We start from the raw sequence: 72,089 nt of genomic DNA on the forward strand, positions 1-72,089 counted from the left end.
ACAATTTGTGGTTTTAAGTTCTAGATGAAGCATTCATTCAATTATGTTGCAAAAAGACAATATTCAATTTACCAAAAAGAGTAAAGTTCCTAATGCATTCTAAAATTCTAGCCGACGGTAACCATGTACCTTAGCTTCATTCACTTGTTTATTCTTATCATTGCCATCCAAGCTCGGATGCACCTTCATTGGGTACTTCTTGAGGAGCAACCAATCTAGAAGGGTTTGCCACTCAATCAACCAAAAATTTATTAAACACACAAAATTAAAAACATAAATAAATAACATTAACTGAAAATATAAATTTGTTCATGGGGGACAAAACACCCCAATAGTACAACACCATGGTCAAAATACAAAATCCGAAGATACAAATAGAATTAACATAAAAACTGAAAAAATACAAAAACTTAACCCACTAAGGGCTCAGGACTCCTCCTCGCTACCGGCCTCAGAACCGGTAGCCTCATCATCATCATCAGCATCATCAGCATCAGCGCCCACCCCCTCACCATAGACTGGCCTGTCCACAGGCCAATTAGCGTTAAGCATAAACTGCTCACGCGCCAACAATGCTCGAGCACCGGAGGGGTCATTACCTTGCAGTTCCAACCTCTGCATACTGTTGTGCATATCAATCATAGCTCTCTGGGATGCCGCCATCCACTCAAAACTGTAGTCACACACCGCTCGTAGGTAGGGATCAAGCCCGGGAATAGAAGCACTAGGACCATCAGAAGCCCGAGTACTTCCTGAGGCTGCACTGCCACCGGTAGTCTTTGGTCTACAATACTTAGCCACATACCGATCATCGATAGGTGCCGGGATCCTAACCTGCCCACGAGACGGAGGTCTCACCCTTGCCTGAATGCATAAGCTCATGATCAAACACGGGAAAGCCAGGGGACAATTAACACGAGCCCCCGACTTAAGCCCGCTCTCGACCACGGTCTTCAGCTCATTGGCGATTATCCTCGCCACATCTATCTCGACATTTGTGAGGATGGAATGGACCAAATGTGCCACTGGGATCGGCACAGTGGAGGTGTGTGATTTAGGCTGGATGTTGGTCAAAACCAAGAGCAGTATCAGCTGAGCCATGGGAGTCATGTCCTCCCGGTGATACCTCACTGGAACCCCAGATGGGTTCGGCTCAACCGATTTCCCAGGTAAAAGCAGGTCGGCGGTAATGGCAGGGACATCTCGGTGAAGCCTTAGGTCGGTGTGGTATTGGTCTCTCTGGTCAGCTCCCAGCTGGAGCGGTTCCCCAAGGATTCGGTTGATAGCATCCCGGTCAAATGGAATTGGACGCCCGACAACTCTAGAAACCCAAGTAAAGGGCTCGTCGTCGTCGGGCAGTGCGTTAGCATAAAACTCCCGCACTGTCGCAATGTCGTAATGCTCTAAGGGACTTATCAACCTATCCCACTTCTTTGCGTCTATCAACCCGGCGAAAGTTCTGTAAGTGCCCTGTGGGTTGATCAGAAATCGCTTCTCTGGAAGTATTTTTCGCTTCTCCAGAGTGATGTACCGTGCAACCTGTTTTGGACCGACAAACTTGTCGGTATCGAATTGAATAGGCACGGTCCGGGAAGTAGTTGCTCCCTTTCTTTTCTTACCAGCTCCAGACCTTGACTCCATCTGCAAAATATACAAAGAAACAACACACACCAAACAACAGATTAGCCAACAAAGCATAATTTAAAATACTGCCTTGCTCGCTGCTGCTTCGCCTAGCGAAGTGGCAGCGAACGCTCGCCCCAGGTTCGCCTAGCGAGTGCTAGCGAACCTTACGGGTTTTGGGGTTTTCTGCATTTTCAAAGTTTTTTCCCCCAATACCCATACTCTAATGGTTCCCACATCAGAACCTAATGATTTCTCATGAAAATTAATCGTTCTATGCTATTGGGGATTGCCTAATTGCATGCAAAACCTAAAGTAACACTAAATCCCCAATTTGAAAACCTAAATCTCCAAAAATTGCAAACTCCAAAATACCACATGCAACCTCAATGTTCCCATACCACACTCATCCTATTTGCCATTCACATTTGGAAATTAAGAGTTCAAACAAAAAGAAAAATGTAGTAGGGCAAACCTTAGGTACACGGATTCGAAAATGTGAAGTGAGAAGAGTTCGCAATCGACCGAAACGAGCAAGTGTTGGTGATAAAGATGCAAATGAGAGAGTTTGAGAAGCCTAGCACAAATTCCTCAGCAGAGCCGTTCAGAAATTTTTTTGAAGGTTTGGGGCAAAATGGCCCTGCTGAGATTTAAATAGTAAACAGTACTGCAACGCTCGCTGCTGCCTCGCCTAGCGAGCAGCTAGCGAGCATGCTCGCTACTGCCTCGCCTAGCGAGCTGCAAGCGAGCATGACAGCAAGTGCATTGGCAAATGCAGCACTTGCAAGTCATCCAGCATGGGTTTAGCACAGTGTACTCAATACAACATAAAACATAAAACAGTAAATACTTACAATGTTGGGGTGCCTCCCAACTAGCGCTTGTTTAACGTCGGCTAAGCTCGACGGTGCGATGCTCACAGAGGAGCATCGAGCGGCTGAGCACAACTCTCGCGATCCACATGACCGCCGAGATACACTTTCAATCGTTGGCCATTCACGGTCCAACTATCTTTCTTGTCCATGTCTTCAATGACAATGGCCCCGTACTCTTTTACTTCTTTCACCCGAAATGGCCCGGACCATTTTGATTTCAACTTCCCGGGAAACAACTTCAACCGGGAGTTGAACAATAGGACCAATTGTCCGGGCACAAGTTCTTTGTTACGGATCTTCTTGTCGTGATACTTCTTTGCTTTTTCCTTGTACAACCAACTTGAGTGGTATGCGGCATTGCGCATCTCCTCCAACTCAAGTAGTTGTACTTTCCTTTTGTTACCGGCCAACTCATGTTCAAAATTTAAAAACTTTAGGGCCCACAAGGCCTTGTGTTCCAATTCAACCGGCAAATGGCAAGTTTTACCAAATACCAATTGAAAGGGAGTTAGGCCAATTGGAGCTTTAAAGGCCGTACGGTAGGCCCATAATGCTTCGTCCAATTTTTGGGACCACTCTTTTTTAGAATTAGACACGGTTTTTTCTAGGATTCTCTTAATCTCTCGATTAGAGACCTCCGCTTGCCCGTTAGCCTGAGGGTGGTACGGAGTTGTCACCCTATGCGATACACCATAATGTTTTAGAATTGTTTCCAAAGGTGCATTGCAAAAGTGTGACCCTCCGTCACTTATCAACACTCGGGGGGTTCCAAAACGGGAAAATATGTTTTTCTTTAAAAATTTTATCACCGTTTTGGCATCCGCCCGAGGTGAGGCAATCGCCTCAACCCACTTAGAGACATAATCAACAGCAACAAGCATGTACTCATTCCCATAAGAGGGTGGGAGAGGTCCTACGAAATCTATGCCCCAACAATCAAACACTTCCACTTCTTGGATATTTTGGAGAGGCATCTCATCTCTCTTACCTATCCCACCGCTTCTTTGGCAGCTGTCACAACTTTGCGCATGGATATGTGCGTCTTTGAAAATAGTTGGCCAATAAAATCCCGATTGAAGAATTTTAGTGGCCGTTCTAACCCCATTATAATGTCCGCCATAAGGCGAGTTGTGACAATGCCAAAGGATGCTCTGGGCTTCATCACCAGTTACGCATCTCCTTAACAGGTTATCGCTACCCAACTTAAACAAGTATGGGTCATCCCAAACATAATACTTCGCATCCGAAAGGAACTTCCTCTTTTGGTTCGAAGTTAGGTCGGCAGGCACAAAACCACTAGCCTTGTGGTTTGCAAAGTCTGCAAACCACGGCCTAACTTGAACCTTAAACAGTTTTTCATCAGGAAATTCTTCCCGGATTTCCTTTTCAGATGCGGTAACCTTGACATTCACTAAGCGGGATAAATGATCCGCTACCAAGTTTTCTGACCCCTTCTTGTCTTTGATTTCGACATCGAATTCTTGTAACAAGAGGATCCAACGGATGAGCCTTTGCTTCGAATCCGGCTTGGTTAGCAGATACTTAATCGCCGCGTGGTCGGTATACACAACGACTTTAGACCCTATAAGATAAGACCTAAACTTTTCTAGCGCATACACTATTGCGAGTAGTTCTTTTTCCGTTGTGGCATAATTTATTTGAGCCTCGTTAAGAACCTTACTCGCATAATGTATCGCATGAAAAGTTTTGTCTTTTCTTTGGCCAAGTACCGCTCCAACAGCATAGTCACTCGCGTCACACATTAGTTCAAAATTTTCATTCCAATCGGGAGCGACTATTATTGGAGCGGTAACCAATTTTTCTTTTAAAACCTCAAAAGCTTGCAAACAATCTTCGGTGAAGAGAAATACCTGGTCTTTGGCGAGCAAATTGCTCAAAGGTTTAGCCACCTTTGAGAAGTCCTTGATGAAGCGCCGGTAGAACCCCGCGTGCCCCAAAAAGCTACGGATGCCCTTCACATTCACCGGAGGGGGTAATTTTTCAATTACTTCAACCTTAGCTCTATCCACTTCAAGCCCTCTTTTAGAGACTTTGTGGCCTAGCACGATCCTCTCGGTCACCATGAAGTGACACTTTTCCCAATTTAGCACCAAATTGGTCTTCACACACCTTTCCAACACCGTCTTCAAATTTGCCAAGCATAGACTAAACGTCCCACCAAATACCGAGAAGTCATCCATGAAGACTTCCATTGTTTTCTCTATCAGATCGGCAAAAATGGCTTGGACACATCGTTGGAAGGTCGCCGGTGCATTGCACAGCCCAAAGGGCATTTTTCTGTATGCGAACACTCCAAACGGACACGTGAAAGCCATCTTCTCATGATCAACCGGGTCAACCGCAATTTGGTTGTACCCGGAGTAGCCGTCCAAAAAACAATAGTATTGTTGGCCCGATAGTCTTTCAAGCATTTGATCCATAAATGGGAGTGGGAAATGGTCCTTACGAGTCGCGGTATTCAACCGTCTATAATCTATACACATTCTCCACCCCGTAGCAACTTTAGTCGGGATCAATTCGTCTTTGTCATTTCGGATTACGGTCATTCCACCCTTCTTCGGAACCACGTGCACAGGACTAACCCACGGACTATCCGAGATTGGGTAAATCATTCCCGCATCCAATAGCTTCACCACTTCCTTTCTTACAACCTCCTTCATCGTAGGATTTAAGCGGCGTTGTGGTTGAGCCACCGGCTTAAAATCTTCCTCCATCAAAATCTTGTGCATACAATAGGATGGACTAATTCCTTTTAGATCGGAAAGAGTCCAACCCATAGCTTCTTGATTGGTTTTTAGCACAATGATTAGACGGGCTTCTTCTTCTTTTGTCAAGAGGTTGCTTATGATGACCGGCTTTGCCTCGGTCTCATCTAGAAACACATATTTCAAAGTCGAAGGTAACTCTTTTAATTCAATTGGCGCTTTCTCGTCAATGACCTCCTTCTTCAAGTTTTCTTCCTCTACTTCCCACGGTTGTAGGTCTTCCAAACTATCAAGTTCCTTTAAGCATTCCTCAAGAGCTAGCTCCTCTTCAACAGTGAAAACCTCCAATGAGTCGTCAAGAGCTAACTCCATAGGAGATATCTCATGAATATGCTTTGAAACCTCTATAATAGCGTCTTCGATCACATCGATGCGAAAGCTATCATTTCTATCTTTGGAATGCTTCATCGCCTCGAATAGATCAAATGTGACTTCCTCATTTTGAACCCGCACCTTCATTAAACCGTCATCAACATCTATCATCATTCTTGCGGTCTTCATGAATGGTCGGCCCAATATGAGCGGAGCATCATCATCTTCCTCCATATCAATTACAATAAAATCCACCGGGAAAAAGAATTTGTCGACCTTCACCAAAACATCTTGGGCTACGCCATGAGGATGGGTCGTCGACTTATCCGCCAATTGCAACGTCATTCGGATGGACTTAATCTCGATGTTGCCAAGCCTCTTGATAATTGACAAAGGTATAAGATTAATGCTCGACCCCAAGTCAATAAGTCCCTTCCCGACATAAACGTCACCAATTTTAACCGGCAATGTAACTCTTCCCGGATCAACCTCTTTCTTAGGAAGCGTCCTTTGAATAATGGCACTATAGCTCGCATCAAGGACGATGGTCTCCGGTTCCGTATACCTTCGCTTTTTGGTTAGTATGTCCTTCATGAATTTGGCATACTTTGGCATTTGTTCCAAGGCTTCAGCAAACGGAATGTTAATTTGCAACTGTTTAAAAATATCCATGAACCGGGCGTAATGCCGTTCATTCTCCCTTTTGGAAGGAGCATGAGGATAAGGAAGATTTTGGACCGGAGTAGCGCTCACTACCTCCTTTCCCTTTGCAATTCTAGCACTTTTCCATCTAGGCTTCTTCACTACCTCCCTTATTACCTCATCACTTTTATTTTCCTCAATCTCCACACCTTTTTCTTTTTCAACTTCACCATTATTTTTATTCTTTTCAACTACTTCCTCATCACTCCACACTCCTATTTCACCATCAACATTTTCCTCCACTATTTCCTCCTCAATTTCTTTCTCTTTCTCTCTTTGTTCACTCTCAACTCTTTTTTCATTCTCACTACCCAACTCCCTCCCACTTCTCGTCATAATCGCCTTACAATGCTCCTTAGGATTTGTTTGCGTATTAGCCGAAAAAGAAGGACCGGTTTGTTGTTCAGCGAGTTGCTTGGCAAGTTGCCCAACCTGAGTCTCGAGATTTTTTATGGCCGCGTCATTACTCTTTTGATTGGCCATTGACATTTGCATGAACTGCGTCAATGTCTCTTCCAATTTAGAATTGACGACCGGCGGTTGTTGAGATTGATACGGATTTTGGAGAGGGTTTTGACGGCTAGAAGAACCACCTCCATAACCTTGGTTATGATAATAGTTGCTTCTAGGTTGGAACCCTTGGTTCCCTTGGAATTGTTGTTGTTGTTGAGGGTGCGGTTGATAAGGTTGTTGTTGTCTCGGTTGATAGTCCCGTTGATTGGCCATGTAGTTTACTTCGTCAAAACCGGGAGGTGGACAAAATCCGGTGTCATGTTCACCTTTACAAAGTTCACAACAAGCTATTTGTTTAGCTTTTGACGGTTCTCTTAACTCTTTGATTTGTTGCGTTAAGAGTTCCACTTGTTGTGAGATGAGCTTGTTTTGGGCAAGGATGGCATCATTCGTCCCTAACTCAAGCACTCCCGCCTTCTTCAAAGAATTTCCACGACTTTGACTCTGAAGATCATTTAGAGCCATTCGATTGATAATGTTGGTGACTTCTTCGGCACTTTTTGACATCAACGAGCCACCCGAGGTGGCATCCAACAACGTTTTGCAGTTTGGTTGAAGTCCATTTCTGAAGATATGGATTTGAGTTAATTCATCAAATCCATGCCCTTTACATTTCCTAAGCATGGACTTGAATCTCTCCCACGCTTCATTCAAAGATTCACTGGTTCCTTGAGAAAACACCGAGATGGCCGTCTTTGATTCCATGAATCGGTTATGGGAGAAAAATCTTTCAATGAATTTCTCTTCTAACACGTTCCAGTCTGTCATTACGGCAGGTGTTTGATCGAGATACCAATCCTTTGCTTTACCGAGCAAAGCGTGGGGAAATACTCGTCTGAACAACGGAAGCTCCTGAGCCTGATCCACTCCGGCAGCCAATGCTATCTCATAAAATTTTGTGAGAAAAGCAAATGGGTCTTCATGGTCCATTCCGGTGAATGGACTCCCATATAATAAATTCAGAGTTCCCGTTTTCATCTCAGCTTGCCTTCTTGTGTGGTTGGCAAACTGAGCGGTGTTCCTTGGACTATTGATACATGGAGTAGAGATAGGTGGTGGTGGTTGTGGCTCCATGTTTGGTATGAATGGGTGTGGATTTGTGGTTGAAGAACTTTCTCCTTGCTCTTGGCGTTGTCTAGCCTGTTGCCTCCTACGTCTCGTTTTGCTATTGAGCCTCCTTGCGGTTCTCTCGATCTCAGGATCAAAAAGAAGTTCGTCCACAGGGATTTGCCCTCGCATAAAACGTAAGCTGCACACTAAACCAAACAAATTACAAGCACAAGTCAAAAATTCACAAGCTAAAACTTAAACAACCATTGCGATGCTCGCAATATCAATTTACAATCCCCGGCAACGGCGCCATTTTGTTGAAAGGTATATTTCGTGTCGGGTTTTTGTTATCGTATCCACAGGGATTGTAAGATATCACCGCCGTTCGATGGTTGTATTAATCTTAGCTCAATGTAACAATAGGGTTTTGGTTTTAATCAAGTTATCTTGCATAAAAAGTAATAAATTGCGGTAAAAGTTATGGTTTGATTAAATGAGAAATATTGTCAAAGTTAGGTTTCAATGATCACTTTGCATGTATTTGCTCGGTCAACAATCTTATAAACTCCTTTAGATGATAAATCATTTCACAAAGTCCTCTCAATATGTTTCTCTCGAACACATATTGTGAGTTTTGCCATTTTGATCCATTGTTTCTCTCGAACACAATCTATCAAAATGACAACTTTTTAGTTCAACCTTATGGTGAACAAAATCATTCGTTACTATCTCTAGCTAACAAACAAGTTTGGATGAAAACCTAGGTCAAGAGTCGGTAAACATCTCTCGATCATAAACCAACACAAAGAGTTTTAAATAGAAACAAAGTTTTCATCATATATTTACCGTTAAAGAGTTTACATATGAGGATCCTTACATTTACACACAAAGCTAGTAATCACCTACATCTAACCTTGACAAATGGATGACTTAGCTACTCATTTTCATGGTAGCTTGGTCGGCAAGTAAGGAAAGAAGGTTGATCAACATCCAAGTCGGATAATCGAAGTTGGATGGGAATCCACCTTCTTTTTGTAGAAGATGGTTCTAAGATGAAGAGAAAATGAAAACTAGGGCATAAAGATCCCAAGAACAATGCTGCAAAAATATCTAGAAGAAAGTACAAAAGTGGAAAAAATTGGTAAAAATGAGGTATGGTGCTCAAAAGTGGCACCTGCTACTTATAGACCACTGCTGGGCTGTCATGTTCGCTAGGCGAGCAGAATGGCTCGCCTAGCGAGGGTCTAAAATGGGCACAAAAGGCCCCTGCGCCCAGAGAAAACAGGGCCTGCTGAACTGTCATGTTCGCCTAGCGAACATACCTTCGCCTAGCGAAGGACACGCTTCAACCTTCGCCCCAGCGAGGTTGAGAGGTTTTGCTACTGGAATGCTCGCTGGGGACTCGCTAGAGCTTCGCCTAGCGAGTGAGTGCTGGCTGCGTTTTTCACCAAAACAGAATGAACTCGCTACCACCTTCGCCTTCAGCTCGCCTAGCGAATTAATTTGACAATTTACTGGAGCTGTTCGCCTGGAACTCGCCTAGCGAACCAATGCTTCGCCACAGCCTCGCCTAGCGAGCAGGCTGATGAAATGCTTGTATTCTTTGGTTCCTTTGCCAATTTTCTTGTGTCTTCATTTTCAATTAGTTCATGTCTTTCCTGCACAATAACACACAAATCAAAGGCACCAAGCTTGTTTATTAGTGTAATGCATTCCATGTAAAACAAATGCGGTTTTGACAGTTTTAGCAAGGAAAAAGAGTGAAAGATGCCCACATATGATAGCTCTAATAAGCACTTTTGGGCATCTAACATTGTCGCACCCGAGGTTTTAAGTCGGATAACGAGAAATCGAATGGACTAAACAAAATAATTGCCTTTCTAAGAAAGAAGGAAAAAAATAGAAGAGTCGCCACCGAATTTTATTGGAGTTCCTCTTTAGGAGAAGAGAGGGAAAATAGTCGATAAAACCCTCAAAGAGAAAAAAGAAAAGTGATAAGGGAATCGGTCTTGCAGCTGAGATTGGGTTCAGAAGCCGATTACGCAAGGGGAAGGTATTAGCACCCCTCACGTCCATGGTACTCCAGGGGAATCATTTAAGTTGTCTGCGTGCATAGGTACTTATCTATGTTTATTGCTTTATTTTTAAAAAAAGAGTGAAAGAAAGGGATTTTGAGTTTTTTTATTATTATTGTGATCACCAAGGATTGTGTCCCTTGTGCCTATGTATCATTCATTGGGTGATGAAGAATCAGAGTTCCGTAGTTCAGAGTAGAAAATGTTTAAGGGTTGGTTGAGTTTACCTTTGAGAAAATATTTTTTTCGATGTGATGCCCCAAGGCATAAAAATGTGTTTGACGGGTTGAGTTGTTTTTACCTTGAAAAAGGGTTTATGAAAAGAGAGTTTGTGATAAGATTGCACTAAAGTCTATGGGAGAAGGTGAATATTCTAGACAAACAAGTCAAACATCTTGTGTCCAAAATAATCAAAACAAGGGTCTGAAAGCTTCACCCTTACTAATTCCCCACCACTTAAGGCTTGTGGCGCACAATACTAATCTTATTTTTATTATTTTTTGAGTTTGATTATGAAAATACCACTTGATGTTGGATCAAGGATTTATTGATTTAATTATGAAAATGGTGACGTACAACGAATATACAAAGTAATCAAGTAAGAAAATAAAGGGTCTCATTGTAAGGTGGCCCAAGAGAAATCCTTGTGTGCACAAAAGTTACCTAAGCTAACAAGGATAATGGTCTTACAGTAATGTTTCCATAACAAAATACATTGAAAGAAATATAAATGTAACACATAAATTTGTGAGGAGGAAGCTTGAACATAAAAATATGTCAAAATATGCTTCATACAACTCCTTACGTGTTTTCTCTTCTCCAGTGTCCTTTTTTCAGGTCCAAAACCAGGATATTCGAGAAAATCGGTTTTCCTTCATTTCAATACGAATATGGGCATCCAAACTAGATATAGGCGTCTAGATATTGTTAAACATGTTTGGAAGCGTATGGATGGTGATAAACGCATTTGACTATAAAGGAAAAAGACGATTTATCCTTTGACTTTTTCATATGAGATTTATCCCTTTATGTTAGCTTTCATTTCCATCCAGCCGCATGTAATTCAAATTACGGTGCTTTAGTTATGGTCAAAATAATGCACGTAAATCATGATGTAAAATATGCTGAAAATATCACTGACTTCCTACCACCTACAAAATAGGTTAAACCTTTCCAAAACGACACATTATAAAAAAATGATTAACTCATTAAAAACCTATAAAAATGATTAACTCTCTCTCCCCCTCTCTCTCACTCTCACTCTCAGTATGGGCTTCCTAGTTTTTCTCAAGGTTCTCCAACCTTTCATTGGACAAGACAAGTAAGTCTGATCCATCTCATTCTTCTCGTTGATCTTAGTAAGCTTGGATGTTAGATCTGCCTCCCCTTTCTCATAATGGTCGCTAACCTTAAACATTGCATTTCCTAGAACATCACATTTCATTAAACAAGTACCCATCAATTGGATCATCTTTTAAAGATCCATCTTTTTCATGTTGTTCACATTGCGGGGTGCATTCAAATGGTGGTAAAGGAAGGTCAGTCTATCAAAGTTCTTTTCCCATAAATTAAATTCAAAAGAGTCTCCTCACGAAGAATCGTTACCTCAACCACCTTGAGAATGTATTTTATAGGTAGAAATAGTGTTGGATACTACTCGTGAGAGGATAAAATGGCCTTACTGAAAGGATAAAAAAAACAATAATATAAGGATAAAGTGTCTCATGTTGGAGAATTTCCAAAATATATAATTGAAAAAAAGGCTTAAATAGTCTCTTCCTCTCTATAAGTTGGCGTGTTTTTGTTTTAAGTCCCTAAATCATTTTTTTAAAATATTCCTTGGGCGTTAAAATTATTTTGGTTTTAGTCCCTACAGTGAAAATCCGTAAGAAAAATCGAAGAAAAGCTGCAGATTTTCATGCGGATTTTGTTTTCAAGGACTAAAATAAAAATTATTTAACATTCATGAATTATTTACAATAAAAAATGGTTTAGAGACTAAAAACAAAAAGATGTCAATTTAGAGGGATGAAGAGACTATTTAAACTTTGAAAACTTTATATTTTATAAGTGAAAATTATGTCAATGTAAAAATGTACATTGAAGAAGAAAATGACCTAGTGATTGAATTAGATGGTGTTACCATAAGTTCATGGTGAATAGGTGCCTCAGCCACCAGACGAGCACAATGTCTTATGAAATTCCTGAATGTTAATATATAGTTGTTCACAAAAAAAGCCATGTTGAAACCATTTGAAACATTGTTGCTCCTCGTCAATTGATACAAGTATGTTTAAATTATTAAATTTTTATTTTATTTTCTATTACGTACACTTGTTTCAATAAAAAATTAAATTAATCAATTTTCAAATAATTTGTTAAAAAATTATAATAACTAATTTAATTCCCATAAAAATAAAACTAGTCTTTTAATAAAAATGTTAAATCACTCAAATAAAAATTTAACTTATTATATTTTGTATTTATTTTTATTTTTTCGTATCAATATTTTTTATCTATCAATATTTAAAAAAATATATTTTTTAATATAATTCTTAATTATAAATGAGGATATATGTTCCAAAATTCTATCTTTAAATATTAGATCAAATATCAATGTTATAAAAATTTATCAAACAATTCGTTCAAATTTAACTGGTGATTTTTAAATAGATAAACAAATGCCTCAAATTATTTCTAAAATATTATTTTGAATTATAATTACAGATATATATCACAAAATTAAATAATAAATTTTTAACAATCATTTATAATTTATTACATAAAAATGTTCAATAATATATTGTTAAATTGTAAATAATTGAAATTGATGAGTTAATTCAATTGAATTAAATCAATTATAATTGTTGCAAATGAATGATATAATAAAAAACAACAACACTTGAAATATTTAAATACCCAAATCATTGTTCAGCGAGCCGATATTGTACTCTCTTTTTTTAAACTACAAATTCAAAATAAAATAGAATTTTATCTGAGATTTTAATATTGAATGGTTGGTTACATAGTGTTAGGGTAGAAGCTTGATAGTAGTAGATGGTTCGCTTTTCATTTCTCAAAAGGACTATGTAGAGAAAGTGTTGAAAATATTTGATACGGATTATAAGAAAAAGTTGTAAGAACTCCTATTGATCAACACTTCAAGCTCTCACACCATCACTCACCCAAAAAATTTGAGGAATAAGCTTACATGGAGAAAGTACTTACTCAAATGTTGTTGGCAATCACATGTACATGATGATATGCATTAGGCCTGATTATTTTCATTCCATTCTTTCAAAAAATAATAATAATAATAATAATAATAATAATCTAAATTATCTTCTAAAAGATGCCTGAATTTCTTCCAATGTTCTGTCCTTAGTCTCAGGAACCCAAAGCAGTGCAAATGCAAGGTTGAAGGCAGCAAAAAATGCATAAATAGTGAATGCTCCTGCATTGCTCCAATTTAGAAGCAACTTTGCAGTCATAGTGACAAGAGAAGCAGTAAACCAATTTAGAAATGTTGCTGCACTTCCAGCAAGCCCCTTAATATTTAGTGGAAGTATCTGAAAACCACAACATTAATTAATTAACTACCACATGCACCAATATCTATAGATTTAACTACATTTTTCTTTATTTCAATTTTTTGTATAATGTATGTATTGCAATTATTTGATGTATACCTCAGACATTATAAGCCAAGGAACTGGTCCAACACCAAGAGAATAACCAATTACCAAAACCTAAAGAAAAATAGTTAGGTTTAAAAAATATAATAATAAACTGTTACACAAAAGAAACATGTGGCAAATAAAATCAAGAAGTTTCATACCACAAGCCCCACAAGAGAGAGAATCCCCATCATTCTATGAAGGCCAGACTCATTTTCTACAACTCCCTGAGTTCAATCAAATAACTTTATTTATTTAGTATAAAAGCTAAATTTCAAGAGATGTGATTGATTACAAACCTGTAGATAAAATGCTGTAGCGACGAGTAGCAGGCTGACTGTCATCACAGAGCAAGATATCTACAAGAGATTAATAGAAATCTTAAATGATTATATAAGTTTTTTTTTTTTATAAAAACAGGTCTTAGATGGAAATTCAAGAGAAAAAAAAATAGCAAATCAGATATATAAACAATTAAAAATCCAAGAGAGGGGAAAGATTTCTTAGAATTTGTCAATAATAGAGAAAATTCAATGTGAAGAGAGAGTGGAAGAGAGAATTGTAATTAGGAAAAGAATAATTGAGGATGGGAAACTGCATTAACAATGATAACAATATCTTTAAAGTATTTAAACTGTAACCGGTTACACAAAACCCCTTATCAATTCCAGCGGTTAAAATACTAAAAAATTACTAATAGTGGTAACCGGTTACTGCAAATGCATAATCGGTTTTGCCCTCGACAAATTTTTTTTTTCCAGCTTAGTTGACTTTTCTTCATATATGTAACCCATTACAACTCCTTGGTAATCGATTACAACACTTAAATAATAGTTTTTTCACTTAACACATCACCTTAATTCAAGTGCTCCATGTCTTCCATGCCCATGTTCATCTTCAACCTCTTGAACACTTCAATTGTGACTCCATTGGTCAACAAATCAGTCACTTGGTCTTCACTTCTACAATATTCCGATCTCAACCTCCCTTCATTAACAAGTTCCCTAAAGTAGTGAAACATTATCTGAATGTGCTTGCTCCTTCCATGTACAATTGAGTTTTTATCAAGATTTATCGTAGGAAAATTATCAACAAAGAGAATTACAACGTCACCCTCATCGCTGCCTAGCTCCTTCAATAGATTCATTAGCCGCACGGCTTGACACGCGCACAATGAAGCGACAATGTACTTGGCCTCACAAGAGGAAAGTGCTATTACTGGTTCCTTCTTCGAACACCATGAGATTGGTGTTCCGCGGAATATAAAGATGTATTCAACTATATACTTTCGATCATCTTTATCTCCATACCAATTGGAATCGGTAAACCCGAGTAAATTGCATTTATGCCCGTGTCCGTTGCGGAAAAGAGAATTCCACAACTAATCGATCATTTGACGTATCTTAGGATATTCCTGACTGCTGCCAAGTGAGACACCTTCGGTCTCTGTATGAATCTACTCACAATACTAACACTAAATTCCAAGCCCGGTCGACTATTGCACAAGTAACGCAAGGATTCAATCAACCTCCTATACTGAGTTGAATTCACCTCTCGCTCATCCTCTCTTTACAAAAATCCCTTTACAATTAATCATGACTTATGCTTGATTATTTCACCCTTGGGATTTGCCTTCACTTTGTACACCAATCTTACACCAATTGGCTTATTTCCTTCCGATAGATCAACCAACTCCCATGTATTATTTTTCTCAATCGATTATAACTCCTCCTTCATCGCACAAATACATTTTGGATCACTTAAAGCCTCTTCCGTTTTAACGGGTTCAGATTAGGCCATAAATGTAAAATGGAAGAAATCATCATTAACTTCATTGTCTCGTAACAACTCACAATCTTGAAGTCTTTGAGGAAGAACCCTTTGCCTTGTTGATCTTCTCACATTCTCTTCAATTCAGGCTTCGACGATGGGCATTTTTGCACTCCCAATTTTGCAGATACTGAATTTTCAATGGTGTAATCGGTTACAACTTTCTGGTATCCGGTTATAGGCAGTTGCAGTTGTTTTATCTCGTAAAAAACAACGTCTCAGTTGATCACAACCCTTATGTTTGCTGCATCATACAATTTGTAACCACCGGTGAAATGATACCTTACAAGTATTATTAACTCTCGCTTATCATCCAACTTCTTTTTAAGTTGTCCCGGAACATGTCGATACGCTACGGAACTGAAAAATCTCAAGTGATTTAGATTTAGTTTAAATCCCGACCATGCTTCCTCCGGTGTCACATTCTCAGGCTTCTTTTTTGGACACATATTCATTGAATAGGCAGCTATGGATACAACTTCTCCCTATAAATGTTTCACCAAGTTCTTCCCCTTCAACATGCTTCTCACCATGTTCATGATCGACCGATTATTTATTTCTTCAACATTATTTTATTATGGTGTATAAGGTGGTACAACCTCATGTACTATCCCTTCTTGATCAAAAAATTTCCAAAGCCATTTGAGACGTATTCGTCTCCACCATTCATTTTGAACACTTTGAGCTTGTGACCACTTTGCCTCTCAACCATGGATTTAAACTTTTTAAAGACTTCAAATACCTCATCATTTCTCTTTATTAGGCGTAGCTTTCTACTATGATCATCTATAAATGTGATAAAAATATCTATAGCCACCAATCGAGTCGACTTGCTTCGGTCCACACACATCCGAGTAAACCACCTCAAGAGGTGATTCTTGGTTCTATAACCTGCATCCTTGCTGAATTTACCCTTATGTTTCTTCACTTGCACATATTCTTCATAAATTTCAGCCTAAATCTCTAAAGTTATTTTGCAAGGCATTAAGATCTCTAAAGTTGAGATGCCTAAATCTATAGTGCCGTATCCAGTCTTCTCGACTTTCCTCTATATCAAGAAACATATGCTCCACAACCTTCAACTCAAACTTAAAAGTTATATTCGCACCCATAAGAGCTTTTAGGACCAAAACCATGTTTGCATCCATAACACGTAACACCTTTCTCTCCATGTGAATCTTGTAACCCTTCTCAAGCAATTGACCAATATTTAGAAGGTTACACTTGATTATTAGAATGTATAATAGATTTTATCATGGAATATCTACAATCCCATATCATGATCAAAACATCACCGATCCCATATGCCGCTAAAGTGGTGTCATCCGCAAACATCACTTTTTTCTTCATGACACAATTGATTTTAAAAAGTCAATCCTTCCTCCCTGTCATATGAGTAGAACATCCAAAGTCCAAATACCATTGGTCGATTCTTTGAATTACTTCTCTCATAGTAACCACTACATTTTCTGCTGCCTGTAGTCGGTTACAACTTTTATGCAACCGATTACATCATGCTTTTGTAGCATTTCTAAAATTGTTATTGCTGCTATCTTGCGGCCTGCTGCTACTGCATTCCCCTTAATGATCATGACCAAGAGTGTGTTCTCCTTATCAAACTCCTGTATTTCAACATTATCTTTATTCACTTGAGGTTCCTTCTTGTTCACATTACACTATCTTGCAAAATGACCGAACCTTTGACAAATAAAGAACTGAATCTTGCTCTTGCCATTCCTTTTCTTATCACCTCTAAACTTGTCTTGACCGTCATTTTTGTTGTGGCTTCTCTCACCCTTTTGAAAATTCAAATTCTTGGAATTTTGGGACTCTCTTCCACCAAAATATTAAAATTCCCTTTACTCTCATGGACCATTTTCCTTTCGACTTCTTCTCTTTCTCATTGAAACGAGCTTGCAAAGATATCTTTGCGTTTTCCTTGACATAATTCATCTCTTCCATTCTTTGCTCATGAGCCTCAAAAGATCTTTTCAACTCCTATTTGCTCATCGTTGCAAGATCATTTGATTCCTCAATCGCTACGACCAAGTTGTCAAATATTGGTGTTAAAGAATGCAATATTTTCTCGATAACATACTGCTCCGTGATCATTTCTCCACATGCTTTTACTTGATTGACCAATAGAGTAATTCTTGTTGTGAAGTTGTTAATCGTCTCATTTTCCTCCATTTGAATCAATTCAAGTTGACGCTTGTGAGTTTGTAACCTCACCACCTTTTCCTTATAAGCCTCTGCACATGCCTTCTCTATGATATCCCATGCTTGCTTTGACGATTCGCAATCACCAACTTTCTTAAAGTTGTCACCATCCACACATTTATGGATCAAAAATAGGGCCTTGAAATCTTTCTTCTTTTCTTCTTTATGTGTTTCTCGATGTGCATCTGTTTCACCTTCGACAGGAGGACTCACGCCGTTCTTGATGACTTCAAGAACATATTGTTAGCCAAACAACACTTTCGTTTGTTTACACCATTTTTGTAGTTCTTCGCATCAAGGATGGGTAGATTTGCATATATTCTTTCATTGGAGACATAATTCATGTGTCACACTAGGTTTTTATGGATCATAACCAGACTTTTAATGCCAAATGTTAGAACTTGAAACCACAATATTGGTGAATAATGGAGAAAAATGAATGTGGAGAGAGAGAGAGAGAGAGAGAGAGAGAGAGAGAGAGAGAATTATAATGAGAGAGATAGAGTAATTAAGGGTGAGAAGTTGCATTAACATTGATAACAATACCTTCAATGTATTTAAACTATTACAAGTGGAATGGGACACAAGTTACATAAGTTAAATAATAGAAAATTGAATTTATCATACCTGTAATAGGTTACACAAAACTTGTAACCGGTTACAACTGCTAAAATACTCAAAAATACTAACAGTGGTAACTGGTTACTACGAATGCAGAACCTATTACACTCTCAACAAAATCACTTTTCTTCAACTTATTTTAATTTTCTTCATACATGTAACCAGTTACAATCCCGTGGTAACCGAGCATTTGAATTATAATTTTTTCACTTAACAATACTAGCCAATACATACAAGAAGCACAAACAGTGTTCAAAGAGAAGGCAATAATAAACGAAAAATGAGGCAAAAACCAACCTTAAAACAACACCAACACCAAAAGACAAACACAACCATTAAAAAGGTAAATTTATTTTATTGTGTATGAATCGTAAACAACATAGAAGGGGATAAAATGAGGATGTTGAGCAAGTGTACTCTGTGAGTGTGGAAACCATCGTCTCTACTCTATCTTTGTGTTTGGCTCAAACTTTGTTATATTCAACTATTTGTTTTGGAGGAGTGAAAAGAGGGTGCTGAGGACAATAGCTCTACAGTATGATATTCTTGTAACTTGAACTATATTATTATATATGTGGTTTTTAGCATTAAAATTATTAATTCATTTATGTAATAATACCAAACTACAACAGATCTGTAGTCACCAATATAGGAAAGCTTTGTTGAATTGTGTAACCAGACGGTCATATTCATTATTTGAGTTTTACTTTTCTACTTTCTCTATTGTTATTAATCATTGTTCTAACATAATACCCCCTCTACTTATTTTTTTATTATAAGTCGGTTTGACATTTTCATATATATTCAAAAATATATTTAATTTTATATTAAAGAACAATTAAAAATGATTTTTTTAAATAACCAACATATTCAAATAAAATTTCCAAAATAATCAATATTTCAAATAATTTATCAAATTAATCATGTTTCAAACAAAAAAATAGACCGACAATAGAAGTAGTCACTCATAGTGGCACATGTATTGTAACTTTGTACATAGGCGACATCCTCTGTGGCGACTGCATGTACATGATGCCATTGCAAGTGACGCATGTATGCATCTTATAGGAACATGCACGATAGGCAATGGCTATTGTTTTGTTTATGAATTCTATAAATATTTCATTCCATCTCCATCATTTTTCACATATCTTCTAACTATCTCCTTAACTTTTTCTTTAAAATGTCTTCATATATGGGTTCTTATATTCACAAGAGAAATGGAGATTTAATTTATTCGGCAGTAAAGACTCCGACGAAGACCCGACTCTGAAATACAGAGACGTTCGAGAAGCTTAATAGGAGCTTGATTCGTTGGTTAGATGGAGACATTGCAGAAGGTGAAAAGATCAGAAGAATTCAAAGGCTAGTTATATTGTACAACGACAATGGAGAAAGTCATTTATGGGGAAATTGTCCTGATGGTTGTAATCGTATAATTATGTTGTTTAGTCCTAGTATTTGTTTGTCTTGTTGTTTAATTATTGTTTAGTTGTTACTTAAATTGTTGTAACCGAATGTTATGATATTTATGAAATGAATGTTATTTTCAATATAAAGTAAAATGGTTACATATAAAATTATGTTGTTTTTCTTGGTCCAACATTGGGACAGTTTGTACGATTGTGTCTGGGCTGACAACATGAACTACATAATCTCACTAATTTGTTTTTCGTATCCATTTTGGTTCAAATATGAGCAGTTAGGGCGTCCCTTTTTCTTTCTTCGCATTTTTGTCATTGTGCCAAACTATCTCCCCTTGATACGCAGGCCAATAATCCTCCTTTGCTACCACCGAAAAGCTATTGTTGTAAATATTGCATATGTTTATGACTTTGTAAACGACAGATAGTAAGTTTGAAGGGTTCTGTCAAGCCTTTAAACATGCCACCATGACATGGGATCAAGGCATACGAAAGGTTTGGAACTTCCCGCAGTCGCACCAACCTCTATCTAGTTCCACTCAATAATATCCCCTCGGCCTCCCTTCATTGTGATACATTGTCTCATCTACACTTAGCCAACCTTTATGATGGTCAAACACTGTGACCACATGCGGGTTGGCTTTGGAAGCTTCCTCCTTAACGAATTTCACTGAAGTATCACTGAACAACTGCCCTGATTGTAACACTAAACTCCCTTTTGAACGTTTAATCTCAAACAGTGACCCTAAACTAAAATAGGCATCTCTCACAAAAGAGGTTATCAGTAGGTTTCTGATGCCTTTGAAGACATAGTTCATTGATTCCATGAGATTTGTTGTCATGTGGCCCTATCATTGACCATTGTCGTATGCCCTGGTCCACTTATCTAATGGAATATTGTTGATCCACCTTACTGCATCTGCATTTGTCAATTTGATGTCTCCGCGGTAGTGTTTGAAGGAATGTCCTATTATTACATAAAATGCATTCAAAACCTTCTTCTGTAGAGTATTGTCTTTGATCTCCCACATGAAATTTTGAACGATGTGTTTAATGCAGTAGACATCCGTTGAAGGAGGAGATCTTGCCAGCCGTTATCAATGTTTTTATAGGCATTCTCAATTGATGGATGATGATAGTCCGTCATTGCATTTAATTAGGCGAAAAATCGGTGAAATCGAGTGAAAGATGAGCCAAAATGAAGAAAGATCCAAGAATGAGTGAAAACTAACCAAGTATGAAAGAATGGGACTTAGTGAAAATTCTAGTGAAAATGGTGAATTTTGACGCATCTACTGAAATAATCATGCGCGCCATCGTGTGCGTGATAGAGTTGAAAAGTTTACATCGCGTGCGTGATGCTTTTATAATGTGTGCGATTGGTATTTTCTAGGCTTTTTCTGACGCGTTCTAACCCGTTCTAATTACTTTTTAAGGGGATTTTCATCAGTTTGGCAAGGGTTGCGAATTCTTGCACTGGAAGCACGATTTTATAACATCAAAGGGTGATTTTGAGAGCATTGGGAGTCATTGGAGGACAATCCTTCAAGGGAATTCATATGTTATTCTTCTTTATTCAATTGTTATTGTAATTTTCATTATGAGTAGCTAAAACTCCTCTAGATTAGGTTGTGTGATGATGAACCTTATTCAATCTTATTGACATTATATGTTGCTTTGAATTTGTATGGATTATTTGAATTATAATTTTATTCAGTGGTTGCTTATTCTTAATGCTTTTTATTTGACATACTCTATTAGTATGATATTGGACACATAGGGATTATTGACCCTTAGCCTATGCGTTGGACCTAGGGAAACTGTTCTACTTACGCTGGTTGAATATGGACAGAAGACCCTGAGTAGTGGCATAAGAAACTAACGTTATATACATCGCCTAACCCTGATTACGCAGGTGGACTAGGGATAGAAATCTCCGAGCAGTTGTTAGTGAGTTATTTCGTGGGGGACTAGCGATAACGGTTTTGTTAATTCGTTGTGAGATTATAAGGATACGACCATTCATACAAGGAATCATACATCAACAAGAGAGGATAAGGGGATTCTATCCACAACATATCGTCTTTATTTCTTCTGTTTAAACTCGTTTTTTTTCGTATAAAAACCTGACCCCCCCTCCCCCCCTCTCATTTACTGTATTGCCTTTATATTGCATAATTATTGACTTGTTTGAACATAGTCCTTGTGGGGTCGATCTTTTTATTATTGCGAAATTATCGATACAGTAGCTGAGAAGTCATAAATGGATGTCTGTCTAAAATCAAGCATAAGTTAGGTTGAGAAGAAACGTGTAATCAAAGATTTTTTAGGAAAAAACTACATCCACTTACAGTCTCCCATTCAACCAGAGCAAATGCGATTAGAAAATTATTGATGTTGTCATATTGTGCCACTGCCATGAGTAGTGTTCCTTTATATTTCCCATACAACCATGTTCCATCAATTTGTATAATAGGTTTACATAAAGCAAAACTTTTGATGCATGGTCCATACACCCAGAAGAGTCTATGGAATATGACATTTCCACTAACACAAGTTCCGCATGGGGTATATCCTGGCCAGGTCTCCAAAATGACAACAATCTCTGGAGTATAATGCTTAGGTACCACCAAGTATTGTAGAAGTTCTGTATACAAATTCTCCCAATTTCAGAACACTCGTTACACCGCCTTAGTCTTAGCCATCCATGTCTTCCTGTATGAGGGAGTATAATTGTATCGCGTAACGATATGCGAGATTATTGTACTCAACTTCAACGATGAATTGTCGCTAATGACAGACAAAATTTCATCGCATATTAACTAAGAGCTAAGTTTGCATTGGATTGGTGATTATGCAAGTGTGAGATAGTCTCATATAACCTATCTCCAAAGAACGAGTGTAACGAGTGTCCTGGCTAGGTCTCCAAAATGACAACAGTCCCCGGAGCATAATGCTTAAGTGTCACCAAGTATTGTAGAAGTTCTTTGTACGAATTATCCCAATTGGATTGGTTATTATGCAAGTGTGAGATGGTCTCATAGAACCTATCTCCCAAGAATCACTCTTCTTCCGGTAAGATATTGTCGACCGGAACATACAGATCTCATTACAATACAAGACCTTGTACCTCGTGACATTAGTTCGATCGAATCTATAATCAATTGATATTTCATGTGATATATTTTAATAGCTCTGACATGATCTTCTTTTGTGCGAAATTTGTCTCCCACTTTTAATGATCCTTATGTTTGCATATACGAATTATAAAATATATCTGACAATGGTTTATCTACTCCCAAGTTTGAGTTTTTCATCTGTTGAGGCGGACAATACACCTGACCAGAAGGTAATGGCTCTTGCTCATGGTCGAGAGTATCATCGTTCATCATTTGATCAACCAATATCTCTTCTTTTTCTTCTTCCTCGTCAACAACATCGACTTCGGCTTGTTCTTCGTCGTGAGTTTTGCAAAATACTTGTGACGGATCAACAATTTGAGACAATTGATTTTGTTATTTTAAAATATATAACTAAAACTCAAATGTGAAAACAACTCATCGTTCACCGTTCATGACTGAGAAACATATTTTGAACATCTTCATCATCTCGGATCTTTAACTGATAAAACTTGACTTGGTTGTCGGAAAAAAAAACTAGATTTTTGTAGATGATTTGTGCTACCAGACTACACTGCAACTTCTTTTCTATTCTCTCTTTCAAATGTGAAAAGATTGATTATCTATTTATTGTAAACCGGGTAACTTTTGTATTACAAAAAACCGGAAAAGTCACATTCAAATATCTCACCATTGATGTGAGCATTGATCATGTATTGTGGTGAAGGAGCCATTTATGTGAAATGAAATGTACTTTAGTGTACTGGTTGTGATATTACAGTGTGGGTTGATTCTGAAACGAAGAAGCAAGCACTTAAATGGGGATCACATGGAGTTGTCAAAAAGCAACCCATGCACCATAAGGTATGGTGCATGCTCTTTTTTTATTAACCCAAGCGCCATAGTGAGTGGTTTGTCCTTTGCTTGCATGCATAACTCTAGCCTACTCCCCCTGCCACGAATCTTTGCATGCATGAGTCATAACTTTATAGCTTGTGTCCCTTGCAATGAATCTCTAGATTCATGAGCCTAAGAGGCGCCATTTTGACTGGCGAATGCTCTTAAAAACAACTCATGCGCCATCGGGTATTGCACATACGTTGGAGATTACATGCAATGTGAATGCTATAAATATGGTTATGTTACTCAGCCTTTCCATCAAACACACTCAATCAATCCACTGTTTCAGCAACAAACACTCAATCTATCCATTTTATCAGCAGCAAACACTCAAAAGTATTCCAAAAAATGTATTTACTAACCATGGGTGATGAACATCAAGGAACTATCAACAACATTGTTGAGTTTGTAAGTCTATTTTGAATGTGTTATAAAATTCCCTGCTAATACTTTCCCTTATTTATTTTTCTTAATTCTCTTTTGTTAGGATCCAAAGAGATTTCGATGTTGTGTACATGAATATGTAACACACAACCCGTTTATAGAATCATATTTATGAGCATGCAGTTTTGGTCATTTATTCAACACAGTCTCATACTCTGTTGATTACAAATTTATCCTTGCTTTAGTAGAAAGGTGGAGACCCGAGACACACACATTTCACCTTCCATTCGGTGAATGTACCGTCACACTAGAGGATATGTACATGTTGTTGGATCTACCTATCGAATGTAAGATTATTAATGGTAGAGTTAATCAAGATAACACAATATGCCAAGAATTGTTGGGTGCCCCTTTGTGTGAAGACACAACTAAGGGTCAAGATATTAATCTAAAGTGTCCTAAACAATACTAATCAAGCTTAAAATTAACCAAAGATTCGACTGAGTATGCAAAAAATACTTAAAGCTTGGTTTTATATTGGTAATTTTTTATTTCCTAAAACTACTGGTAATACGGTAAATATTATGTATTTGTCGTTGTTAAGAAACATAAATAAAATAGGAACATATAGTTGGGATTCACTTGTTTTGTCCCATCTATATAGTTGTTTGTATAAAAATGCACAAAAGGATACTTATTCATTTTATTCTTGCGCCTTTTTGCTACAAGCATAGGATTGGTCGAGATTGTCGTCACTCGCCTCAGTCAATGAGAAGTCATTCACATTCCCTTTCGCAACAAAGTAAGTTTATTTTATTTTATTTTTCAAATTGATTACTCTATACTATAACTAACTGTAAATAACTTATTTTCAATATTTTCGGTTTAGGTGATCTATTCTAGGGATGAACTACAACAGATGTCACAAACACGTTATAACAGTTTATCACAATCTTTTAGACCACCTTGGACCAGACAATGTATTACAACTAAACAACTCTAAATTTGGTTTTAATATCACCAAATTACAAATCTTCTAATCATGTATTTTTCTTATACAGTTTATCTGAAGGATGTATCTGGGTAACGACCATCAGGTTAACCCTGGTGACGCTACAATTTAGATAGCAAACACACCAATCATCAGGTTCACTATTGTTGAGATGTACCAGAGTAATCGTGTCAAACTGCAGTTTGGCATGCAACAACAAATTCCATACCCTCCGACGTGTTTGGGAGACTGGCATCAACTAAGTGTCAATGCTCAATGGGGTTATTCTGATTGGAAAGAGTTATCTATAGAGATGTGTCATCAATGAAGGAATCGACATCGACATATCTTGGCTGAACCGATCATACAGGGTGCTAGACCAACTCAAATTATATGAATTGGTATATGTCGGTTACAACGATATAGTTTGTGTCTGAGTCAAAGTATTTGATTAATCCATGCCAACGGGTTTCGTCATCACATGCCCAACAACAAACCATTGCCCAACAACCAACCGCACACCATTAATAAACTCAACAACAATGTCAATCCACCCAAACCCAACGACTAACCTCACAACGTGACCATACCAGATACACTCAACCCCACAACCAATTCATGCCACACACCCAAACACAAAACCAAAAGCATGTCCCATACCACCAACAATCATATGCAGCCACCATATCTTATTATAGCCCCGATGATTCATACAATTCCACCGCATCGAACCATATTCCCCCGCCAATATACACTTAAACATCACATCGTCAAAGCATCCAACCACCACATGACTTCCTTACATCATAAGAACCATTGCTTAATTTCCAAAACGATTAAATATCCCAATTCAACCAACCAGCCCGTCCACACGTAACCCAACCACCACGACCCAACTACGAGAACATGGGCACCGAACTCGACTACGGCACCCCCGACTCCTAGGGAGAAATGATTGAAAATTTGTTACATATGTTAGGACCCTCGCACCAACTACCTTTTCCTCAGGCAAATACTAGGAGACCCCAAACACCTTAGGGAAATCGTGGGAGACCTCGAAGACAAGTGGATGCGTCAGGATGTGGAACTGGAGGGCGTTATGATCGACCGAATAATTGATTTTCTCTTCAATCGTTGTGTAATTCAATTTTATGAAATAATATTATAAATTATTTTAAATTTTCTATTTTGTTTCAAAAAAATTTATTGTTAAAATAATATTAAAAAAAACATAAACAAACTAGTAGTCACAACTGTGGCACATGCTCCTAGAGGATTAGGATGCATGCATGTGCCACTTGCAGTGACATTATGTACATGCAGTCGCTATTGGGGATGACGCCTATGTACAAAGTTACAATGCATGTGTCACCATGAGTGGTTAATCATCTTGTCAGTCATTTTTTTTATTTGAAAGATGGTTAATTTGATAAATTATTTAAAATATTAATTATTTTAGAATTTAATTTAAAATATTTGTTATTTTAAAAAGAATCCTTAAATTGATTTTACAACATTATATTTTATTAATAGTACGAGAAAGATAAAATAAATAAAATGGAAAAAAAAGAATAATAAATATTTAAAAATATAAAAAAAAAATAGCAATAATAATTCATTGGTAATATAAAAAGTCTTAGAATTAAAAACATTTTTTCAAAATTATATATATATATATATATATATATATATATATATATATATATATATATATATATATATATATATATATATATATATATATATATATATATATATATATATATTAAAAAATAGAGGAAGTACTTACTATAAGAAGCACCCTTCGGCCACTTCTGTCTGACAACCAAGTAGAGATTGCAGTCACTACAACCTGCATAATTAAAAAAAGTTTGTTAATTATTTGGTTTTCTGATATTTTGATTCTCATATATAATGGTTTATTGAATAACTTTATACTATTATTATAACCGATGTTAATATTAATCGTCTTCATGTATATTTATTAGGTAAATTTAATAAATGATGAAGAGTATTATATTATGTGTCTTTATGAACCATAATTATTATGACTTATTTTTATTTCTTAGCTTACCAATTCATATCCCTCCTACAATTGAGCCAAACCAAATGGCGCTACTAGGCCTCAACAACACTGTTGCATTCAATTCAAACATGCCAAGTTCAATAGACATAATTAATGCTATATCAGAAAGACTCGCCATAGTCTCACCTAGGAGTCTTTGGTTTTTTAACCTATATTTTTGTCCTTTCACTATAATATATATTTATTCTATACCATGTGTATTCTAAGGTTATCTATCACATTATCCTGATTATAAATTTTTAATTTTATCATTCAATAAAATTATTATTTCTTTTTATGTAATCTTTGATAAAACCTCATTTCCCTTTTTCGAGCTACGTATATATTTACTATTTACTAGATGATTTAGACTCGTAAAATCACATACTACCGCAAAACTCTTCTCCTTATACTCTCACACATACGGACGGCTTTCCTCCCATATTAGGTTTTTCTTTGCCTCCCATATCAAACATAATATTGTCCTCCCATTTACCAACTCATTATAAGTTAAGAAACTATACATGTCACAAAGATCCAACATGATATCTTCAAACACAACCACAAATCCTACATGTTTCACACATATGTTATAAATCCCTCATCTCTCATAACCCATTGTCTTCACTCAAAAGATCAAATTGAAAAATGAATATGGATGACCAATATAATGTTCTTATAAAAAAAATAAGACTTGAGATTCAATGTCTCGTCCATCATATGATAATGTTATTCAATTTATGTGGATTTTTGAACAAAAAGAAAAACCTGATTATTCACTTCCCATATTTGAATTTTCTATGAAAAACTTGGGAATATTTAGTTGTTTTTTTTGGAAATTATTGTCACTCAAGACGTTGGTAGATGAAAAATAATTTTTAACCTGAATAGCTCCTAGTCCAAATGTAGCAGCATCGCTGGATGAAATTCCTGAAAAATTGAAGACATAAATAAAGATATAAGTAAAATTGATGACAAAAAAAATAGAGAATTAATTAGTAAAGAAAAATTTGAATACCTGCACTTGAAAAGATCTTACTAGCATAGAAAAATACAGCATTGATACCAGAAAGTTGCTGCAAAACAAGCAATCCCATACATACCTGCATAGTAAATACACTGAGTTACCACGCGTTACATAGTGAATGCACTGAAAGAAATTAACGATAAAAAGTGTACATAGTAGAATTCATACCATTAAAGGAAACCAATATCTTCTCCTCTTGAGATCTGCTAAGTGTACAGTATCTGTTGTGTTATTAGAAACCAATGATCCCTTACAAGATGAACATGAATGTATGTCATTGAAAAAGTCCAATTAGGTGAAATTAGCACAATTTTTGAACTAGTTTATAGTAATAATATTATGTTATGTAACCTTTATTTCTTCTGTTTCCATTGTAATATCAGCACTGGGTCCTCGTAAAGATTGTAATGCAGACTCAAATCTTTCCATCATTCCATTTTGAGCCTATACATTTAAAAATTAAAAAAAAAAAGTGTGACAAAATAGGTTACAATGTAGATAGGATACAAAAATGGAGTTAATATAGTTTATATGATGCATACCAACCATCTTGGTGATTCTGGAATGAAGTATAGCCCAGGTATTAACATTGCACAAGGCAAAATTCCTAAAAAGAATATAGAAAATAAAATGGTTTACTTTTCCATTTGCTTTAAAAAAAGTGTCGCAAATTACTTATTTTAGTTTCTAGAAAGAAATATTATTATAATAATAACTGACTCGTATAGACCAGTTTAATTCAGTCAAGATACGTCATTCACTGACGTATAGGTGGACTTGAATCCATGGGTACACACAAGTGCAAGTCTCTTCTAGATATACACTCAACATCTACACGTGACTCTACGTTAGATAACTTGGAGACGGATGTAACCGTCCTTCTTTTATAAATCCATAAAAATATTACACGAGACCTTATCCAAGATAACAATAATCATAGAAATTAAGCAAAAACAAATTTAGATAAAGCCATAACCCATGTTTACAAACAACATACAAAACCTTCATGTAGAAAAAAAAATAGATGGATAAAGTCATGCCGTTGGGGGCTGAAAATTTATTTAAAGTACTATCAAAACAAATTGATGTGCAAACTTTTTGTTCTCACATTGAAAGACGCTGTCATGCATGACTTGGTTTAAGGAATTAGAAGACAATTATATTAACTCTTGAGTTTAGTGCACTTTCTTGAGGAACTTGAATGTAGAAGAAAGTCGGGATAACAAATAAATTGAACTAGATAACTTTCAGCAGTGTGAACATGCAGGGTAAGAATGTAACTTCATGAATGAAACAAGTTACAACAATGGCTTGAGGAAGAAGAAGATAACTTGCATGTATGAAGAAGAAGAAGAAGAAAAGAACAAACTGTATTGCTCAATCTCAATGTGTTATATTAATGAATGGTTCTTATATAGTTAGTGTAGTATTAACTAACTAATTAGATATCTAACCAACTAACTACATAATTAACTTTTTAAGTTAGTTATTTTCTGTTTTGGTATTGAACGTTTGTATGGAACGTGTAGCTTCATCTATCTTATCATCCATAGGTCCCCTCAAGTTGGAATGCATGTCAATCATTCTAAGCTTGACTTGTAACGTGTTAAAAGGATCTGGGTGGAGAGATTTGGTGAAAATATTCGCTACTTGCTCCTTTGTTATGACATGCATGAGGTGGATTGTACCTACTAGCACCTTCTCTCGTACCACATGGAAATTGATTTCTATATGCTTGGTTCTCTTGTGGAACACTGGATTTGCAACTATTTGTTTGGTAGATTTGTTGTCACAGTAAATGATGATAGTCATTGTATGAGATATTCGAAAATCGGTAAGGAGATTAAGTAACCAAACACCTTCACAAGTAGCTTGAGCTAAGGCACGATATTCAGCTTCAAAGGAAGATCTTGAATCAATGCCTACTTTTTACTTTTCCAGCTAATGGTTGATGTTCCAAGAAAGAAACATGTGCCAAAGGTGGATCGTCGGGTATCGGGACATGCACCCCAATCTGAATCTGAAAAAACATTTGAGACATAAGGATGATTTGGAGTTCAAAAGAAGTCCTTGACCTGGGTTTTTTTTAGATACTTCAAGACATGTAGACCAGCTAGCATGTGTTTATCTGTGGGAGCAACAAGTAATTGGTTGAGCTTGCTTACACCATAAGTTATCTAAGGTCTGGTGTGGGTGAGGTATAATAAGCGACCAATGAGCCTTTGATACGTGGTAGGTTCAGATATAGGAACTCCACATGTTTTGTGAAGCTGGATGTGAGGTTGCATAGGAGTAGAACAAGGCTTGGCACCAAGGAGGCTTGTATCATGGATTAAATTGAGGGCATACTTCCTTTGGCAAAGAGAAACGCCATGCAAATTTCGTGAAACTTCAAATCCTTGGAAGTACTTAAGAATTCCCAGGTCTTTGATGCTGAATTTGGCATCCAATAAGGCTTTAAGTTGATGAATCTCATGAAGACTAGTTCCTCTCAAAACTAGATCATCAACATAAACTAAAGCTACAGTAAAACCTTCTTTAGAAATGAGAGTATTAATAAGTTTTGTGTTCCACTGCCTACTAGCATGTTTCAAACCATAGAGTGATCTTTGCAATTTGCACACAAGATCTAGTTGGGGTAATGCAAGAGCTAGTGGGGGTTTCATGTAAACTTCTTCATTGAGATCACCATGAAGGAATGTTGTATTGACATCAAGTTGAAAAAGTGTCCAGTTATGTACTGCTACAATGGCCAAGAGAACTCTGATGGTGGTCATCTTTACCACTTGACTAAAAGTAACCATGTAGTCCAACCCTTCACTCGAAGTAAAACCCTTTGCAACCAGTCGTGCATTATACCTTTTAATGGTGAAATTAGCATGTAGCTTTAATTTGAACACTCATTTGCATCCAATTGCTTTCTTGTGTGAAGGTAAAGGCATAAGATCTCATGTCTTGGTTTTAATCAGAGCATGTAACTCAGAATTGATGGCATTTCTCTAATTACCATCACAAATAGTAGTCTCATATGATTTAGGTTCATGAAAAGTAGACCAGTTTAAAGTGAAGTGTTTGTATGCATTAGATAAAGAGTCATAAGAGAGAATAGAAGAAATAGGGTACTTACAGATAAAGATGATGTGGAAGCAGTTAAATTTGGATTGTGGATTGTATTTGAAAGTAAGTTATAGTGGTAATCTTTTAGGTAAGTTGGAGGTTGCACTTGTCTAGTAGATTTTCTGACAGGAATATTGACTGGGTTATGAGGTGTAGTAGGATTTTCCTCAAGAGAATGTGATTGTGCATGGTCAGGGTTGGTGATATGAGGATTATCAATTGATTTTTTGTTAATGTGATAAGGTGTTGAAGAAGAGGGTGTGGTAGGATTGGATGAGGGTTGACTTGGAAAAGTTGACATAAAGGTATGGTCAAAAAAATCATCCAATTGTTCAGAGTAAGATAATGAGGTGGGGTGATTTATGTGTTGGTTTGAATAATGACTATGTTTGTATGGGAAATGTGACTCAAAGAAAGTAACATCTCTGTATAGGAACAGTTCTTTGCAGTGCAAGTCAAACAAAATGTGTCCTTTGACACCATGTATATAACCCAAGTGTATGCACTTTCTAGATCTTGAATCTAGTTTCTTTCTATTTTCTTTTAAAGTGGATGCATATCATAGAGAGCCAAAGACTTTTAATTGGACATGTCAGGAAGTTTGTTGTGAAGAATTTGATATGGTAACTTGTGTTTCAAGGAAAGGGTGGGTAGCCTATTGATGATGTTCATATCATAACTGACAGCATGAGCCCAAGAAATAGTAGGCAAGTGGGATTGGAATATGAGGGCTCTAGTGATGTCTAGAATATGTTGGTGTTTCCTTTCAACAATGCCATTTTGTTGAGGAGTACCAACACAAGATGTTTGGTGACTGATGCTAAATTGTTTATAAAAATCATAGAGAATGAATTCATTCCCATTATCTTATCTAATGCCTTTAATTTGACAATTAAATTGGGTTTTAATCATAGCTACAAATGATTTGATATGTGAGGTTGTTTCAGATTTCAATCTCATAAGGAAAAGCCATATGAATTTGCTTTTATCATCCACTATGGTTAGGAAATATCTATATCCCATCATGGATGGTGTAGCCAAGGGACCCTATATATCCATGTGTACTAGATCAAAAACTGACTGAGATACATTAGACCTAAAGGAAAAAGGTAATCTATTTTGTTTTGCATAAAAACACACATCACATGGCATATTGAGATTGGCATGTTTTATAAAATGAAAGCTTTTATTGAGTTCAATTAACTTGGCATGTGAAGCATGTCCAAGCATAATGTGCCATATGTTACAGTTGGGGGATTTATCTATAGGATGATTAACAGTTGAGTTGATGTAATGAACATGTGGGGTAGGGTGCAAGGTAACTGATGGAGATGTCAACATATGCAATCCACCATAAAATTTAGTTGTACTAATCATCTTCTTGGAGGATAAATCATATATAAAACAGTCAATATCATTAAAAACAAGTTAACAATAGAGAGTTTTAGTCAGTTTAGGGACAAATATGAGATTGAAAACAGGCATATATAGAACACCAGTGATGTAAAAGGAATTTTTAAACTTGATAGTTCCTGATAAACTAGTAGTAATAAGGCTACCATTTGGTAATTTGATGTTTATGGGATTAATTTTCCTAAGGCATTGGAAATGGCTTTGTGTGAAATATACATGATCAGTTGCACCAGTGTCTAATATGAAAGTTTTAGGTTGAAATGAATTATGTAGTGTGCAGATGATACCTGAACCTAGGTCGGGTTGAGATGTTAGGTGGTTAATGTTATGATACTGTAATTGTGATAATCCTTATAGTAGAGCCAACAAAGCTTTGTGGTGCTCTAGATTAAAAGCAAACCATGAGAAGCATGTTGTTTTGCCTCACAAATCCCACCTGATTGTTCTTCTGACTTATTAGAAGTAGTAGCATATTGATTGATTGTACCATCTTGCTTCCAATGAGAGGTGTGGCCATGCTTTTTGAAACATGAGTCAACAATATGATTGGTCATTACATAGTGCATACACGATTTCCTTTACCTCTACCACCAAAAAATTTACCACCTCTAGTATTACTTCTACCACGAAAGTTAGAGGTAGGTTCGAACTGAGATTCACGGAAATGTTGTTGTTGATTAGAATTAGGGATGGCTAGCACCTTAGATTCATCAAGAGGTGTATTAGCGTGTCTTTCTTGTTGAACAAGCAAGGAATAAACCTTGCAACTATTAGGGAGAGGATCCATTAGCGTGATCTAAGATCGAATGGCCGAGTATTTATCATTTAAGCCTTTCAGAAAACGAAATACTTAAACACTGTCTTTGTATGCTTGAATCTTGATGATGGCAAGGCATGTGGAATCACATGCACATTCAGGAATTGGTCTGAAATTATCCAATTCTTGCCACAAAATCTTCAGTTTTGTGTAATAAGAAGAAACATAAGTATCACCTTGGTTCAATGTGCATATCTCTTCTTGAATATCTGATATGTGAAACACGTCCCCATGGTAGAATCACTCCGTCAATTCATTCCATATGTCAGTTGCATTATCCATAAAATTCTTTGACCGATTTCCATTTCCACGGAGTTCTTGATCCATGACATGATCATGGTGTTACACATGTCCCAAGAAACTGAATTATAATCAAGATCTGATGGGCGAGGCATTGAACCATTGATGAAATGCAGTTTGTTTTTGGATCTCAAAGCCATAGTCATGGAGCGCGACCAAGAATGGTAATTGTTGCTGGAAAGGAGAAGAGTAACATGAATTAGGGTTGGATTCTAATTAGGATTCATGAAGTAAGGGTTAAGGGTATCAATTTGATAACCTTTGTTGTTGTTTATTGTTGCAGGTTCGCCATTAACGCTGCCATTGGAGCTTGAAGATGACTTGATAAAACAGAAACAAAATAAAGGAGAGAGAATAAAAAAATCAGGGTAGGATATTGAGGAGCTTCAATGAATGGTTCTTATATATCTAGTGTAGCATTAACTAACTAATTAACTAGATAACTAACTGACTAACTACATAACTAACTTTCTAAGTTAGTTATATTCTGTTTTGGTATTTGACTTTTTCATGGCACGTGTAACTTCATCTATCTTATCATTCACAAGCAGTAAAGAAGAAGTAACAAATAAAGCTTTTTCGGAACACCTTCAAGTAAATATGTATTTTGAAAAATGGAAATGAATTGAAATTTCCCATTATATAAGAAAAGTGAGTGCAACGTTTTGATGGTCACGATCCAATGAAAGATCAAAACTTACATCCAATTACTTAGATGACTTCTTGAGACAATAACTACACTTGAGTGGGCCTAGACACATCATCATCCTCCCTTATGTGCATGTGAGCTCTTGGAAGTCATTGCCACAATAATGTTTCTCCTACATGAAATGAATTTTATGTGCATGTTCTACATGTCATCTACTCCCACTAATAATGGTCTCCATGGACCTCCTTCTCCACATAGCACATTCAATGGGAAGCTTCTCTCAAAGGTTTAGGTTCATGGTAGGTCTCATTTATTCTAACATCAACAATCATCGCTTCAAAAGTTGACAACAATGACTTGGGAAAAAAATTATGTTGGTTCAATCTATAGGTTTTTATCCAGTCAAGGCGCATCGTTCATTGACAAATAGGTGGACTTGTATCCATAGGTGCTACACAAGACCACGTCCCTCCTTTTATATATATATATATATATATATATATATATATATATATATATATATATATATATATATATATATATATATATATATATATATATATATATATATATATATATATATATATATATATATATATATATATATATATATATATATATATATATATATATATATATAAACCCTAAACCCTAAACCCTAAATTAAGATTATTCTTGATCCATATCAAACAACTATGATATATATATATATATATATATATATATATATATATATATATATATATATATATATATTATTCTTGTAACTGTCATTCCTATATGTGACTCTAAGTCACACCCAATTATGAGTCAACTCATTTTTTAAAAGTTTCACCTTAATCATATACTCACTTGAATATTATGGTGCTAACATTTTTTGTAAGTATCCTCTTTGATCACTGATAATATCTTCAACATATCTATCATTCTCTATTATATTACAGAATAATAATGTATAATAAATTTTTTCAATAAATATAAACTTTTAAAAAATTACCTAATAGTGCTAGCACTCTCCATTTGAAAAAAAGGCCTAGCAAATATGCCACCATAATCCCAATTGTAATTGATAGCTAAAAAAAGCATTTAAAAATTTCTTACCAAATATTAATTAAAGATGAGAGTAATAAATAATTAATGTATTTAATCTTCTATTTCAAAGAAACATCAACCCAACCTGGTTCAAAGATCCTAATTTACCCCTCATGGTTCGTGGTGATATCTCTGCTATATAAATAGGTACCTAAACAAAACAAAAGAAAACAAAAATCATAAATAAATAAATTATTATAAATACTCAACTTTAAACGTGATATATTTATAATGTTAAATTTTTCATAATAGAGCTTCACTTGAGTTTTTCCACTCTGTAGGTGGTAGGGATAAATGTATGGGTGATTTTTGCTATGATTTGTCATGTTATTGTCTAATCTATTTAACGATTACGTAATTGTAATATATTTAATGGTTTTTAGGTGGACTAAAGGTGGAGTCATGTCCTTTCTTTGACTGACTTCAGAACCATATCTTTTATCTTAACCAATAACAAATCGAGCATTGATCATTTCTTGATGAGTTATAATATATTGATGATGGTTCTACTAGTCTAAGATCTATCATGAATCTTAGGGGTGATACTTCTAGTTGTTTTGGATTTTTTTATTGAGATCTATCTGAGTGTTCAGTTGTTTTAATGCTTCTTTGTTTTATGGTTTTTTCTGTTGTACCTTTGTTTTCCTTGCGGTGACCCGCTTAACACATCTTCTTCTAATGGATTCCCTCCTTTTTTACTTGGGTGGTTTTCACCTCTTTGTTAATATATTAGTTTTCCATTAAAAACGCCAATAATTCTAGTAAAACGAGTTCACACCAAAAGAGTATTTTTATTTATTGAATAAACATTAAATGTTTGGGACCCAATCTCTACTAGCAAATCATTGAACTTATTATAATGTAATATGAATATACACTAATAAATTATAGTATTTTAACGGAGAAACTACTTAATAACTAAATTGTTTACCAACTAATTAACTTATAACACTAGTAATTTCTAAGCCTTGTCAATAAAACTATAATAACCAATCATAATTATGCATAGATAGATCACCATCGTCTTAATTTTCATAGTGTAATAGTTCCACATAAATTGGAGAATGATAGATGTATATCATTCACAACTTGGATAGCAAAATGTGAAATGTTTGAGGGAAGAAGAGACTTGGTAAAGAAATATGCTAGTTAGTCTTTGGAAGATACTAGTAAGTGCTTTATGATTCCAATTTGTGATTTCTCTCTAACAAGATGACAATCTATTTTTAGATTTTTTGTTCTTTCCTATCAAATATATCTTGTATAATAGATGACAATCTATTATGTGTGAAGCACTTAGGTTGTCAAAGCGTATGACATATACCTTAACGGAATAAATTTATAAGTCTTCGATAAATCAAAATAGTCACTAATTCACAACTTGTGGCGGCTAGTGCATGATATTGTTCCTCAAAAATTGGTTTTGATATTGTGAGTTATTTTCTTGTCTCGAATATATCAAAGAATTTAAAAAATAAAACATTGGGCTAATATCGATCATTGGTAGTCAACTCACCCATTCCAATCAGCATAAAACCAAAGCCTAGCAAATGGACTAGTGAATATCAAGGAAAAAATAAATCACGACCTGGATAATTCTCGAGATATCTTAAGACTCTTGTAGCAACAACCAAATAAACAGTGGTAAAATTATATATGATTGACACAATTATTAAGCAATGAATAAAATTTCAAGTCTTATAGCGGTGAGATAGAGTAACCTAGAAATTAATATTATGTACAATGGAATGTCCTCAAATTATTTATCCTACATATACATTATGGGTTTATTGTGTGTGGTAAGACACAAACCAAAACAACATTTAAAAGGAGACATTATAATAAGAAAAATATTTATAAATATGATAAGTCATACATGTTGATGAATGACTAGATAAGTCATGGAATGTAATGCAAACATAATATTTCATATGTGATAATATGTGTAGTTCAAGATTGTTGTTTTATGAGTTTTGGGTATTTCTAGTAATTATTAGGAACTTTAGAATTAGATGTCAAGTAATGAATCTCAAGGATGTTGTCATTTAAGATACTGTAAGAAATTCAAGTTCATTATCAATTCTAACTATCTTAAAACTATGTGATGTTGAGTTTCAAATCATTTTAATAAAGTTTTGGACAAGGAGAGAAATTTTGATTTTGATTTTAAGATAATAATTTAATATAGAAAACTCATTTATATCCATGAACAAAACAAATAGCAGGAGGGTCCCATATGTCAAAATGTATAAGTTCAAACTTAGAAGAAGAATAAGAATTACTTGTATTATATGGTAATCTATGTTGTTTTGTAAAATGACAAATGGCAAAAGTAGATTTATTATCTACTAGAATTAAAACGTACAATTGAGATATACGAGACATTATATTCTTAGACAAATTACCCAACCTAAAAGTGGTAAACGAGCTCCTTAGAAGGTTTGAAAAATACTAAGTTCGATTCCTAGTGGGAACATGTCATGATCTCTCTGCATAAACTTTAGATTACTAGAGTCCCTTTCTACTGAGATGAAGATGGAATGAATATAAAAATATCATTGAGATGAAGATGGGATGAAAAAGGATACATTATTGTCCCATTTTATTAAAATTGGGTTTATGTTTCACAAGTTAATGTTGGTAGGTTTGATTTTATAATACGAACTTTAAAAAATGAATAAAGGAACATATGTGATCATTGGCACCTGAGTCTATGATCCAAAAATTACACTTAGTATTTTGAAATAGAAATAACACTATGAATATTTAAAGAGAAAGTATTATTTGGTGAATTTCCATAATGAGTTACAATCGAAACAAATACTTGGTTAGAACTAGGTCCAACAACAATGGATATTGAGGAAATCAAATTTGTTTGTTGGAGAAAGAATACAGGATGATCATCCTTTTTTTAGTAAGACCGAAATTTTGACTTGTTAAATCCACCTTAGTGCTCCCAATTGTAGACTAAACCTTGAGAACATAACTACTTGATTCATTAACTAAAGTATTAGTCTTTTAGAATTTGCATATACATGTTTTTTTGTATAAAAATCAATCATGTGACTATGATGGTTAAAATGAGCATAATATATTGAAGAATTATTGCTGCTAGAACCTTCAAAATATCCTTTACCATAATCTTGGGTCTTTCTTGCATCAAAGGCATTGTTTAGAGTATTAGATTCCCTAACAAAAAAGCAAAATTTTTGTTACTATTTTCTTGGATGACCAAAAATTAACCTTTGTTAATGAATGGAAGAGAATCTATCAAGAGTACTTGACTCTTTACTACTAATCAATGAAATCAATTTTGTTCTTCTCACCTAGAGACTTTCAGGATGATTGGACCATGCAAAGTATTTTATATTTGGATTAACAATGATAAAATACATACCTTTGCTGAAATGAACAAAGAAGATCGAACCAATTTGTGGTGGGGTTGAAATTGTAGCAATATAAGGATGCATGATATAGATGAATTATGAGAAGAATTTGATCGAGAATAGAGAAAAAGAATCAAAATATTGAAGATTCTTGAATATCAAGATTCAAAACCAATGAGAAAATTTAAGAAGCAACACGAATTTTAGTTGATAAAAGTATGTTAACACATGAATGTGGAAAGTCACAAACAAGTTTCGCCACTAACACTTTTTGGATAGAAAAATCATTCATGTTAAAAACTACATCGATAGACCTAAGAGACGTCACATTGTTATACATGACCCTTTGAATTCTTTGTAAAAGATGCATTATTTGTGGTTTGATGACACTCTGTCATTACATGTTTTCTGTCGAAAAAATGGAGCAAAACACGTCAAGATGAGCAAAAAAGAAGAATAAAGACCAAAGAAATATGTAAAAATCAATAAGTATGAAGAAATAAAGACTTAGTGAAAATCCAATGGAAAAGGAGCAAAAATAACACAACTACTAGAATAATCACGCGTAGCATCGTATGCCATCGTGTGTGTGATGAGTGTAAAAGTTGCATTGTGCATGATGTATCTTATAACGCGCGTGATGGTACCTTTTTGGGCCTTTTTCTGACGCGCTTCTGACCCATTAGGACTGCTTCAAAAAGGGGTTTTTGGCATCTTTTCAAGGGTTCTGCAATTTTGACTAAAAGTGACGGTAAAGAGCATCAAGAGGAAGATTTTAAGAGCATTGGAAGTCATTGGATGTCAGTTCTTCAAAGATTTTCATATGCAATCTTCATCTTATTTTTTTGTATTTATTTGTATCGTTATGATTAGCTAAACTTTTCTATGTTAGGCTTTATATAATGAACATATTTTGAACCTGTTGGGACATATGTTTAATTTGTCAATGCATGAACAACTGAAGTTATATTTCTATTTAGTTGCCTCTAATGCTTAATAATTTTTATGTAATATACTCTTTTAATCTAATTATGGGCGCATAGGGAATATTGACCATCAGTCTATGCGTTGGAACTAGGGTAATTATTTTACTTATGTTGGTTAAATAGGGATGTGAGACCTCTAGCAGTGGCATTTGAGTTAACCTATTGTTGCATTGCCTAATTTCACTTAGGCCGGTTGAATAGGGATACGAGATCTCTATTAGGAATTAGTGAGCTATACATCAAGGGTTGAGTATAGTGGTTTTGTTAATTCGCCGTGGAAATATAATGACTTTCTCATTCATCTAATGCATTAAACATCAACAACGGATAAATAAGGGCTTTTATAAAAAAAACGATTGCTTTCGCATTTTTTCAGAACCACTTTTATGTTTTGCATTAAAACTCGACCCCCCCCCCCCCCTCCAATTGTTACTTTCTAAACTTGCACAAATATTGTTTTGTTAAATAGCAGTCCATGTGGATTCAATATATTTTTATTACTGCGACACTATTGTTGGTACACTTGCCAAGAAGTCATCAAGTTTATGGCGGCGTTACCGGGGAGTATTGATAATTTCGACAAGGCAACGGTTGTGCAACTTTTTTGAATTTAGTTTTTATTTTTGTTTTCTCGTAATTATTTAATTACCATGCTACTGAGGTATTTCTTGTTTGTGCATGCGCAGCTCAGGATCAGAGTTAACGCCACTTTTTCCGGAATTTGAAAGGACTGCATGTGCCATTAGGAGAGTGGTTAGAGAAGCGACTCTAACTCAAAGGACGTTAGTAGAAGAAAATTCATTGATTTTTCTTAGAACTCCAAAAAGGACATCATCATGGTAGATGTACCACCACCATCCAGTATGGAGGATTACTGCAAAAGGAATGATGAAGGACATATTTCTATAGGGTTTATACCAGAAACCCCCACTAACTTTGAAATAAAAAAAATTGTGCTTTCAGGTTTAAGAGACAACCTGTTCAACGGAAACGCAATTTGAGACCCGTGGGAGGACCTTGATCACTTCTAGGAAACGACCTTAATTTTCAAGCCAGTTGATGTCACTGAAGACCAAGTCAAGCTGAGGTTGTTTAGTTTCTTGCTAATTGGAAGAGCTAAAGATTGGTTGCTCTGCCTTCCAAATGGAACTATACAAACACGAAAAGAGTTGGAGGACAAATTCGTAGCGATATTTTTTACCACCACTCAGTTTATTGAGCGAATAGCTGAAATCATCAACTTTGAGCAGTAAGAAATTGAATAGTTGTATGACTCATGGGAGAGGTTTAAACTTTTATTATGCATGTGCCCAAATTATAACATGAATAACATGGATAAAATGCATAATTTTATTATAGATCTCAAAGGTTAGATGCTTCCATGGGAGGCACGATCAGAACTATGACCGGACCACGGGATAAAGACTTGATTAAAAAGATATGCTTAAAGGAACATCGTTCAAAGAGTGAAATATCAGTGAAATATGAAACTGCAGGAACACCAAAAGGTATGTTAGCTATTGACACTCATACTTCACTTTTAGTTCAAATTGAATTATTGAATAAAAAGCTAGTTGAAAGCAGCTTGAGTCAAGCTAACGTGAGTCGTGTACAAGCACTGAAATATGATTTTTATGGAGAGGCACATGCAAGTGGAATGTTCTCTTTGTAAGATTCAAGTGAAGAAGCTCAATTTGCAAATTTTCAAAAAAATAATTTGTATTCTATCACCTACAATCCCGGATGGAAGGATCACCCAAACTTTATATGAAGAAATAATCAGAATGCAAGTGTTAATCAAGGTTTTCAGCAAAATCAACAGGCTCCAACCTAAAGGAAACCTTCACCCCTTGAAGAGACCCTCCAAAATTTTATCCAGGGCACTCATAGAAGTTTTGAGCATGTAAATAAACAGCATGAAACAATGAGTAAGAGCCATGATGCATCTATAAAAAATTTGGAGATGCAAATTGGTCAGCTATCTCGACAAATAGCCATTTTACCTAGTTCTAGTGGAGGATTTACATGTAACACTGTGGATAATCCTAAAAATGAGACATGCAAGGCTTTAAAAGCAGGTTTTGAGGTAATCACCAACATAGGTAAGGATGAAGTAATGGAAGAGGTCTTGATTGAAAAGGAAGAAGTAGATATGAGAAAGAGAAGAGTGAAAGTTTGAGTGACTAAGATGAGAAGGGGATCACCGTTGAGCAATTGATAGACAAAATCTCCCCTTGGAGAAGGACTAAGAAACAAATTCTTAATGACCTTAACCCAAAGCTACCAGATTACGTGAAATCGCCATATCCATTTACTAAGAAGAAACCACTACGTGAAGATAAGGTGCGGTTGTTTACCAGGTTTAAAGAGATGTTAACCAAGCTTTAGGTAAGTACTTCTTTTCATGAAGTTTTAGAGCTAATGGAATTTTTTTCTAAATTTGTGAAGGAGTTATTAACTAGTATAAAGCCGAAGCTAGATAAAGAGCAGATAAATATGACTGAGAAATGTGATACGACATTGCTCCAAACAATGCCAACAAAACTGAAGGATCCAGGTAAGTTTACCATCTCTTGCACTATTGGTGGGGTAGAGATCCCATATTTTCTATGTGATTCGGGGTCGAGTATGAATTCAATGCCTCTTAATAAGGCAAAAGAATTAAATTTGGGAGAGATCATGCCTAGTAATGTAACTCTCACTTTCGCTGATTTATCTACTACTCATCCTCATGGTGTTTTACAAGATATGTTTGTACATGTCGGTGGTTTAGTTTTTCATGCAGACTTTGTGGTAGAAGATATTAAGGGAGACACATGTGCTCAGTTATTCTCGGACGCCCACTCTTGGCGACCGTTAAAGCATTAATAGATTTAGAAACATGAAAACTTAGCTTGAAGTTCAATAATGAAAAAGTGGTGTCTAATGCTTCTGAATGGACATCGTATGCAAATGATCTAGAAACATGCTACCAGATTGAAGACAAAGGTATCACGGATGACAAAGGATGGAAGAAAGGACAAGTATCCGGTGTGAGGGTATTCGTTACACCTGACGTACCTTAGGCATGCACTGTCAATCTAATGATGGTAAAGAAGCATTGAGTGGGAGGCAACCCATTAGAGTGTGTTTTTAAATTTTGATTTTATTTTATTGATTAAAACATGTCAATTTTTTATGTTATCTGGAAAGAAAAGAATGTAGGTGAAAAATAAAGTAGATAAGAGACAAGTGAAAGGAAAAGAAGAGCGGAAAAAAAGAAAGCCCCTAGAAAAATCACGCAACCCATCACACGCGTGACATGTATATATCGTGTGCACGATAGCTTCATAATGTGCACGATAAAGACGTTGGAGAATCTGAGTTCTGTTAGTATCACGTGTGTGATGGACGCATGACGCGTGCGATAGGGACATTGGTTGAACTATTAGCATCGTGTGCGCGATGAATGCATAACGTGCATGATGAGAACGAAAAATTGCCTATAAATAGAGGTTTTCAAATATTTTTTCCTCACAAACCTTTTCTTTAATATCTCTTAACCTCAAATCTCTTCTAATCACCACATTCTACTTAATACTTTATTTTGCGCAGTTGTTATTTTTGTGTGTTGTTGCAGGTATGATGGCTCTAAAAAGAGGTAGAGGTACAAGAGGCTCATCATCACGCGCTACTCCCACACTAAATGCTCAAACTTTTCCAAATTTTAAATTTCTTTCTGAAGCAAATGTTGAAAAGTATTTAAAGTTGGTTAACTACCATATCGTGAGAGAAAGAGCTTTTGTATGTGATGACCTTAGAGGCTTCAAAGAAGTGGTGGAAATGTTGCAACATCGATAATGGGTAAGTTTTAATAATTTAATTCAGGAAACCAAAAAAACCATTGGCCTCGAGTTTTATTCAAATGCTACTTTTGGTGATGTGGGCTCTTATACTTCATATGTGCAAGATAAGTACATCGACTACTCTACTAGTGCTATTAATTCTATTTTGAATCTTCAACCTCCTCTTGTATGTGCTCTTAGGACTTATAGAAATGAGCATCATGTTATAAACGAAGCCATGACCCAAGAAATGCTTGATGCTTTCTATGGACATGAGGTTGAATGGGTGATTGAGCGTGGCTTAGCATTGTGGATTATAACAACTGAATTTCTCCCAATCCCTAGGGAATGAGCCTCATTCTTTGTGCCAACTTTAGAAACCGCCTTTAATCAGTCATAATTTATTGTGAAGCGATGCTTAGGACTTTTGGCTCTTTTTAGGGGTGAGCCTACTAATGTAGAGTGCTTAATTTCTGAAAATATTAAATATATGGCTAATGGTGCACAACGAGCTTATGGGCATTTTTTTTCACTAATGAATTGTGCAGGAGAGGGGAAGTACCCACCTACCCAGATGATGAGATGATAGATCCGAAAGCACCCATCAACGCTTCAGCAATTAGGTGGATTCAACATAACCACCCAGTAGGAGTAACTCAACAAGATCAAGAGGATAATCAAGCAGGAAACAAAGAAGAATTGTACCAATCTCAAGTGCTGCAGCAGGTGGTCAATGTTCAAGAAAATCAATAAGCATCAGAATTTCAAATAAGGATGGAAGCTCATGCAATGGGGGTAGCAAGGTGAATAACAGAAGTTTCACCCACCTTATATGTTGAACCCCCAAGATTCGCACCAGAATTCAGAGACTTCTATAACCAACATGAAGACGACATGCTTGCCCAAAGTTTAAGAGCATGTTTAGAAAGCGTCAAAGTAATGGAGAATTATTTTAGAAATCGGGATCAAGAGAAATAAAGAAGAAGAAAGCACATGAAAGAAGAATGGATCCGATAAAATAATGAGTTCAACAACACCATGAATGACATGCATGATCTTTTTCGCAATGATAACATGTGAAAATGACATGTAACAAGTTTTAAATTTCTAGAAGTTTATTTATTATTTTCTAATGTATGCCCAACGAAGAGTAATATCACGTATAAGTACTCTTTCTCATTATATGATTTTAATCATGTTTGTTTTTAATGAATGAGTTTTCTATTGTTGTTTATTTTAGTTTATAAAAATTGCAACTTTCGCATTGAACAGATAAACCAAAAGCACCATCAAATGAAACTTGATCATCAGGAAAGTGAATTACGAATTGAAAGCAAAGGATGAAAAAGGAATCATCAGACTTGTACTCAACCTTCAGATACCTCAACTAGTAAGGTTTGAGTCAAACTATTTCCACTATTCACTATTCCTTTCATTGATTGTATCCATGCATTATTTCTTTATCAGGTTTGAACTATTTTCGATTCAATTTGTCTGGTTTGATTTACACACATCGAGGCAGTTGTTTGCTATGAACTCTAAGGCTTTTTAAAACCACCATGTAGTAATAGGTAAAGTCCTTTGCTAACCACTTTGAGCTTAGCCTTTCTTTCGGTGACTTTGCTTTATTTATTAGCCATATGACTTGGAAGATTACATCTTTCCATCCTCTCTTTGGAGTTAGGTAGAAATGTTTAGTTCTAAAGTTGTATGAAAAAGAATAAGTTTGGGGTTTTTGTTGGAAGTGAGCAATGTTTAAGATTGGGGTTGAGGTAATAGAGAAAAAATGGTCAAAAATTCAAAAAAATTGAGAAAATAAAAAGTTAAAAATAAATTCTTCAAAAAAAAAGAGAAAAAGAATGCAAAAGGAATATTAAGGACCACGACAACGATATCTCTAGTACCATTAATCAGGAAAGTTGTTGGTATGAAAATAATAGGAGAACTACCTAACTCCAAAGGTTCAAACCTACTTTCCCAGAAATGTCCTACCCGAACATAAGCCACATTATAATCGAAAAATCCCTCAAGTGTGTGTGTGTGTATGTTTTGGTTTCTTTGACGAAATCTATTCGAACATGATCAAACTCAGTATAAAATATTTTGCATATTGATTGAGAGACTACCCTATCAATTGAGTGAGTCATGGTGAGATGAGAGACAGGTTGAGTACTTGTCAAAGATTAAGGATGTTTTCTAAATTTGCCAAATTGCAGTTGGAACCTAGAATGGTGGCTAGGTAGAACAAATTTCATATGGTGATGTTCACTTGTTATTGTTGTAACTTGTTTTTCTGTTTGGAATTTGCAGTGCATGCAAGTTACTTGAGGACAAGCAACAATTCAAGTTTGGGATTGTGATGACACTCTGTCATTGCATGTTTTATATCTAAGAAAAAGAGAAAAACACGTCAAAGATGAGAAAAAAAGAAGAACAAATACCAAAAAAATATGCAAAAATCAATAAGTATGAAGAAATAAAGACTTAGTGAAAATCTGATGGAAAAAGGAGCAAAAGTAACACAACTACTGGAATAATCACGCGCAACATCGCATGCCATCGTGTGTGTGATAGGAGTGTAAAGGTTGCATCGCACACGTGATGTATCTTATAACGCGTGTGATGGTACCTTTTTGGGCCTTTTTTTGACGTGCTTCTGATCCGTTCTGACTGCTTTAAAAAGGGGGTTTTAGCATATTTTCAAGGGTTCTGTAATTTTGACTAAAAGTGATGATAAAGAGCATCAGGAGCACGATTTTGAGAGCATTGGAAGTCATTTGAGGTCATTTCTTCAAGGATTTTCATATGAAATCTTCATCTTATATCTTGGTATTCATTTGTATCATTATGAGTAACTAAACTTCTCTATGTTAGGTTTTGTATGATGAACTTATTTTGAACATGTTGTAACATATGTTTAATTTGTCAGTGCATAAATAATTGAAGTTATATTTCTATTTAATTGCCTCTAATTCTTAATGATTTTTATGTGAGATACTCGTTTAATCTGACTATGGACGCATAGGGAATACTAATCATTAGTCTATGTGTTGGAACTAGGACAATTATTATACTTACGCTGGATGAATATGGATGGGAGACCTCTAGTTGTAGCATTTTAGTTCACGTACTATTGCATTGCCCAATTTTTCAATATTAAAAGTACAATAATATTATTGCAGAGGATCAATCCATGACTAGTACAAATTTTTCAATATTAAAAGTACGATAATATTATTGCAGAGGATCAATTCATGACTAGTACAAATTTTTCTCTCGAGCAGCAATTCGAATGAAGGGAAAAATAACGCTCTTCTTTACTTCGGTCACCAAACTGAGATAAAATCCATTTTTTAACCAAATCGTACTAGGGGTGATAGAGACACTAGTAGTGGTGATAGAGATATAATGCATTAATGACAATTCTCTTACAATATTAAGAGGTTGTTTAAAATTAAATCAACTTGAAATGTAAAAGGTGTTAGTTAAGTTTCTGATAAATAGACAAATTATCAGAGAAGGCATACAAATTATCAGAGAAGGCCTTTAATAAGTTTTATGGCCCTAAGTGAAATGGATCCAATATTCTTGAAATTTTTAGATACTTCTAGTTAAATTAAAGTCAAGTGAGAGAAGAAAATGTGGTCTAAATTATTACCGATAATATTCATGTATGTATGCAAAGGTTCTTAGTAGAGAAGGAACTCTTATAGAGAGGGTGATGTTGGTAAGCCTTAAGCTGCAAAAGATTTTATTTTAAATGATGTTTGATAGGACATGTATTATTAATTTTACATATCTTGTTTATAATATGGTTAAAGTTTATGAAGTCGGAGAATCCATACTTCATTTAATATCATTGTTGGTTTGTGGAACTCCTTTTGGCGGTCATGATTGGTTTTGTGATTCAATTTCTTGTAAATTGGGAAGAGGCAATTCTATTCTTTTTTGGAAGCATTGTTGGTTGGGAAATATTTCTTTTAAGCTTCTTTTTCCTCGTTTATTTGAGGTTTGTTCCTTTCCTAATGCTCTTGTGATTAATTGTGGTTTTTGGGAGAATGTGGGTTGGAGTTGGAAGGTGGGTGTTGATTCTACCTTATTAGTAGGTGAATTATTGGAGGATTGGAAGGAGTTAATAGAGATCTTAAAGGATGTAAAACCGTGTATGAATGAGGTTGATAAATTAATTTGGTGGAGAGATGTGGGGGGTTTTTCGGTTAGGAATGCATTTAAACGATTGTATACTTTGAATGCGGTTAATCATATTGGTAGTGATTTTAGACTTTGTGAACTTAAAAGATTATGGAAAGCTACTATTCCGTGTAAAGTCAAGTTGTTTGGGTGGAGATGGATCTTGGGCGCCTTACCGACGAGAAAAGAACTTTGGCATAGAGGTGTGATTTTAGGTGTGGAGGGTTCTTTTTGTCCCTTATGTGAGGTAGAAGAGGAATTTGTTGGTCATCTTTTTCTTAAGTGTTGTAAAGTTAAAACCATTTGGAAGGAAGTGTTCTCGTGGTTTGGAGTGAATTTTGATGAATTGTTGGAAAATTTGGATATTAATACTATTGTTTCCGGAGAAGATGTGCTTTTATTTCTATCAAATTCTTTGGATGGAAGAGTGAAGTCGTCTTTGTTCGCTTTTATTTGGTCTTTGGTTTGTTGGAGCATTTGGAATGCTAGGAATAATTTGGTTTTTAAACATTCCATTTGGAATGTGGTAGAGATTTTATTGATTATTAAATCAATTGGGTGGGATTGGTTTTCTATATTGTCTAAAGGGAGTATAGATATTAATAGAGAATTATGGTTTGTTAATCCTTCTAATTTCATTGGATTGTAACTTGTGTCCCTTTGTATTGGGTTGCACCCCTTGTGCGTATTAATACAAGTGCTTATCAAAAAAAAAATTATAGGCATGAATTCAAAGATTTAAATAATAAATCAATATCACTATTTTATATTCTATATCTTGTAATGTATTAAAAATGTATTATGAGTTTGGTTTTTCTTAGACAATGATTTAACTAATGTTAAATTTTAATTTTTATGTATCATATATGTAATGTATATGATACTCTTATTGTCTCTATGCTTCATTGAAGCTCTATTATAATCAATAAATAAAGACCTATAAAAATTAAAAATTACCACATAAGAGATTATTCCCACTCCAAAACCGTCCAACAATCTTCCAATATATAGAAGTGATGAGTCCTATAAAAACGAGTGAACAATATAACTTGCCATTAGGAAGTAACAAACTTGTTTGTTTGTTGAAACACCATTCATTGGTAACAAACTACACATGCTATTATAATAACTACTTACTTTTGCCAAGGAAATTGCAAGCCATCCAAATATATTTGGGACTGCTGCAACTATTAGTGACTGCAAAAAAAAAGCATAGAACCCTAAACTCTTAGATAAAAATTTAATAAATTTTTTTATTTTTGAAAAGAAATATATTATAGATCATCATAGTGTAATACCCCCTTACGCCCAAAGTATCCTGCTACTTGACCACTCACTGTTGCTCCCACCATTGCACCAATGTTCGATAATGAACCAAATAATGAATACTGTTGCGACAACATATTCAAAACGTTACTAATAATAATATGATAATAATAAATAAAAAAAGATGTCGCGGTTTTTATTTTACCTTTGAAATTGTTAGATTTAGATCTCGAGTCATTTCTTCTTCGGCAGGCGAAGTATAGCCACACTGTATAAATATATATATAAAAATTTACAAATGAAATGAAATGGAATGAAATTATAGATGTATGAATTAATTAAGTACCGTGAAACCGAATTGGATAGAACCCAAAGTTACAATGAGAACACATAGCACAACATAAAAAGAGTCATTCCTAGCATTATTGTTGGTGTTGTTGATGAGTGTTTTCCTAAGGTTTATGGCATCTTCGTATTCTTCCCCTAAAGGCATTTTTTTTTGTTGTTGGATGAGTTTGAACCTTGAAATGATTAAGGGATTGTGTTAGGAGAAAATAGTAGTTAAAAATTAAGTTGATTAAATTTTTAGTTAAATTGTGAAAGGTGTGTGGGGACAAACAGGATCTGAGATGTTTAGAAGTGGAAGTTTATGGACATGCGATAAACGTGGAGACCAAAATATATAGTGTGACCATGTCCACTACCATCTTAAGTAAGATTAAGGTGTATATTAATATTAATTAATTTCTTGTTCTTATAATTGGATTAAGGTCGTATCTTGTGGTTGGGATTTTTTTATAAAAGTGGTTGGGATTCTTTTTAACATAATACTATCATGTTAATGAAAATTAGGGATGAAAGTGAATATGTAAGTATGTGAAATAGTAATCTTCCTCATATAATATAATATATATATATATATATATATATATATATATATATATATATATATATATATATATATATATATATATATATATATATATATATATATTTTATCTTTCCAAATTTCAATTTAGGGATGACAACTAATAGGATTTGTGCATTTGAAAAAAATCAATGAACCTATGTTTATCTTGTATGAGCATCAATTTTTGTATTTATGTTCCTACCTTGTAGATATTAATGTTAGGGGCGTATGTAGGTTGGGTTGGATCGGATTTGACTTAATCCGTTATCCAACCCGTTCAAATTTCAATGGGTTGGATCCGTCGTCTAATCCGTAATTTCATTGTCAAAATTGACCTGAACCGACCTCATCATTAATGGGTTGGGTTGGGTTGGATTCACGAGTTCTATTTTAAATAAAATATATATTTTTTATGAGTCTTTTTGTCGGTTTAAAAAAAATATAACACAATTCAATACAATCATACTCATTTTTAATATTCAAATTCATTGAAACACATCATATAATATCTAATAAAATTCATCAACACGACATAACATTTTATAATAGTATAAAATTCAACAGAACGCATTATTTCTACAAAATACATAAGTTAGAAATGATACAAAAGAAAATAAGAAACAATATTTAATCTTGAATTACGTAAACTCATTGTTCTAGTAGTATTATTGATGGAAAATAATTTTTTTTGGAAAAATTATGGTTATTAGTGAAATATTAATTTTATATTTTTATTAAAAATAATAATTAAAATAATAATAAATTACTAAAGCTACATCAATGAGTTGGGTCAACGGATCCGCGAATTGCAAAACTCAAACCCGATACCCGATACCCGAATCAAAATTATATGAGTTGTCATGGGTTTTGTTGAATATTGGATAATTTATGGGTTGGGTTGGTTTGGATCAGCGGGTTCGTGGGCCGTTCTGCACTCATGAACAACCCTGATTAATGTAATCATTGAGTACTTATATCTACATCTTTAGTAAAACCAAATTGACTAATTATAAAATATTATATTATTTTAAAATTTTAATTAAATTAAAAATTAAAAAATTAATTATTTAATTATGAAATAAAAACATTTATATTAAAACCTATTCATTTTTAAAAAAGGATTAAATGCATTTTTGTCCCTTACTTTGATATTTTTTAAATTTTAGCCCCTCCATTTAAAAAAGACTAATGCTAACATATGCTCAATGACACAAGTTAATGATGCATTTATAGAAATATTCTCTTAGAATGCGTGTATTTGATTTCTTAAAACTTAAAATTTTATTTTATTCCACACAAAATTTTTAATAATAATAACCTTAATATGTGCTCCAAAGACATAAGTTAGCAAAATCCTTTAAAAAATTAATTCTTTATTTTTTAACTTTGCTTCACTTGAAATTTTAATGATTAACTTCAATTTTGTAGTTTGCCTCCTTATTAATGATGTGACTGATAGAGACATGTCATATTTATTGAATTTTTTAATAAAAAATTATTAATTTGTAAATTACTTTCCTACGTTTATTATTCCAATTAAAACATTATGAAATTAAATATTTAACTTTAACCACATTTCTTGAAAGTACAAGAGAAACTCCAACTCCAAAAGAACTAAAAGATCTATAAAAAATTAGCCAAACCCCCTATTATCTTCTTTCGACCACGAAGATTCCACCCGTAATGGCTTCCCTGCCATTTCACTTCATTTCAATCTCAATAACAATGTTCTTCGTCGCTGCATCTCCACGCCGAAGCAGTCCATAGCTGCGATGGTGAAAGGGTCTGGTTATCCGCCTTTGCATCCAAATTTGAGGAGATGTATGTCTGTTGATTCTAAATCGGTTTCTAGGTTTTTGAGTTATGAAGAATCCACACATGGTGATTCAATGGTAGGTTTAAATTTGATTGTTATGGAATTTGTGGTTTTTTTAGATTTTAATCATGGGTTTTCAATCTGTTTTGGTTTGGAATCATGGGTTTTCTTTGTTTTGATTTATTACTTGTAAAAAATGTAATCTTTTTGGATTTGGAATCATGGATTTTTTAATGTTTGGTGATTGTAGAGGCTTAAAAAGATGAAGGATCCTTTGAAAGAAAAGAGACAATGGTGGGATGAAGTTATGAAAGAAAATGACGAAGAAGGATTATTTTCAATCTTTTTGGATTTGGAATCATGGATTTTTTTTATGTTAGTAGATTTGTTTATTCATTTTTTGGGTTGAAGACGATGATGGATTGTTTATGAATTTTTAGGTTGAAGAAGATGATGTATGAGCTTATTTATTTTCTGGGTTTGGATGAGATTTTGTATGGAGTGAAGATGAATAAATTTTATTTCTTTAATTAAAAGTAGTTAGTGTTTTTTAATAATTTACAAATTGGAAAATAAATAAATTTTCATTAAAAAATTTAATAAATTTGACATGTCTCTACAATACCATTGTCGCATTATGAGGAGGACAATGTGCAAAATTGGAGAGGGACCATCAAACCCAAGTGGTGTAAAATTCAGGGACCAAAAAATTGTTTTTTAAAATGGAAGGACTAAAATTTTAAAAACATCAAGTAGGGGGACCAAAACGGCTTTTTTATAAAAATAACCTATTTTTTCAAGGAAATTCCCAAAATACCCTTGGTTTCAAAAAAATTCTCAAAATACCCCACTTTTAGGAGGAGTCTCCAATTGAATTGGCGACTACTCTTAAAACTTGAATGGAGGCGCCAATGGGATTGGCTAGGGCATGTGCCCTAGCCAATCCAATTGGCGCCTATGTGTAGGTTTTAAGAGGAGTCGCCAATTCAATTGGAGACTCCTCCTAAAATGCAATTTTTGTCTTATAAATAGATGCGTTGTGTGACCAATTGTTCCACATCTCATATAATCATTTGGCTATCATGTTTGGTGTTCGTCGTAGATACGGAAAGGTGATTTATGCGAGAGACAAACCTCAAATGCTGATGTTGTTTTGGAACATCACCACGTTCGATCAACTGAAGAGGGAGTTGGTTCGTTGGTTAGATGGGAAAATACCAGAAGGGGAAAAAATCAGAAGTATTGAGAGACTTGACAGTATCTTTGGTTGGGTGTGAATGAAGACTGATAAGGATGTTAGGGAAATGATGTTCGGTCGAGACGACATCAATTTGATTGTTGTAATCAGTTAGAAATATTTATGTTTTCAGATGTTTTGTACTGATGTTTGTTGTGAAACTCGTTGTAACAAGAACTTAATGATATATAATGATTGAATGTTACAGAAATACAATGTTACAAAAAGCTTAAGACCTAGATGATGCTCCTCGATTAGGACAGTTGTTTTTGTTGTGTCCTGGTTGATGACAGATACTACATAATCTTATCATTTTATCTGCGGAATCCATCTCTGTTCTGATACGTGTGTTGTTTGGCCTTCCTTTCTTCTTTCTACGCATCTCGTCATTGTGCCAAACAATATCTCTTTCATATGGAGGCCAGTAATCCTCCATTGGTAGTACTGAGAAGCTTTGAGTATATACATTCATGATGGTGTTGGCCTTGTACACATCAGATAAATGGTTGTAAGCGTCTTGACGAGTATAAGCGCATGCTGCAATGATATGGGAGCAAGGTATGCGGAAGGCCTGAAATTTTCCACAATCGCACCAACTTCTGTTTATTCTAACAGCGTAGGCAAAATTTGGTCTCCCCTCGTTGTTGCCCATTATTTCCTGGACGCTGAAATTTTGTCTATGACGGTCAAAGACTGTTACAGCGTGTGTGGTAGATTTGATGCTCTCCTCTTTCATGACTTTCATGCAACACTCACTGAATACTTGCCTGGACATTAACATTGCACTCCATCTTTCACCTCTGGTTGCGAACATAGAAGCCAACCTATAATAGGTTGATCTTACCAAGGCGGTTATCGTCAGATTTCGAATTCCTTTGAAAACCTCGTTCATGCATTCCATAATGTTTGTTGTCATGTGGCCCCATCGACAACCACCGTCAAATGCCCTTGTCCACTGCTCTACTGGTATGTTATTTATCCATCTCCCTGCGTCTTCATTAGACAGTCTAATTTCATCACGATAATATTGAAATGACGGTTGAGTTAAAGCATACCCAGCATTCACCACCTTCTTGCGAAGATTCTTATCTTTTATAGCACGCATGAAGTTTTGTGCAATGTGTCTGATACAGTAGACATGTGTAGAAGGAGGATCATGTCATCCGTTGTCATGGTTGTTGTTGGCACTCTCAATGGCAGCATGCCTATCAGAAATCAAACAGAGATTGGCTTGTGGAGCCACATGCGTTCTGAGATGTCGAAGAAAGAAACCCCATCCACCAGTCGTTTCACCTTCAACAAGAGCAAAGGCAATGTGAAAGACATTGTTGTTACCGTCTTATGCAACCGCCATGAGCAAAGTACCCTTGTATTTTTCGTATAACCAAGTGCCATCAATTTGAATAATAGGTTTGCAGAATGCGAAACCTTTGATGCACGGGTCAAATGCCCAAAAGAGACGGTGAAATATTATATTACCTGTAGCACAGATTCCGTCTGGCATCATTGATGGCACTGTCTCCATAATTGCCACAGTTCCTGGGACATATGTTTTTAGTGCCCATAAAAACCGTGGCAATTCCTTAAATGAATCCTCCCAGTTTCCGAAAACCTGTTCAACAGTCTTTGTCCTCGCAATCCAGGCTTTCTTGTAAGATGGAGTATAATTATATGTTGTTCTGATATGGGATATAATTATACTCACCTTCACTGATGGGTCTTTATTTACCAATGGCAGAATGTCTTGACATATCAAAGTTGCGCTTATTTTACGGTGATCTTGTTCAACGTTAGTTGCAATGCAACTGTGCGGTGGGTCTATTGAAGCGATCTCCCAAGAGTCATTTTTCTTCTTGTAAGACGCAGCCAAACGAACCTTACAAAGCATGTTACGACATTCGATAACATACCTTCTAGAATCAGTGCGTTTCACTGTAAAGTCAGCAGAGTTGTTCATGTGGAAATTTTTGATTGCCAGAACACATTCTTCTTTGGTACGAAACATGTCTCCCACCTTTAATTCGCCTTCTGATCTCGGATACGGATTATAGAAAACATTGTTGGATGTTTCATCGTCGTGAAGATCCATATTTGTCATATGTTGAGGCGGATTGTAGACATGACTAGGAGGTATTGGTGGTGGTTGATCATCATCTTCATCGTCGTTGTTCAGCATGTGATCAACCTGTATCTCGGTCTCCTCTTCTTCTTCATCAACAACTTCGACTTCTGCTTCTGCTTCTGGGTTGAGTTCATCTGACCATTGTGCATCATCTTCACCAGCTTCATCTTGATCGGTTAGTTGAGACTGTTGAGATGGTATACATGGTTGAAGAGTAATGTACAACTCGATACAGTTGCAGCCTGAATGTTCATGACTAACAAACATGTATTCAACATCTTCATCGTCTCGTACCTTAAGGGGGAAATACTTGCATTGACCATTCTCAAAAAATATTAGATTTTGATATGTGATCTTTGACACAATACCCGATCCTATAAAGGATTGTATTCTTTTTTTCAAATGCAAGAAGGTCGCATTTCTCTTGATCGTGATTCTAATGGTATCAGTGTTTCGAAAACAAAAACCATGTAGCTCAGACTCGAATGTTTCACCGTTGCAGTGAACGTTGACATTGTATAATGATGAAGATGACATTGTGCAGATGAAAACTATTTTCTTATTGCAGATGAATGTGAGTGAAGTGTCTTGGATGTTGATAGTAAGACACTTAAATAGATGGTATCAGTGTCTCACATGCTAGCTAGTTCGGAGTGACGTGTCGGACATGCAAGATATTCTGAGATGACGTGTCGGACATGCAAGCTAGTCTGAGATGATGTGTCAGTCATGCAAGCTAGTCTGAGATGATGTGTCAACCATGCAAGCTATCAAGAAGTGACTGTTCAACATGCAGGAGACAAGACAGCCACGTGTCGGACATGTAAGATACTCAGAGATGATGTGTCAACCATGCAAGCCATCAAGAAGTGACTTGTTCAGCATGCAGGAGACAAGATAGCCACGTGTCAGACATGCAGACACACACTCCAAATGGATTGGCGCCTCCACTTATTCCTTGTACATGGTCGCCAATTCAAGTGGAGACACCATGCATTCAGACCTCGAAACCAAGCATTCAGACCTAGGTCTTGCATGCATGTCCCTATGGAGGCGCCAATTTGAATGACGACCCCTCTTAAAGCTTGTACATGGTTGCCAATTCATGTGGAGACACCATGCAAGCACAACTTTTCATGCTCCCATCCATTTGTCTATAAATACATCCACTCCTTCAACACTTCTTCCACACCATCACTCTCACTACTTCCTCTACAATACTTCTTTTACAATTTCATCTTCAACAACATCTTCTAGTTTCATCTACACCAACCCCCCAACAAAATGTCTTTACTCACAGTGGGCGAAGCACATAGAGGAACGGTTGCAAACATCGCAACATATGTAAGTTTTTTCTTTTGTTAACTTTTTATCTTTCATCTTCACCAACCCCATTTTATTTTGACATACCAACTTAGTCAAGTGTTTTATTCTTTCTTTTATAGGATGTATCAAGGTTTCGAACTCGGATCCACGAATATGTCCATATGGACCCGATGATTCAACCTTATGTTGAACTCACCGGTTTTGGTCATATTAGCAAGATTATGTCTTGGTCTATAGATAACAAATTCATTTTAGCCTTATACGAAAGATGGAGACCAGAGACACACACATTTTGGTTCCCAACCGGTGAGTGTACCGTGACGTTAGAAGACGTCTACATGCTTTTAGGACTACCAATTGAAGGCAAGGTTGTTAATGGTAAGACCAACTATGCAAATTCAATTTGCATGGAGCTCTTAGACACTGATTTGTTAGATGATAATGCTAGAGATCAAGGTATACTACTCTCACGCCTAAAGTCATATTATAATAGTTTATACTTAGATGAGCATTCTACCGAAGATGCTCGAATAATAAAAACTAGGTGTTACATTATGTTGTTAATAGGATCCTTTTTATTTCCCGAAGATAGTGGTTCTAGCATGCATATTATGTACTTACCTCTACTTAGATATGTAGATAGAATAGGAAGTTACAGTTGGGGATCTGCTTGTCTAGCCTATCTCTATAGCTCGTTGTGCAAAAACTCCCACAAAGACACATCTACATTTTCTGGATGTGCTGTTTTGCTACAAGCATGGGGTTGGTCAAGACTACCGTCTCTAGCACCGGTCAATAACAACCCTTTCACTTTTCCATATGCACAAAAGTAAGTTGTTTAAATTGCTATATCTTTACTTACTTCCTTAAAGTTTATTACCTCAAACTAAATTTTTTTAAATTTTTGGTGTAGATGGTCGGCATGCGGTATGAGTTACAACAGATGTCCGAGACACTGTATTACTCAGTATCGCAATCTGTTGGATCACCTTTGACCGACAGACGTAAGCAAAATAACTTAATTATTTCGTTATATTTTGTTAACTTTTTCTACATTCATTATAATCCTATCTTCTTTAACATTTCAGTTCATTTGGCGTCCATACCTTAATTTGGATCATGACCATGAGGTCAACGCTGAAGACGCAGCCGTGTGGACAACATGCACACCGATAATACGGTTCACAACTGTGGAGATGCACAACACCGATCGTGTGAAGCTGCAGTTCGGTATGGTCCAGAATATCCCATATCCCCCAGCTAGCCTAGGAGAATGGCATCTGCGTAAAGTGAACGACCAATGGAACTTCAATCCATGGCAAAACTTCGCAAGATCGGAGTGTCGCAAATGGAAGCACCGTCATGACCATGTCTTAACTGACGCAGTCATGCCAAATGAGGTAAAACCAAGTCGTACTTATATGGCTTGGTACATATCGGTTGGTTTTCAATTCATCGCCGAAGATATGTACCTATACGACCGATTACTCACAACCCCCTATCCGTCAAACTTTCCATTTACTCACAACCCCCTATCCGTCAAACTTTCCGTTCCACAAACACACAAACATACAACCAAAACATGCCATTCACCCAACCCCAATACCAAGAGCATACACCATACCACCACCAACAAATTGACCATCAACCTGAGACCCAACATCGCTTCGCACCCACACCATCACCCTACCAAAGTCGCCTTAGCCAAAACACCAACCGCCCATCCTCCTACCGTAGCCAAGAAGCCCAAACATCACAAAACCAAAACATCCCACAACCCTATATCTACCAAACACCCCAACAACCTTTCCTTGACGCATGATTCACACCCATGTCTCCCTTCAACCGTCCTGGTTGCCCATCCATGAGTCAACCACATCCCAACTTCTCTGGAATGGGTCATGAGCTCAGCTACGGCGGTACATCATCATTGCATACTAAAGACTATGTTGACTTGTCTGAATACCTTAACGGACCTTCTTCTGTAGTTGGTAGTGACGCTTCTGGCGCCTCAGATGATCAAACACCAGTGTAGAATCGTCAACGTGGGTTAGGGCCAAGGGTTAGGGTAGCTAGAGGATGTGGGACCGGAGGTCGGTTAGGTGATCCCGGTCACCACCATTAGGTTTATTTGTGTAAACTCTAAACTTTATTAATATCAAGTCGTATTATATCAAATTTATCTTTCACTTATACCATAAAACACAAAAAATGCATTTTAGGAGGAATCTCCAATTGAAGATGACCCCACTTTTGATGTGTTTGTCAAATGAAGATGACCCCAAGAGAAAAATGTTCTTAAGAACCATATGAACAACTTTCATGTTCATCAAAAATCCATTTGAAACTTGGAAGGTCATCATTTATTTCAAAACATTATAGGTCATTTTGACTGAAACCCTAATTTTGGGTCAACTTCCCAAGGACCTAACTCACTCATTTTTTATGATTTTGAGGTGGGACCAAGTGAATTGGAAATTTTAAGATGTCTAATTCAATTGTTATATTGGACAAAATTTCATAATTCTAAAAGAAACACATGTGATAATACAAAACATTATAGGTCACTTTGGACCAAAGCCATTGAAATGTGAAAAAGTCCAACTTCAAGTGCCCATAACTTTCTTATAAAAAATCCAAATGATGCAAAATTTAAGTCCAAATTCATTGTCTTGAAAAGATATACAACTTTTATGTTGAAGGTTTTGTTATTTGAGGATTTTAGAAGGAGTATCCAATTGAATTGGCGACTCCTCTTAAAACCTACACATAGTGCCCTAGCCAATCCAATCGGCGCCTATGTGTAGGTTTTAAGAGGAGTCTCCAATTCTATTGGCGAATCCTCCTAAAAGTGGGGTATTTTGGGAATTTTTTTGAAACTTGGGGTATTTTGGGAATTTTCTTGAAAAAGTGGGTTATTTGGGTAAAAAAACCGACCAAAACTGCATTTAAGCCTTTAAATTAATATGAAAATATTTTTATATAATAATATTTATTAAATTATATGAATATGTATGAGTATGAAGTGTGATAGATACTAAGGTACTCGTATATGTGTTCATGTTTTACATATTTTGTCAAGAAACAAAATACATGTCAGAGCAAAGACTCATTATCTTATTATTGAGAAGTAATGGCTATTATATGGTGTAGTGTTATATTTGTCTGAGTTCCAAACATAGGTGATTTCGGGGTCCCCGCCTCGAATGATGTCGTTCAAGAGACACCCTCACAAAGCATGGGGGCTCGCTCTTGGGATAGATGTTGTGTATAGTATCGTTATCTCATTATTCATATGAGAATAAGTCATATCACGACCCCCTAAAAAATAAATAGTCAATAGTCGCCCCTAGTCATGGAGGAGTAGATACTGCCTCAAAGGATTTCATAAACCCTAGGCCCAAAACGCGCCTATATATACTTCACCCCAACGGGAGAATGACAGATTCTAACTTGCACACTCAACACCTAAAGCAACATTCTTGCATAACAGGGTATCTCACCTCACGTGAGCAGGACCTCTAAAACCACCACAAAACTACCACACAAGGATTCTCTCTACCGTTGACAAGCCTTAACCTTTACAAACTATTTTAAACCCACTAAGACATATGTGTACTTCTGCTATTTGTAGAGGTAACATGCATATATGTACTTTTTACCAATACAAGGTGTCCACATAGGGGCTCTTGTAAAACTAACGTAGGTCACACCTTTTCCATCACAATCACCTTCCACCCATATACCTATCATTTCTCAACCATGGTTAACATGAGGGCTCCATCTCCTACACCAGAGGATACTAGTGGTATAAGTGATCCAAACTCCATGGCGAAGATGCGTGTTATCATGGAAGTACTACATTTTCATAATCAAACCCTATAGGGCAATTAATATAATATTAGATAGCGCCAGCAAGAGCCCAATCCCTCAGAGGAGATAAAAGTGTTGGATCCTCAACCACTCTCATACGATATATGGGAAACGCATATCCCTGAAGGATTCAAACCTCCCTTTTTGGCCAAGTTTGATGGGTGCAGTGATCCTTATGAACACATCGCCTCCATCAACATACAAATGGACATCATTGGAGCACCTGACTCCCTGAAGTGCAAGTTAATGTATGGCACCGTCATGCACCCCGCCCTACAATTGTATGTGGGTCTACCCCAAACCTCCATCCCCATATATCAAGAGCTGGTAAGGTAAATTGTGCATCAGTTTGTTGTCATCGGTAAAAGGAAAATGTCCACTACCAGACTGTTCAACATATGATAGGATCCATCAGAGTCACTGAAGAGCTATCTCGCCCAGTTCAACGAAGTCATCATTAGGGTCGCTCCTTTAAACCAAGAAATGTTTTTGAGGGTGTTCTAAAATGGAATCAATGTGGGACACTTCTAAGAGTCTATTTCCCATAAACCTGCACTTTCATTGGCAGAAAGTGGTCACCAGAGCATAATGTTATATAAAAGGATAGGAGAGCAACACTAAGACGAAGGTGTGTGAATTCATGGAGCGTCCTCCCAATGCGGAAGGTTCACACCACCAGAGGAATAATAATTATACCTTTCCCATCAAAGACAGTATTATGTTCAAGAGAGTAGGCAATACAAAAGAGAGCTTTATGCCCCTCCCTGAACACTCATCGTGCATAGATCTGGTGTGAGGTTCTTCACTTGTACAATATCAATATGCCTCCCGCTTCGAAGGCATAGGTAATGGGCCTGGAACCATGTAAATAGTGAAAGTTCAATAAATTCATGGGACATAACATTGAGGATTATTACCAACTTAAGAAAGAATTCGAGAGGTTGATCCAAGAGGGACACATCAAGAAATATGTTAAGGGAAACTCTTTTTATGGGTCAGATAAATCCAACTCGCGGGAGGGACATGAAGCAGAAACCTTAGGCCCAACAAAGCAAATTATACATCGCAAGGCGAGGGCGGTAAAGTTGTGCAATACACGTTCAATATTATAGCATGAGGATTCACCGGGGGCTGGGAGTCTAGCTCTGTCGATAAAAGGTATGCTCGTCAAATTATGGGTATAGAAGACCTCACGAATCTTAAAGGCGGAGGCGAGACAAAAGTGTCAGAAGTCAAAATCACATTTTCTAAGAAAGATGCAGCCGACATCCACCCTCACAATGATGACCCCATGGTCATCAACATCATATGCGATGAACGAGAGATTAAAAGAGTCCTTGTAGAGGAAGGATGTTCTACATACATTATGTATTGTGAGGCATTTGAGAGGCTCTGCCTCGACCCAGAGAACCTAAAACCCTTCAAGGGATCCCTAGTTGGGTTCTCTAGGGAGTAGATGTAAGTCAAAGGATAGATCACAATGAAGACCACCTTTGGAGAGCAGGACGAGGCAAAAGAAATTATGGTCAAGTATTTGGTTATTCATGCATATCTTATTACAATATGATTATAGGGCGACCAAATTTTAACCAACTAGGTGTCGCTTTGTCTACTTTTTATTTATGCATGAAGTACCCACTCTCTGATGGGCGAGTTAAAGTTATCCAATGAGATCTGGAGATTTCCAAAAAGTGTTATATATAGAGCCTCAAACTAAAAAGGATTTGCACTTTATGCGTAAAATCTAGGAAAGTGGGTTTAGGAATAAAGCCTCCGGGAGAAACCTGCAAAGCAAGGAGACTTCTTATAAAATAGTGAGGACACATATGAATGAAAGCCCACAAGGAATACCCTTTGATATCGCTTGCATTACTACCGTTTATTTTCTTTGTTTACTACTCTTTAGTTATGTTATTGGATATTTTTATAGGCACATATCGTATCTCTATCGTTTATAAGGACATGTTATTGTATGGGGTGCACTCTTTACGTAAGGTGGGGGGTTTTAATGAGGCCCTTCATTTTATTATTTTAGATATTCTATGTTTGCTGGTTATTCTCTTTTTGCACGAGATTTATAAGCTAAAGAGAAGGTCACCCTATGAGGCGGGCAAAATGATGGATTCCCTAAGTGGAATCCATGTCACCCTAAGAGGTGATCAAAATGATGGATTTCCTAAGTGGAATCCTTGTCACCCTAAGAGGTGATCAGAATCTTGGATCCCTAAATGGGATCCTTTCTATCCTTAGAGGCGATTAGAATGTTGGATCCCTAAATGGGATCCTTGCCGCCCTCAGAGGCGATCAAAACGATGGATTCCCTAAGTGGGGTCCTTGTCGCCCTCAGGATCCTTGACACCCCCAGAGGAGGTCAAAATGTTGGATTCGTGTGTGGGGTCCTCTCTGCCCCATAAGGCGATAAAAATTCTAGGTTTCCTAAGTGGAATCCTTGCCACCCTAAGAGGCGATCAAAACGTTGGATTCCCTAAGTGAAATCATTGCTTCCATAAGAGGTGATCAGAATGCTAGATCCCAAAGTAAGATCCTTATCGCCCTCAGAGGCGATCAAAATGTTGGATTCCCTAAGTGGGGTCTTTTTTGAGGTTGCATGTCTGTTATACATTAAGGGGGATACCTTTATGTGGTTTTGTTGCTTGTCTTTTAAGCTTTATTTTGAATTTAATTTTATATTTGAGTCTCATCTTGAATTGTGCATCTTTAAGAATCGAGTTTTGGACCTGTATTTTAGCATGCATGATTCAAATCGTTTGTGTTTGAGTGTGAATAATACGTGTTAAGTCAATTAGTAATTTTTTTTGAATAAGAACCATGATTGATATTGATTAAGATCATGTCAAAAGTATAATCTCAAAACATCTTTGAAAACTTGGATTTTTAAGATTTTGGATGTGTGATTTGAATCACATAATCCCTTGAGTCGAATCAAATCAGGCGGGGTAGAATCAATATTTTGTGTGAGCTTGTGAGTCGAATCACAACTTGCAATTGATTCTAACCATGCATTTTGTGAGTCAAATCACAATATGTACATGATTCTAATCATATGTCCTTATTCATCCTCTCCCAAGTTTGATGTGAATTATGACTAAACCCTGACTTGAATCGCATCATGTATGCGTCAATGCATGTTATAGACTTGACTCAAATCACATAAGAATGTGTCTCTCTTTAAGTGTGGATCTTGTTCAACATTAATTTTCCACTTGACTCAATCATCATGTGTTCTTGACTCGAATAAAACATGATTTTTTTCAGTCTTTTGTGCTTTATCTCTACCACCTATAAATCATTTTTTACTTTCAAACCTTTCATAATGTTAGAAAACACATTCTTTGATTGATGATTTGAAAACTCAAAAACCATTTGTTCTCTCATTTTCAAAAGGGATTTGAGTCTTTCCTGAACACTTGTAAACAATTTATTTCATCTTCTGTCTCATTCTTTTTCCATTGTTGCATGGATTTGAATCTTACCCTGGAAGGTTTGTGATTAATTAAGGAGCTTTGTTTTGAACTTAACATTTCTTTAAAGATTTTTTTAATATTTTATAGGCTTGCAAGAGTATATGGTGTTGTGATTGGTTGTGACAATTCCAGTGAAAAAGAAGAAGGTTCTTGTCTCCAGGTTGACCTTGGTAGTGCTTTGTGGAAGCCTACGAATAGAGTGAGAGTTCTTTTCAATCTTTGGACAGACAAATGTTCAAGATACTGGCATAATTGTGGAAACTTACAAATAAAGAAACTTAGGAACATGTTGTTGGGTCTAGAAGATTTAAAAAGCGATCTTGAGTAAATATTTCTCATAAAGTACAGTTCATGGAGTTGTGTACAAGTCAAAATCCAGAAATGAAGAAATTTCATTTTCAGCATTTATTTGTGGACTAGTGATTATAGTAACTCTTGTAATATTGTTGAAAATCATAGTGGAAGACCAACGAATTTTGAACGGGAAACCATTGGAGAGTGGATTAAGCACAAAGCAAGGACGAACGGGCCAAACTACTATAAATATTAGTGTACTTTCTTCTGTCTCTCTTTCTCTCTCACACTTATTTAATTTCGTAGTTGATCGCACGATAATATTGTTTCTATGCATTTTAGAATTACATGTTGATGGGATTTTTTTGGGTAGTGATTTATTTTATAAGTTGTAGGTTTTGTTAGAATTGGTAATTAAACCTTGTCTTAGTGTGGATTAAGTCTGGAGACTTTGATAGTATAATCTTGTGCATGATTGAAAATCATTCGATAACACATCTTGTCAAATTTTAAACAATTTTTTAATGGGATTAGTTTATTCATTTGGTGTAATTAATTTTTCCAACTTGATATAGTGTAAGTTGTTTAAGTGAATTTGTGGATCTCTCAATCTGTAAGCATAATCTCTTTTACGCTGAAGTTGCTTATGCCACGCAAAATAAACTCTGTTTTTGAAACTTTGATAAAAATATTTTCTAAACAATTTTTAAATTGGGATCTCAATTCACCCCCCCCCCCCCAGACCGTTCATAGTCCATATTCTCACCCCAACATTTGTTGCCCCAGAAGCGATCAAAATGTTGGATCCCTAAGTGGGGTCCTTGTCTCCCTATATGGTGATTAAAATGTTGGATTCTCTAAGTGGAATCCTTTCCTCCCTAAGAGGTGATCAAAAAGTTGGATTCCCTAATTGGAATCCTTGTCGCCCTAAGGGACGATCAAAATGCCGGATCCCTATGTAGGACCCTTTCTGCCTTCAAAGGCAATCAAAATGTTAGATTACCTAAGTGGGATCTTTTTCACCCTCAGAGGCAATTAAAATTCTATATTCCCTAAGTAGGATCCTTGTCGACCTTAGAGGCAATCAAGATTTTGGATTCCCTAAGTGGAATCCCTGCCACCGTCAGTGAAGACCAAAGTGTTGGATACCTAATTGGAATCCTTACCACCCCAAGAGGAAGTCAAGATGTTGGATCCTTAGGACGGATCCTTATCCATCAAAACATGGGATATTAACAGAAGTCCCTATCTAGAATGAAGGAATGACAATCATGATAAGGGATCGGGGAAAGCCTCATAGCCTCCCATAGGATAAGTCGTCGTGCCCTAGAACATAAAAATAAAGATGGGGCTACACTAATAACATTTAACAAACATAATAAGGAGAGTCACTAAATATCACAAAAAGGGTATATTCAAAAAGATCAAAACACGGGGAGCTATTAATCATCCACTAGCCGACCATCTAAAAAACCACCTGAAATTGACCTGTCTGACTTAAGTCCAGATCAGGGTGAAAGAGGGTCACATGTCTTCTATCCCTCTCAAAATGATGGACGGAGATTACCATAACTTTGTCCTTGAGTGATGAGACTTTATCCTCTAAACTCCCCATGGTGTTATGATGCAACCACAAGTGCACGGCTTTATCGTGTTTAGTATAAAATATTATGGATACCACATAGACCAATCGATAACTACCATTCTCTACTACTACGATGTTTATCTAAGTCAGTGTGAAATGGGTTTTATTCAGAAAAGCATAAAATAAGCTGATATTAAATTAATTATACTAACAAGAGATCGAAATGTGGTTCTCGTCGACCATTGGTACTCACAAAGTCATTGCTTATATTTATAATGAGAAAATATTTTTTTTCATAGAGAAAAGGATCAAGTTGAAGGTATTGTCCGCTTTCGCGTGATCGGTACCAGATTTTGACTTTGTATTCTAACAACTCATTTTCGCGTGTCCAGCGTGTTAAAGTGCAAAATCCCTTTTGGAAAATAATAACTTTTATTTACTTAAAAAGATGCTTTTATAAGAAAAATTAATTTAAAGGTACATCCGCTTTCGCATGGCCGACACCTTATTTTAAGTGTTTACATCCCCGCTTTCGCGTGTCCTCTATTACTCTTAAAATCTCCTTTTTGAAAACTAGATTTTTCCTAATTAAAAAGAAAATGCTTTCTCCGTGTTTAAAATTAATTATTGAATTTTCTAACAATCAGATAAAGGTTTCATTCTTTCGAGTTGAAATCAGTATCGCTATGTTTCTGCTTTTGCAACAAACTTTTATTATAAGAATAGAAATTATCCCGACATAAAAATAATTTTCATTATAAACATTAAATTTACGACTTATTAGAATATCTTCGGTACGGCGGTCCTCACATTCCGGACTCAACTAATTTAAGATAACATGGTAGAAGTGCTAAATATACAACATGTATTCATGTTCATAATAACCATTAAAATTAGCATGTACGAAACAATAGTATAATAAAAGAAAGTAAGAACCTGGATAATAAATGTAGAGTATAATAATAGTCTGCTCCAAATGGAGGCTTTAATCTGGTACAAAAAAGCTAGAAATAAAATACACAAAAACTATGTCGGCAAGATTAAAGCAACGGATACTCAATGATAGACAAATTTTCTCCAAACTAAAAACTAAAATTGGAATAGTCATTCTATGTGAGCCATTATCACATTCACACAATATATTGTATGGCTAATACAAAGCTTGGATGATTAAAATGGAGTTCTAAGGGCCTATTTATAGGCTACATTCCATGCTAGGTGTTGTAAGATCATGTCTAAAGTGGTGGAGAGAAAATTGGAAATTGGAGAAATTTTACCCATGTTCATCTATTGTAGTCATCAACAATGACTAGTCCATACTTTTTACCATTGAAAGAAGCAGTTTTCACTAGACCAAAAAAATCAATGTGAAGAAGCTTCAATGGTCTGAAGGTTGAAACAATACTTTTAGCCTTTAAAGAAGTTTTGGAAAACTTTCCTTTCTAACATTCTTCACAAAGAGCATTTGAAGCAAACTTCATATTGGGCAGACCTCTGACTAAATTAAGCTTATTTAGCTGAGAAATACTCATCATGCTAACATGGTTCAATCATCTATGCCACGTCCATTGCTCTTCATTTATAGACATAATCCATTTTACATTTTGATTCTTCAAATCATAAAGTCTTATCTTATAAATGTTGTTCTTCCTCTTTCCATTGAAAAGAACTGAGTCGTCCTTTTGACTGACAGCTTTACAAGACTTTTGATTGAAAATAATATCATAACCATTGTTACTTAATTAACCTATGGACAAAAGATTATGTATTAATCATTCAAGTAAAAAATCATTAGTAATGGATGAAAGTTTTCCGTTACCAATTGTTCTAGAGCCAATGATCTTCCCTTTTTTATCACCTCTAAAACCGATGAAGCCTCCAAGCTTAAGTTCGAAGCTTTGGAACACATGCCTTCTTCTTGTCATGTGTCGCGAGCATCCAGAGTCCGGGTACCATAACTGGTGTTTCAACTTTGTTGCTAAGGATATTTGCAACATATATTATATTGTCCTTAGGTACCCAAATCTTTCTGGGTCCTTTGAGGTTAGTCTTCCCAGAGTTCTTAACGAACTTGGGTTTTTGTGGGGGGTAGTTATACATGTATGCATAATTGAAACGGGAATGAGGTTTTGCTTTAGCCTTAGGTTTAGAAGAAATTCTACCTTTAGGCATAACTCCATTTTGTTTCCCAGAAGGTACAAAATGGGACTGAAGAGTATTGTGCTTATCATCTTTTTCAGAATCAGATTCATCATCAGAATCGTAGCCAACACCCCTTGTTCCGTTTCTGCTAACACCATAAATATGGAAGCCATTAAGCTTCTATTCAGTATTTTAGCAAGAAATTTCTTGAAAGATTTATCATATTTCTTTATGATATCACCAGAACCTGTAGATGCTTTAAAAATAATTTTCTTTTCAGGTTTGAGACTCTTGCATTGAGGCATAGAGTTGTTGTTTTTTAAAATGAGATTTTCTTGACTCAAACTTGAAAAAAAATTCTATAACTTACAGTAAGCTTCTGATTCAGATGTGTGAATCTTCTTCAGATCCTTGTATTTGTCTAAAAGATTCTGATATTTTTCCAGAACTTCTGATAAACTAGATTCAAGCTCAAAATGAGAAAGTTCAGAAAATACCTCTTCAAAATCTGACTCAGATTCTGATTCTGGTTAATTCATTTCTACATGAGCTTTTATGCATGCCATCAGTGCCACGTTAGCCTGCTATTCTTCAGAATAATCTTTTGAAGACTTTGAATCATCCCATGTAGCCATCATACCCTTCTTCTTTCCTCTGATGTTCTTCTTAGGCCTTTCTTTCTTTAACTTTGGACATTCATTCTTGAAGTGGCTAGGCTCCTTGCACTCAAAGCACATGAGTTCTTTGCCAGCTCCAGCCTTCTTGGATCCAGAAGTGGACTCAGAACGAACACATGTCCTTCTTTGTCCTCTGAATTTGCCTTTCCTTTTCTTCCAAAGTTGATTAACGCATCTGGACACAAGAGACAATTCATCTTCTTTTTCTGATTCCTCTTCAGACTCTTCATCATTTTTTGCTTGAAGAGATTTTATCTTCTCAAATCTACTTGAAGACTTCAGAGTAACAAACTTTCTTTTTCTCTTGGGGTTATCATCCTCGAGCTCAATCTCATGACTTCTTAAAGAACTAACCAGTTCTTCAAGATAAGTGTAGTTAAGATCCTTTGATAACTTCATAGTTGTTATCATAGGTCTCCAACACTTAGGTAGACTTATGATGATCTTTTTAGCATGATAAACAGTAGAATACCCTTTGTCCAGGACCTTAAGTCCTACAACAAGAGTCTAAAACCTTGAGAACATGTTCTCAATAGTTTCTTCATCATCCATCTTGAATGCTTCATATTTTTGAATCAAGGCAAGAGCCTTGGTTTCTTTGGCTTGTGTGTGTCATCCTCAGAGAATCAAATATATATTTAGCAGTATCTCTATTGGTGATTTTTTCATACTCAGTGTATGAAATAGAATTTAGCAATATGGTTCTTCCTTTGTGATGATTCTTATAGTCTTTCTTTTGTTGATCATTCATCACTCTTCTTTTAACTTTATTGTCACTTGCATCTACTGGGTGTACATAGCCATCAACTACTATATCACATAGATCAACATCGTGACCTATAAAGAAGTTGTCTATTTTATCCTTCCAATAGTAAAATCTATCTCCATCAAAAACTGGAGGTTTAGCATTGTAATGATCTCTATCATTTGTTTGAGCAACTGGTGGTGGAAGGGCAGCCATTGTGTTTCACACTGAATCTTTATCTGACATTGTTAAGTGTTTGATATCTTATCAAGATCAGAACCAAACTCTGATACCAATTGAAGGTGGCAAAAAATACAAGAAATGGGGGTTTGAATTGAGTTTCTAAAAACAAAAGCTTTTTCAAAACCAACTCAATCGAACAATAACACGAACAAGAAAAAAAACAAAGTTATTTTTATATTGGTTCAATGTTAACTAGGTTACCTTCAGCCCACCCTACCAAGGTGATTTTTCCTTTCTAACAAGGACTTAATCCATTATAATCGAAACTGGTTACAGACACCACAAAGACAAATTGTCATTGTCTTCTTGAGTCTATCTAACTAAAACCTAGTCACTCAAGGAAACCACACAAAAAAATTTGAGATTTACAAGTGTGTGTTTACAAGTATTGCTTCTAAGAAAGCAGATTCACACAAGATTAATACAATGAATATCTCACACAAAAACGAGTAACAACTATTGTCTGTTTACAAAGACTTTACACAAAAAAATACTTACTATAGCAAGAGTGTGTGTATAAGCGTTAGCGCGGTGAAAATTAGCAGCATCTTCCATTCTTCCAAGTCTTTTTTATATAGGCAGTTAAAAGATCCGTTGAAGGATAGAATTGAAATAGCAAATTACAGTTGTCTCTTTGTGTAACTGTTTGCATATAGGAGACAAAATGGTACAATAGTACTGTCCTTAGCCCATAAAATCAGTGTAGTGGAGGAAAGGGTGATCTTTGTATGGTGTACTATTTTTCTGATGCAAACCCTTTTGATCTTATCTTCTAATCTTCAGAGGATTCTGATGAAATGATGTTGAAGCATAGCTAGAAGGATCAAGAGACTAGTTGACAGAATCTTCAGAACTTCGGTCTTTAGAGTCTTGACATAGTTCCTTAGAACCTGGTCTTCATAGTTTTCAGATCTTGTTCTTCAAAATCTTCAGAACTTAAGCACAGAATCATGAAGGCTGACAATCCTTCAGAGGCTCTTCAATCAGAGTCACGGTCAGAAGCTTTAGCACAAACGTTCATCAGAATTGTTGTCTAAGAGCTTTCTAGAACTTGACAACATCTTGTAAAACACTTGTTGAAGGAGAAGGGCGATCCAAAATGCAGCGGAATTTAAAAAAATTCTCCTTTAGTGATCCTTACGAATGGGCATGATCAGTGATAGAATCGTTACCGCTTGTGACGATCGAAACCTTTGATGTAGATCTACAGAGCGATCACGAACGTTGAACAATGACAACGCCTTTACTCAGTCCACACGAACGGGTTCCTTGAGATGTGATGATAACTCCTTATCCATGATCCATGAGATGTGATCATCAGTCTATATACATAATAGTCTTAATGCTTTAATGTTATCCCACTTCACAATAAGGCTCGACTACGGATACTTTAATAATAGTATCCTTATGTTTAATGTGATCTCATGATTAAGTCACACTTGATACATTAAACGGACTAGCTATTCTAGGGACTTTATTAAACAACCATAATAAAGAAAAAGTCTTTTAATATTAATAAATAATTCGATACAAGTACAAAAAATATTGTCCTCTAGGGCTTACACCAACAATCTCCCACTAGCACTAGAGCCAATCAGGCATACCCCTAATGCCCATAGATCTAGTATGGCCATCATGCTTCTGCTGTGCAAGAGGCTTTGTCAGTGGGCCAGAAATATTGTCAAGTATAGGTACTCTGCATATTTTCACATCTCATTTATCTATTATCTCTCGAATGAGGTGATAACGCCTAAGTATGTGTTTGGATCGTTGGTGAGATCTAGACTCCTTAGCTTGTGTGATAGCACCATTGTTATCACAATAGAGACCAATGGGATCCACAATGCTAGGAACTATGCCAAGTTCACTAATGAACTTTTTGATCCAAATAACTTTCTTTGCTGCACTTGAGGCAGCAACATACTCGGCCTCGATTGTAGAATCAGCAATTGTATCTTGCTTTGAACTTTTCCAGCTCACAGCGCCACCGTTTAAGCAAAACACATAACCAGATTGTGATTTAAAGTCATCCTTATCTGTCTGGAAGCTAGCATCAGTGTATCCAATTACATAAAGCTCTTCATGACCTCCATATATCAAGAATGAGTCATTAGTCCTTCTCAAATACTTAAGGATATTCTTGACAGCTACCCAATGAGCATCACCAGGATCAGATTGGTACCTACTTGTTGCACTTAAAGCATACGAGACATCTGGTCGAGTATATAACATGGCATACATGATAGATCCTATTGCAGATGCATATGGAATCTTATTCATGCGATCCCTTTCTTCCTTATTTGAAGGGGATTGTGTTTTTGATAGACACAGACCATGTTGCATAGGTATGAATCTTTTCTTGGAATCATGCATATTAAAGCGTCTCAACACTTTGTCTA

The 72,089-nt window shown here is 35.9% G+C and overlaps 1 protein-coding gene and 1 long non-coding RNA gene across 2 annotated transcripts; one reads left to right on the plus strand and one right to left on the minus strand.

The window, feature by feature from the left end:
* Window positions 1-13,274: 13,274 nt before the first annotated feature.
* LOC127074580 (sugar transporter ERD6-like 6) lies at window positions 13,275-49,802 on the minus strand. Its single transcript, XM_051015904.1, has 17 exons — window positions 49,582-49,802; window positions 49,441-49,503; window positions 49,268-49,357; window positions 49,107-49,166; window positions 48,927-48,992; window positions 35,668-35,733; window positions 35,488-35,563; window positions 28,737-28,801; window positions 28,546-28,638; window positions 28,363-28,443; window positions 28,186-28,270; window positions 28,051-28,097; window positions 26,892-26,954; window positions 13,913-13,972; window positions 13,775-13,840; window positions 13,626-13,685; window positions 13,275-13,505 (listed from the first exon to the last, which is right to left on the minus strand). Exons 1-17 carry the CDS (start codon window positions 49,726-49,728, stop codon window positions 13,275-13,277), a joined length of 1,419 nt encoding a protein of 472 aa, XP_050871861.1. The 5' UTR covers window positions 49,729-49,802.
* A 1,902-nt stretch (window positions 49,803-51,704) lies between these two features.
* Window positions 51,705-52,497, plus strand: LOC127074582 (uncharacterized). The gene is made up of 2 exons (XR_007786064.1): window positions 51,705-52,037; window positions 52,212-52,497. It is a non-coding gene; the product is annotated as an uncharacterized LOC127074582 (long non-coding RNA).
* The last annotated feature ends 19,592 nt before the right edge of the window (window positions 52,498-72,089 follow it).

Source organism: Lathyrus oleraceus, chromosome 4 (assembly GCF_024323335.1).
Source record: "Lathyrus oleraceus cultivar Zhongwan6 chromosome 4, CAAS_Psat_ZW6_1.0, whole genome shotgun sequence".
NCBI lineage: Eukaryota > Viridiplantae > Streptophyta > Magnoliopsida > Fabales > Fabaceae > Lathyrus > Lathyrus oleraceus.

Bases quoted from the DNA above. Each gene is read 5' to 3' on its own strand.
- LOC127074580 (XM_051015904.1), bottom strand. From the start codon at position 49,728: ATGCCTTTAGGGGAAGAATACGAAGATGCCATAAACCTTAGGAAAACA. The intron at 28,271-28,362 runs GTATGAATTCTA...TTTACTATGCAG, and splicing joins GATATTGGTTTCCTTTAATG to GTATGTATGGGATTGCTTGT. The intron at 13,506-13,625 runs GTATACATCAAA...TGTGGTTTTCAG, and splicing joins CTTGGCTTATAATGTCTGAG to ATACTTCCACTAAATATTAA.